The sequence below is a fragment of the Papio anubis genome, chromosome 6, assembly GCF_008728515.1.
Source record: "Papio anubis isolate 15944 chromosome 6, Panubis1.0, whole genome shotgun sequence".
In the NCBI taxonomy this organism is placed as follows: domain Eukaryota; kingdom Metazoa; phylum Chordata; class Mammalia; order Primates; family Cercopithecidae; genus Papio; species Papio anubis.
The window spans coordinates 81,050,556-81,122,644 of record NC_044981.1 but is presented as its reverse complement, the minus strand read 5'-3'; the positions used below and the strand labels follow the sequence as shown (position 1 = coordinate 81,122,644).

Below are 72,089 nucleotides of genomic sequence, written 5' to 3'. Positions count from 1 at the left end.
CAAAATACTAGCAAACTGAACTCAACAACACATTAAGAAAAGCTTCCATCATGATCAAGTGGGATTTATCCCAGGGATGCAAGGATGGTTCAACATATGCAAATCAACCAACGTGATACATCATATCAACAGAATGAAGGACAAAAGATACATGATCATTACAATTGATGCTGAAAAGGCATTTGATAAAATTCAACATCCCTTTATGATAAACCCTCAAAAATCTGATATAGAAAGAACAGTCCAAGCACAGTGGCTCACATCTGTAATCCCAGCACTTTGGGAGGTCAACGTGGGCAGATCACAGGGTCAGAAGACCGAGACCATCCTGGCCAACATGGTGAAACCCCATCTCTACTAAAGATACAAAACTTAGCCAGGCGTGGTGGCATGCACCTGTAGTCCCAGCTACTCTGGAGGCTGAGGCAAGAGAATCATTTGAACCCAGGAGGTGGAAATTGCAGTGAGCCAAGATCACACCACTGCACTCCAGCCTGGGTGACACAGCAACACTCTTTCTCAAAAAAAAAAAAAGAGAGAGAGAAAGAAAGAACATACCTAAACATAATAAAAGCCATATACAACAGACCCACAGCAAGTATCATACTGAATGGGGGAAAACTGAAAGCCTTTCCTCTAAGATCTGGAGTCCAACAAGAATGCCCATTTTCACTACTGTTATTCAACATAGTACTGGAAGTCCTAGCTAAAGCAATCAGACAAGAAAAAGAAAGCGCACCCACATTGGAAAGGAGAAAGTCAAATTATCCTTGTTTGCAGATGATATGATCTTATATTTGAAAAAACCTACAGATTCCACCAAGAAGTTATTAGAACTAACAGAGCACAGAACAATATGGCTGACTAGATGCAGCCAGGCGGAACAACTGCCACTGAGGATTGAGATTACTGGTGCACTTCTAACAGATCTTCAGAGGGAAGGTACCAAGCATGAATGAAGGGAAGACATAAAAGCTTGCATGGAAGGGGAGGAACTGGGAACCCTGCACAGGGCTACTGAGCATGAGGACTTTCTCCAGGCCCCCAGTGACTCCAGGGAAATGGCAGCATTGAACTGGCAAAGAGCAACGTGCTCTCGCGACAGGCATCTGGAAGCCCAGCAGGAGGCAACCCCTTGACCACCATGAACACTCAAGCTGGCAAGGAGAGCTGCTTAGAGAGGTGGTAGCACAGCAAGCCAGCTAATGTGGAGCCCAAAGAGTTTGGTACAGGAGTGTCTGTAGCAGAGCATGGCCAGAAACAGCCATCTCCCTAGGTTCAACTTGCTCCCATAGGAGGTTTTAGCCCTAGAAAAACTGTAGGACCTGAACTTTGCATGGCAGTCTTGCCTGTCAGACTGGGCCAGTCCAACCTGAGCACCCCTTGGTCTGCTGTCCTCCCCCAGGACCTCAGCCTGGCCACACCTGCTTGCAGTGCAGCCTTGGATGCCCCAGAGATCTGCATCACAGCTTCGGCACTGGCAGACCATGCTTGCCAGCAGAGAGCTCCAGCAGAGCAGCCCCCACAGCCACACACAGCCTGCCCACCCCCTCCCCACACTGCAGGTTCCCCGATCCCAGAACAATCTTGCACATCACTTTGCCAGCACGTGTGTGTATAGGCAGATTTTGCTTTCCCTGCCCCACTAGGACACACATCTGCATATAACCTTCCCTGCCACTGCTGCAGCAGAAGTACAAACTCATTCCCCCTTGCCCATCAACCACCATTACAATCAGAGCCTTAGTGGGCCTTGAATCTGCCAGCACCCAGTCCTTGTATCAACACTACTGTAGGAGTGAAAGTGAGCATGAAGAACAGTGAACCCTCCCCAACCCTGCACAATCATCCCTTACTGCAGTGCACAGAGAATGCACACAGACTTGCACCCACCACCATCCTGCCTCCATGCAAACACCACCACCAGTGTGACCATACACATGGTTGTCATTAGGCACTCCCCAATCCCTCTGAGACTTATTGCCTCAACCACTGTGGTGAATGCCCACATACAGGCAGGCATCTCAGCATGTACTAGCACCCTGCTACAGAAGATGAATGTGCACACTGCTGTGCTGCCACTGCTGCTGCTGCTAGCATGCATGAATGAGGACAGATCCTGCTGTCACTACACTGTAAAATGCTTTGGCGGACACCACACCATCACCTCAGCCCAAAATCTCCTTAAGCTGATAAGCAACTTCAGCAAAGTCTCAGGATACAAAATTAATGTGCAAAAATCACAAGCATTCCTATACACCAATAACAGAGAGCCAAATCATGAGTGAACTCCCATTCACAATTTCTACAAAGAGACTAAAATAGCTAGAAATACAGCTTTAAAGCTTTTTAATAAACTTTTAATTTCCTGCTTGAAAACTTGCATCCATCTCTCCTTTCACGTTATGCTCCTTAGTCAAATTATTTCTTCTGAGAAGCCAAGAATTGAGGTTGCTGCACACTGTATGGATAACTACCACCACTAACAAGGGTACTCTTGTTGAGGAAGCGAAGAGGACTGAAATCTAACTCAAGTTCCAGATACTAAACCCTGCAGGGAGTGTCCAGAGGGAGGGGCTAGCAGTGCAAGGAATAGTGGTAGCGTATTAAAAGAGGTTTTCTCACTAGGAAAAAATAAAATAAAATGTATATGGAACCAAAAAAAACCACACATAGCCAAAGTAAGACTAAGCAAAAAGAACAAATCTGGAGGCATCGCATTACCTGACTTCAAACTATACTATAAATCTGTAGTCATCAAAACAGCATGGTAGTGATATAAAAAAAAAAGTCACATAGAACAATGGAAGAGAATAGAGAATCCAGAAAATAAGCCAAATACTTATAGCCAACTGATCTTCAACAAAGCAAACAAAACATAAAGTGAGGAAAGAACACCCTATTCAACAAATGGTGCTAGGATATTGGCAAGCCATGTGTAGAAGAATGAACCTGGATTGTCATCTCTCACCTTATACAAAAATCAACTCAAGTTGAATCAAGGACTTAAATCTAAGATCGGAAACCATAAAAACTCTAGAAGATAACATTGTAAAAACCCTTCTAGACATTGGCTTAGGCAAAGACTTCATGACCAAGAACCCAAAAGCAAATGCAGCAAAAGCAAAGATAAATAGATGGGATTTAATTAAACTTAAAAGCTTCTGCACAGCAAAAGAAACAATCAGCAGAGTAAATAGACAACACACAGAGTGGGAAAAAATCTTCACAATCTATGCATCTAAGAAAGGACTCAGTTCCAGAATCTGTAATACAAGAAACTCAAACAAATTAGCAGAAAAACAAACCCTAAAAATCCCATCAAAAAGTGGGCTAAGGACATAAATAAACAATTCTCAAAAGAAGATATACAAATGGCAACAAACACATGAAAAATACTAAACATCAGTAATAATCAGGGAAATGCAAATCAAAACCACAGTATGATACCAGCTTACTCCCATAAAAATGTCCATAATCAAAAAATAATAGATGTTGGCGGGGATGTGGTGAAAAGGGAACACTTTTACACTGCTGATGGGAATGTAAACCAGTACAACCACTATGGAAAACACTGTGGAGATTCCTTAAAGTACTAAAAGTAGAATTACCATTTGATCCAGCAATCCCACTACTGGGTATACACCCAGAGGAAAATAAGTCATTATTTAAAAAGGCACTTGCACACACGTTTACAACAGCAGAATTTCACAATTGCAAAAATATGAAACCAGTCCAAATGCCCATCAAGCAAGTGGATAAAGAAACTGTGGTATATACATACCATGGAATACTGCTCACCCACAGAAATGAATGAAATAATGGCATTTGCAGCAACCCGGATGGAACTGGAAGTAACTCAGGAATGGAAAACCAAACATCATATGTTCTCACTCATAAATGGGAGCTAAGCTATGAGGATCCAAACGCATAAGAATGATGCAATGGACTTTGGGGACTCAGGGGAAAAGATAGGAAGGAGGTAAGGGATAAAAGACTACCAATTGGGTACTGTGTATACTGCCTAGCTGATGGGTGCACCAAAATCTCAGAAGTCACCACTAAATACTTATTCATGAAACAAAACACCATCCATTCCCCTCAAAACCTATGAAAATAAAAAATTAAAAAAGAAAGTTTAAAAAAGAGGTTCTTTCAACATAGACATCCAGAGGATTAACTTTCTATAGACTTTCTATCCAACCCAACGAGAAAAATTTGAAAGCAGATGTGACTAGAGAAGAGAATACACCTGGAGTTTATCTACCAGCTTTCCATACCATAGACCCAGCACAACCCACTTCCTGCAGGCTGATAAGCTGGTGAAGTTCAACCTTATAATATTAGGAGACTCAGAGAAGTAGCACTTTTGAATGTCAAGGTTGATTTCCCTCCAGTTACTTCTCAATCCAGATAGGGACAACCATGTGCTTATCAGCTACGTAAATGTTTATTTTACCAAAACCTATTCCTAGAGCAATTGTAATGGAATACAGTTAATAATCCTTACAATATCCACTACAAAATGAAAAAGAAGGAATAAGGGAAATAAAAAGTTATTATTGCCAAAGGAATATTGACAATATATTAATTTTATGGGAGAAAATATTTGCAAACTACGTATCTGACAAGGGATTAATTACCAGAATATATAAGGAACTCAAACAACTCTATAGGAAAAAAATCAAATAGTCTGATCAAAAATGGGGAAAAGATTTGAACAGACATTTCTCAAAAGAAGATACACAAATGGCAAACAGGCCTATGAAAAGGTGTTCAACATAATTGATAGTTAAAGGAGTTTAAATGTGCTCACACAGTACTGTCCACCCTGACAGTCATGAATTATGTGTACTTACAAATGCATCTGATTTCTACTTATTTTCTCCTCACTTTTTCTTTTTTTTTTTTTTTTATTATACTTTAAGTTCTGGGGTACATGTGCAGAAGGTACAGTTTTATTACATAGGTATACATGTGCCATGGTGGTTTGCTGCGCCCATCAACCCGTCACCTACATTAGGTATTTCTCCTAATGTTATCCTCTCCTCACTTTTTCTAATGGAATCTTAGATCTGCCAGAAAAAAAAAAAAAAATAGCTACTTCATAAGGCAGAAGGGAATTTGTCTAGAATGTTCTGAAACAATGCATGCCTTTAAATTTAGGGTCTAGAACAGTAGGACTCGGTAACTCAGAAATTCCCTAATTCCTCTATGATCAACACCACAGAAAGGTGAGAAGGAAAGGGAGTTGCTACTCTGCCATATCATTCTTTCATAAGATTGTACAGAGCTCCAAGGGTCAGACTGGGCCTTTTGCTGATAGCAGTGTGAGCCAGGCCACAACAAAACCAACGTGTGCATGTATATTCAAATTGGGGTTCTTTTGTTTTGGGGTTTCAGGGGTTTTTTTGTAGAGACAGGGCCTCCCTATGTTACCCAGGCTGATCTTGAACTCCTGGCCTCAAGCAATCCTCCCACCTCAGCCATCCAAAATGCTGAGATTATAGGCATGAGTCCATGAGCACATACTGAAATTATCAATCAATCCAAAAAAAAACATCACTTTCTCTCTGTTTTATACAAAAAGGAAATGATGCTTCCACTGTGCTCTCCCTGCAAAATTCTACCCACGTTCTTGCCTTTTAGCAGCATGCTGAGAGGCTGGAGAAAAATTACACTTCGCTGAGGACTGCTCCAACTCCATAATCTCGTCACCAATCTCCCACCATCTTTCAGTACCTTTCCACACTTCTCTCAGGAGCTAATCCAAAACTTCTCTATTTTTACAAAACCTTCTTTCCCTTCATTCTTAGGCAATCAGTTTACTTTCTACCCAGAAAAAAAAAGAAGAAGGAAATTCCGTAAGTATTCCTTCCATTTCCCATTGTCTTTTATTCCCACACCCATTTTCCTTCTTAATTCACTAGAAGGTTCCCTCCTACAGCCCAGAGATAATCTCATCACCTTTGTTCTAGATGAGATTGAGTCCTTCCTACCTCCTTAGATATAAGGAGGAAGTATGGAATAATTTCTGTAACTCTCTCCTCTACTACATTCCTACCTCTCCCTTCTACAGGCTCTGTCCCTTCAGCATATAAATATATTCAAGTCTCTAACCTCCTTCCCACCCACTCAGGTACCCATCACATCTCCAATGGGGAAAGAAAAATTTCCTCTACCCCAGAGTTTGCAGATTAGAGTCCATAGTCTTCAGAGGCTTCCTGAAACTATATTTAAAGTTATGTTATTATATGTATGCATCTATAGAAAAAGAACTTATGGCTTTTCTCAGCATCTCAAAGTCTCAAATGAGCTAGTAATCTAAAAATGGTAATGAGCTGTACTAGATCTCTCTAAAATGCAAACCTGCTTGTATCACTCCCCCAATTAAAATAATTCAATATCAGCTTTAAGTTACAATCCAAACACTTGATCTGACACCTGCCTGACTTTCTCAAACATTTATGATGTGCCCAAATTTCACTACTAGTAAATGGCAGAACCAGAATTCAGACCTCTCTGCAAATTCAAAACCTATGTCTTAAGTAAGGTGACTTACAGAAAACCTGACTTATATTTGTTTGAAATCATTCCCTTAATAGAATTGATTCTTCAGAAATAAACAGAAGACATTTCATTAGCCTCATCAGGGATGGGAAGTCAAAGCTTTGACTATGAAGTCAGGCACCTTCTGTGCCCAGGAGGATAGGCAGGCTGATTTGTGTTTCCAAATATAAGTCTTTTCTAATGAATTTTCAAGTGCTTTTGATGGGCCCTCAAAATCGCTTGTAGGAGAATGTGGGGAATGAACACTTGGCACTTTCAGGGATTAAAAAGAAAATCTATTGCATAAAACTAAATACACATACACATGCGCATGCACACACACACACACTAATATGAGAAAAACTGGTGAAATCTGAATATGATGGGTTAATTGTATCAATGTCAATATCATGGTTGTGATATTATACTACAGTTTTACAGGAAGTTACCACAGGGAGAAACCAGGGAATGGGTACACAAGATCTCCCTCTCATATATATCAACTACCTGTGAATCTAAAATTATCTCAAAATACTAAGTTTAATTAAAAAGAAAAGGAAAGGCCAATACCCAGGGTAGATCCCAGAGAACATAAATGGGAATTATGTTATCAGATTCTCCACCAAGCAAGGGCTGGAACCTGCTCTAGCATCATACCTCTGATGCAATGGGACCTTAGAAAAAATAGCTCTGTGAGGTGCCTGAAATCGCTAGGCACCAAGAGGTGTGATCTTGAGCACCTGGGTGTAGACCCCTGCAGCATGGAGTTTTATTTGGTCTGCCTGGTTTGAGGAGCTCTCCATGTCAGATTATAAGCTGATGTGAAAGGTATATAGGAACTCCCTGAGCTCTTTGTGATGACAGTGGTTCGAATATAGTCGCCCAAGAGTTCATGTCCATCCAGAACCTCAAAACATGGCTTTATTTGGGAATAACTAAATTAAGAATGTTAACACAAGATCATCCTGAATTTAGGAACGATATAAATCTAATACTGATATTCTTATAAGAAGACGAGATGACACCAAGAAACACAAAGAGAAGGCCGCTGCTGTGGTATGAATGTTCATGTCCGCCCAACATTTATATGTTGAAACACAATCCCCAGTACAATATTATTAAGTGGAACCTTTTGGAAGTGATTAGGGAATGAGGGTAGAGCCATCATTAATGGAATTAATGCTCTTAAAAAGAGGCTGGAGGGAACATGTTCGCCCCTTCTACCATGTGAGGACCCAGCAAGAAGTGGCCATCCGTGAGGATGGGCCCTCACCAGCCACTATCTGCTGGCACTTTGATCTTGAACTCTGCAGCCTCCAGAACTATAAGCAATAAATTCCTGTTGTTTATAAGTTACCCAGTCTAAAGCATTTTGTTATAGCAGTCCAAACATACTAACATAGTGGCTATGTAAAGTTGGAGACAGAGATTGGAGTTATATTGTCACAAGCTGAGGAACACCAGGAGGCAGTAGAAGCTGGAAGAGGCAAGCAACGATTCTCCCCGAGAACCTTCAGAGGAAGCATAGTGCTGGCAACACTTTGATTTAGGACATCTGGCCTCCAAAACGATGTAAAGAATAAATTCCTGGTTTTTTTGTTTTTTTGTTTTTTGTTTTTGTCTGAGATAGTCTTGCTCTGTCACCCAGGCTGGAATGCAGTGGTACTATCTCAGTTCCTTGCTACCTCTGCCTCCCAGGTTCAGCAATTCTCCTGCCTCAGCCTCTGGTTCACTGCTACCTCTGCCTCCCAGGTTCAGCAATTCTCCTGCTTCAGCCTCCCAAGTAGCTGGGATTACAAACTCACGCCACCACACCGGGCTAATTTTTGTATTTTTAGTAGAGATGGGGTTTCACCATCTTAGCCAGGCTGGTCTTGAACTCCTGACCTTGTGATCCACCCGCATTGGCTTCCCAAAGTGCTGGGATTACAGGTGTGAGCACCATGCCCAACCTAAATTCTTGTTTTTTTAAGCCACCAAGTTTGTAGTAATTTGTTGAGATTGCCCCAGAAAACTAATACAACCTTTTTATGAATCTAAAATTATTTCAAAATAAACAGTTTTTAAAAACCTAGTGTAAGGTCTGATAAGGCATCAGCACAAAGAGCAAGTCCTGCAGAGATAAATGTCAGAGCAGAAGGAGGCCTTGCACTATGGGTGTGGTGACAAAATAAGATAGAGGCAGGACCTGACCCGGCTACACAGGTGGCCCTGCAAAAAAAGGTCTGGAGTGTCACAAGGCCAACTGTGCTCCCAGAAGCAGTGGAACTAGATGGTTTGAGCTAGTGAGACTAGAACCCAGGGACTAAAAATCCAGGAGGTGGACAAGACTTTGGTAGCAGGAGATGCCAACATTCATTACATGTTGCCCATCCAATGTCAGACTCTAAACAGTTTACCTGTGATATATAAACACTCTGGAGTGTCTATAAGAATAAGGCCCAGCCTGATGAGGGGCTGATTGGACCTAGAGTCTTCTGAAGGCCCAGAAACAGTCCAGTTGAGCAGGGATTCAGGACAGAGCTCCAGACAGACCAAAGGAAAGGAAACAATTGACAAGGCAAAATCAGCAGAAAGGCAGGCTTGGAATCTGGACCGAAGGGCTGGGGAAGGGGCACAGGAGTAGAGAGGGGAGTTTGGAAATACTGTACCTCTTGGACTACACATTTCTTTACAAATACTTGTTGAGTACCTTTTTCTGTGTGTTTTATATGCCAAACTAAATAAGATACAGATCTTGCCCCCAAGGATTTCAGACATTCGGGTTCAATCTTAAGTTTCAGGGTTGTGGGAAAATACATCAGACTTTCAGTCTTTCTGTAGTTTGTTTACTCCAAATGCAAACCCCCTGATCTTTGTAACATAATTTTTCTTAATTGAGGAACAATTCCCTCATCTGTTCATATTCTCTCTGTGAAGTGATAGAGACTTTGTAAACGAGAAGGAAAAAACAATCCTGTACCATTCAAATGTGTGACTTGCACATTTTGCAATTTTTTTTTCTCTCTCTCTCTTTCTCTCTGTCTTTCCCTCTCCCTCTCTTTCTCTCTCTCTTTTTTTCTCTCTCTCACACACACACACGTACACACACACACACACACACACACAGAGTCAGGCAGAAATAATATGCTACTGCCAAAAATGTACAATAGATTTACCTAATCTTTAAAACACTACAGAAAGAAGAATATACACTGCCAGAATTATCCTTTTATTAGTCAAATCCAGGTTTTCTCTTTAGAGGCATTTTTCACTTGCAAGTCATCTCTATTTAAGGAACGTTCCCAATAAAGAAATGTGTCCCTTAATCTCCTGTGCTGATTCTGAGTTCCTTGAGAGTAGAGATTACAGCTTATTTTTAATGACTAGACCTAGACTCTTAACCAAAGAAATCTTTGAATCCTTTGAACTTCTGAAAGTGTCTGCAAATGTTTGAATGAATATTCATTTTTCTGGCAGAAGGGTCTGTAACTTTCATCATATTCTCAAAGACTTTAATTCAAAACTTTCAAGTAGCTTGGATCCTCACACTACAATTTAATGAATGTTTGCTGAGCCAACTAATTACTAATTTATTTATGTATTCTGTCAATACCCTCTACCTAGGAACCACCAGAAACACACTTTTAGCTGAACAAATTGGGTTTATTATTTGTGGCAGAGAGGGGGCATATATACCCTGGGTAACGGAAAGATGTCTCAGTAAGAGAGGGTTAGAAAGAACAAATTACATATTTGGACTTTGATGGGGAGACAAGAGAGAGTCAATGATTGAGTATATCAATCTTAGATGATGGGAAAGAAGACCAACACAAAGAAAAAACTGTAACTGGCAAAGAAATAGCATTTAATTTTTGAGAAAGGGGTGTTTTGTGGATATTTGTGGGTGGCACAATGACCTTGTTTTTGTCTCTACTTAGACAATATTATGACAATATTATGAAGTGGCCTTGTTTTGTCTCATTTTACCATGGTCTCAGAATACCTTGTCTGAGATTAGTGTTCTGTGAGACTTATTATGTCTAAAAGGAGGATAACATGGCCTCCCTGTGAGTGCAAGTCCAGCTTCTGGATGTCAGGGGCTGCTCTTTTTTTTTTTTTTTTTTTTTTTTTTTCCTCAATTCCCAATAGTGGGAAGATTTTCTGCAAGGTACAGCACTCAGTATGGTGTTAGTAAAGCTTATAAATTTACTGATTTAAACATTGCTGTTGAAATCTAGGGTAGACCTGACTCCTGCAAGAATGGCCATAATTTACAAGTCAAAAACAAATGTTGGCATAGGTGTGGTGAAAAGGGAACACTTTTACACTACTGGTGGGAATGCAAACTAGTACAATCACTATGAAAAACAGTATGGAGATTCCTTAAAGAACTAAAAGTAGAACTACCATTTGATCCTGCCATCCCAGTACTGAGTATCTACCCAAAAGAAAAGAAGTTATTATATGAAAAGGACACATGTACACACGTGTTTATAGCAGCACAATTCATGATGGCAAAAATATGGAACCAACCTAAGTGCCCATCAACCAACAAGTGGATAAAGAAAATGTTGTGTATATACACACCATGGAATACTATCAGCCACAGAAAGGAATGAAATAACGTCTTTGGAAGCAACTTGGCTAGAGCTGGAGGCCATTATTCTAAGTGAAGTAACTCAGGAATGGAAAACCAAACATTATATGTTCTGACTTATAAGTAGGAACTAAGCTATGAGCACACAAAGTCATAAAAATAATATAATGGACTTTGAGGACTACAGGGGAAAGGGTGGGAGGTTGAGTAAGGGATAAAAGACTATATATTGGATACAGTTTGCACTGCTTGCATGATGGATGCACCAAATTCTCAGAAATGACCACTAAAGAACTTATCCATGTAACCAAAAATCACCTGTATCCCAAAAACTATTGAAATAAAATAAAAATGTTTTGAGAAAAATATATATATATATAAAATCTAAGGTAGATAACTATATCTAGGATAAAATAGATATCATATTTTATATACACATAATAAATGTATATTCACACCATAAGGCATCTTATTCAGTATTTCTTCTTGTAGACTTCAAAAATATTAATACTTTTCTGTGGAAGTTACATCAAGAAGTGGTTTCATTTAAAACTAGGCATTTTATGGGTGCATATTTTTTTTTAATTAGGGCCAAAACGGGCATTTGATTACAAATACCTTAAAAGGAGTTTCATTTTCCACTCAAACTAATGGCCAATTACTAAGGGTATTCTGTGGAGTCACTCTACTAATATGTCTACATGTTTATATTTTATAAATTTATGCCTCTGTTTTAATTTTGTGTTTTCATCTTGTGATAATCTGAAGAATAACAATAGTATAAACATATTTAAGATTACTATCTCATCACCAAGTAGCACCAGGTAATGTCTCTCCCCTGTGTGTCTCTAGAAGTAGAATCTTCTTTATTCTAAATGAAACCAGATGACATCACAGGAAACTGCAATATTGGGCCATTAGAAATTGGATCAAAGGAAAATGGTTGGGAGAATTGAGTCATCACATAGCACACAGGCACGCAGTAATGTAACTATAGAAACTCAAAAAAACTTGCATCTAGCACAGAGAATAGAAGACCGTAGGCACATCACAAAATGGAAAAGAAGGGAAAGAAACAGAATGAAGGGAGGAGAGAGGGAAGAGGAAGATGTTTACTTAAATGTGAACAGTGATGATGTTGGGTAATGGAACTAATTACAGACTGTTTTTTCATTACTTTATCCTTCTTTTAACAGAGCTTAAATTTTGTTTAATAATCATGTTCTTTCCAAAATAAAGTGTATATTTTTTAAATTATTAGATTGTTTAATATAATGCTTTTGATCAGTTTTTTAAATACTATTTCAGGTACCTGATACTTTATAAAATACTATAAGATTTTCAGCTTCTGTTCTGACATGTACAGAGTTTGGAAGTTATAATTTTAATCTTCACTCTAGAAAAGAGCTAACCAACTGAAAATCAACTGAATTTCAAGACTCTGAAATTCAAACTGAAAATCAACAACTCTGCTTAGATCCTTCACAGAATTGAGATCATAGGGCAAATCATTACCCTGAAAACTAGAGAGATGGTGAATACAAGAGAATCCTAGTTTACTGGAACAGAATTTGCTGCTGGAGATTGGAAGGAGCACTTAAACAGTCATTCACTAATTTCTAGGGACTGTGTTTGGGCTTAGTCTGAGTAATAAAACTCCCAGGCGTCCTGCCTTATGGAAGCCCCACACTTTCATTAGTTTTATCTCCAGAAGCCATACTCTTGAGATGAGAATCAATGGAAAAACTCCCCACATACTTCCAAAAGGGGGGGAAAAGTAACCATTTTGAAATAAATCCAGAGCACTTCATTTTCCCTAACAATTGCCTGCCTTCACAAAAAAAAAAACTAACGAATGTTGTTTGCTTTCCTATATACCAGCAATGAAAAATTAGAATTTGAAATTAAAAACACAACACCATTTACATTTGCACCAAAAAAGAAATAAGTATAAATCTAACAAAATATGTACAAAATCAACATGAGGAAAACTACGAAATCTGATGAATAAAATCAAAAAACATCTAAATAAATGGAGAGATATTCCACATTAATGGACAGAAAGACTTAATGTTGTTGGGATCTCAGTTCCTCCCATTTTGATCTACAAAGTTAGCACAATTCCAGTCAAAATCCCAGCTAGTTATTTTGTGACTACTGACAGACTGGTTCCCAAGTTTATGTGGAAATGCAAAAAATTCAAAATAGCCAACATAATATTGAAGAAGAACAAAGTTGGAGGACTGACACTATCCAACTTTGGGAGGCTGAGGCAGATAGACTGCTTGAGCTCAGGAGTTTGAGGCCAGCCTAGGCAATGGGGAAAAACACCATCTCTATCAAAAACACAAAAAGTTAACTGGGTGTGGTGGCATGTACCTGTGTCCCAACTACTAGGGTGGCTGAGGTGGGAAGATGACTTGAGCCCAGAAGGCAGAGATTGCAGTGAAAAAAAAGAAAGAGTGTAGATTTTCAAAATTGGGGATGAATAGAAAATCTTTTAAGGTTTGATGTTCTGGTTGCTTCTAGTAAATTCCTATCAAAATCATTCAGAAATTCTCACTTGTAGGATTTAACATTTTATTCTCATGTGTAAATCATAGAAGATGTATCATATCTGTACAGAAGTTTTAAGTGCCCTTCCTATGTTTTTACAGATATTTTTAAAGCTTCTTTGTGGAGAGAGAATAAAAATAATTCTTTAATGAAAAAATGAAAATGAAGTTACTGCTACAACACACAGATTATACTGTGCTATTTGTATGTTAACATTAAGTTCTTTATTTTTGTACTGTTTATACACTGCCACAATTTAAACAAGAGAAGTGAGGAATGTCGTTTTGCCTCTAATGGAGTAGAGTATGAGCAGGTAAAAACCTTGCCCTTCTATTGTAACTGAAAGCAATTTAAAAGACTTCCAGAGAAATCGGAAGTGCCACCCAAAGATTTGAAATCTGTATGTGCTGAAAATGATTAGTGAGGGCAGACTACTAATAATGAGATGTCACTCAACTGAGTTCAGAGACAGACTAAAGGGAAGCACCAAGTTATATTGTTTAATAAATGTTAAGCCTTTGCAAAACCTCTTCTTGTTTAACATCAGCTTATTTTTATGCAGGCATTCTAATAAAACTTATCTATCCACCAAATAAATAAATACATAAGATTTCACTATGCACTTAACAAATAATTAAAATAAAGGCTAGGTATTGTGGCTCACACGTGTAACCCCAGAGCTTTGGAAGGCCAAGTCAGGAGGATTACTTGAGGCCAGGATTTTGAGACTAGCCTAGCTACATAGCAAGGCCCTGAAGCTAGAAAAATATTTTTTGAAGCTAGAAAAATATTTTTTTTTAATGACCCAGTTGTGTTGGCACACACTTGTAGTCCTTGCCATTTGGGAGGATGAGGCAGGAAGATCTCTTGAGCCCAGGAGTTCAAAGTTGCAGTGAGCTATGATCACACTACTGCACTTCAGCCTGGATGACGGGCAAGAGTCTGTTTCTAAAAACAAACAAACAAAAAAAAATACAAAATAAATTTTAAAATAAACAATTAAAAAAGAATACTTAAAATCCAAAACACACACACATTGCCAAATGCTAGCACAAACATGGAGCGACAGGAAATTCATTGCTGGTAGGAATGTAAAATGGTACAGCTACACTGAAAGACAGGTTGACATTTTGTTGCAAAGCTAAACACAGGTTTACCATAATATCCAGCAATCATGATCCTAGATACTTATGCAAATAAATTGAAGACGTGCCTTCACAAAAACTGCAAACAAACGTTTACAGCAGCTTTATTTATAATTTCCAAAAATCAGAAGCAACCATAATGTCCCTCAGTAGGTGACTGGATAAGTAAACTATGGTACCTCCAAATCCATACAATGAATATTATTGAGCAGCAAAAATAAATGAGCTATAAAGCCACAAAAAGACATGAAGGATCACCAAGGCTGCTGTGGCCAGACTGCCTCTCCAGATTCTCACCTCTTTGGGCAGGGCATCTCTGAAAATAAGGCAGCAGCCCCAGTCAGGGACTTACAGACAAAACCCTCACCTCCCTGGGACACAGCACCTGGGGGAAGGGGCAGTTGTGCGCGCAGCTTCAGGAGACATAAATGTCCCTGATCCGCAGCTCTGAAGAGAGCAGCGGTTCTCCCAACACAGCATTCGAGCTCTGATAAGGGACAGGTTTCTCGACAAGTGGGTCCCTGACCCTCCTGTATCCTGACTGGGAGACACCTCCCAGTAGGGGCCAACAGACACCTCATACAGGAGAGCTCTGGCTGGCATCTGGCAGGTGCCGCTCTGGGACAAAGCTTCCAGAGGAAGGAACAGGCAGCCATCTTTGCTGTTCTGCAGCCTCGGCCAGTGATACCCAGGAAAACAGGATCTGGAGTGAACCTCCAGCAAACTCCAGCAGACCTGCAGTAGAGGGGCCTGACTATTAGATGGAAAACTAACAAACAGAAAGGAATACTATCAACATCAACAAAAAGGACATCCACTCAGAGACCTCATCCAAAGGTCACTGACTTCAAAGACCAAAGGTAGATAAATCCACGAAGATGGGGAGAAACCCCATCAAAAAGGCTGAAAATTCCAAAAACCAGAATGCCTCCTTTCCTCCAAAGGATCACAACTCCACCAGCAAGGGAAAAAAAATGGACGGAGAATGAGTTTCAAGAATTGACAGAAGTAGGCTTCAGAAGGTGGGTAACAACAAATTTCTCCAACCTAAAGGAGCATGTTCTAACTGAATGCAAGGGAACTAAGAATCTTGAAAAAAGGTGAGACAAATGGCTAAGTAGAATAACCAGTTTAGAGAAGAAGATAAATGACCTGATGGAGCTGAAAAACACGGTACAAGAACTTCGTGAAGCATATGCAAGTATCAATAGTCAAATCGATCAAGCGGAAGAAAGGATATCAGTGATTGAAAACCAATTCAATGAAATAAAGTGAGAAGACAAGATTAGAGGAAAAAAAGTGAAAACAAATGAACAAAGCCTCCAAGAAATATGGGACTATGTGAAAAGACCAAATCTACGTTTGCTTGGTGTACCTGAAAGTGACGGGGAGAATTGAACCAAGTTGGAAAACACTCTTCAGGATATTATCCAGGAGAACTTCCCCAACTAAGCAAAGCAGGCCAACATTCAAATTCAGGAAATATAGAGAACACCACAAAGATACTCCTCAATAAGACCAACCCCAAGACACATAATCGTCAGATTCACCAAAGGTGAAATGAAGAAAAAAGCGTTAAGGACAGACAGAGAGAAAGGTCACGTTACCCACAAAGGGAGTCTCATCAGACTAACAGTGGATCTCTCGGCAGAAACACTACAGGCCAGAAGAGAGTGGAGGCCAATATTCAACATTTTTTTAAAAAAGAATTTTCAACTCCGAATTTCATATCCAGCCAAACTAAGCTTCAAAAGCAAAAAAGAAATAAAATCCTTTACAGACAAGCAAATGCTGAGAGATTCTGTCACCACCAGGCCTGCCTTACAAGAGCTCCTGAAGGAAGCACTAAACATAGAAAGAAACAAGCAGTACCAGCCACTGCAAAAACATACCAAATTGTAAAGACCATTGACGCTATGAAGAAACTGCATCAACTAACGGGTGAAATAACCAGCTACCATCATAATGGCAGGATCAAATTCACACATAACAATATTAACCTTAAATGTAAGTGGGCTAAATGCCCCAATTAAAGGACACAGACTGGCAAATTGGATAAAGAGTTAAGACCCATAGGTGTGCTATATTCAGGAGACCCATCGCCTGTGCAAAGATACAGATAGGCTCAAAATAAAGGAATGGAGGAATATTCACCAAGTATATGGAAAGCAAAGAAAAGATTGCAAGGGTTGCAATCCTAGTTTCTGATAAAACAGACTTTAAACCAACAAAGAACAAAAGAGACAAAGAAGGGCATTACATAATGGTAAAGTGATCAATGCAATATGAAGAGCTAACTATCCTAAACATATATATGCACCCAGTACAGGAGAACCCAGATTCATAAAGTAAGTTCTTAGAGACCTACAAAGAGACTTAAACTCCCACACAATAATAGTGGGAGACTTTAACACCCCACTGTAAATATTAGATCAACGAGACAGAAAATTAGCAAGGATATGCAGGACTTGAACTCAGCTGTGGACCAAGCGAACCTAATAGACATCTACAGAACTCTCCACCCAAATCAACAGAATATACATTCTTCTCAGCACCACATCACACTTATTCTAAAATTGACAACATAATTGGAAGTAAAACAATCATCAGCAAATACAAAAGAACGGAAATTACAACAAACAGTCTCTCAGACCACGGTGAAATCAAATTAGAACTCAGGATTAAGAAACTCACTCAAAATCACAAAACTACATGGAAACTGAACAAGCTGCTCCTGAATTACTACTGCATAAATAACGAAATTAAGGCAGAAATAAAGATGTTTTTTGAAACCAATGAGAACAAAGACACAACGTACCAGAATCTCTGGAACATTTAAAGCAGTGTCTAGAGGGAAATTTATAGCACTAAATGCCCACAAGAGAAAGCAGGAAAGATCTAAAATTGACACCCTAACATCACAATTAAAACAACTAGAGAAGCAAGCGCAAACAAATTCAAAAGCTAGAAGCACACAAGAAATAACTAAGATCACAGCAGAACTGGAGAAGATAGAAACACAAAAAACTCTTCAAAAAAATCAGTAAATCCAGGAGTTGGTTTTTTTTAAATGATCAACAAAATAGACCGCTAGCCAGACTAATAAAGAAGAAAAGACAGAAGACTCCAATAGATTCAACAGAAAATGGTAAAGGGGATGTTGCCACCAATCCCACAGAAATACAAACTACCATCAGAGAATACTATATAAACCTCTACACAAACATACTAGAAAATCTAGAAGAAATGGATAGATTCCTGGACACATACACCCTCCCAAGACTAAATCAGGAAGAAGTACAGTCCCTGAATAGACCAATAACAAGTTCTGAAATTGAGGCAGTAATTAATAGCCTACCAACCAAAACAAGCCCAGGACCAGATAGATTCCCAGTTAAATTCTACCAGAGGTACCAAAAGGAGCTGGTACCATTCCTTCTGAAACTATTCTAAGCAATAGAAAAAGAGGGACTCATCCCTAACTCATTTTATGAGGCCAGCATCATCCTGATACCAAAGCCTGGCAGAGACACAACAAAAAAAGAAAATTTCAGACCAAAATCCCTGATGAACATCGATGCAAAAGACCTCAATATAATACTGGCAAACCCAATCCAGCAACACATCAAAAAGCTTATCCCCCACGATCAAGTTAGCTTCATCCCTGGGATGCAAGGCTGGTTCAACATATGCAAATCAATAAACACAATCCACCAAATAAACAGAGTCAATGACAAAAACCACATGATTATCTCAATAGATGCAGAAAAGGCATTTGATAAAATTCAACAGCCCTTCATGCTAAAGACTCTCAATAAATTAGGTATCGATGAAATGTATCTCAAAATAGTAAGAGCTATTTATGACAAACCCACAGCCATTATCATACTGAATGGGCAAAAACTGGAAGCATTCCCTTTGAAAACCGATACAACAAAAGGATGCCCTCTCTCACCACTCCTATTCAACATAGTATTGGAAGTTCTGGCCAGGGCAATCAGGCAAGAGAAAGAAATAAAGTGTTTTCAACTAGGAAAAGAGGAAGTCAAACTGTCTCTGTTTGTAGATGACATGATTGTATATTTAGAAAACTCCATCATCTCAGCCCAAAATCTCCTTAAGCTTATAAGCAACTTCAGCAAAGTCTCAGGATACAAAATCTTGTGCAAAAATCACAAGCATGCCTATACACTCTCATTCACTGGGTGAACTCCCATTCACTATTGCTACAAAAAGAATAAAATACCTAGGAATCCAACTTACAAGGGATATGAAGAACTTCTTCAAGGAGAAATACAAACCTCTGCTCCAAGAAATAAGAGAGGACACAAACAAATGGAAGAACATTCCATGCTCATGGATAGGAAGAATCAGCACCATGAAAATGGCCTTACTGCCCAAAGTAATTTATAGATTCAATGCTATCCCCATCAAGCTACTATTGACTTTCTTCACAGAATTAGAAAAAACTACTTTAAAGTTCACATGGAACCAAAAAAGAGCCCGCATAGCCAAGACAATTCTAAGCAAAGAGAACAAAACTGGAGGCAACACGCTACCTGACATATCATTAAAAAGTCAGAAACAACAGATGCTGGAGAGAATATGGAGAAATAGAAAAGCTTTTACACTGTTGGTGGGAGTGTAAACTAGTTCAACCATTGTGGAAGACAGTGTGGCGATTCCTCAAGGATCTAGAACTAGAAATACCATTTGACCCAGCAATCCCATTACTGAGTATATACCCAAAGGATTGCAAATCATTCTACTATAAAGGCACGTGCACCCGTATATTTATTGTGGCACTATTCACAATAGCAAAAACTTGGAACCAACTCAAATGTTCATCAAATGTCCATAGACTGGATAACGAAAATGTGGCACATATACACCACAGATGCTATTCACAATAGCAAAGACTTGGAACCAACCCAAATATCCATTGCTGATAGACTGGATAATGAAAATGTGGCACATATACACCATGGAATACTATGCAGCCATAAAAACGGATGAGTTCATGTCCTTTGTAGGGGCATGGATGAAGCTGGAAACTATCATTCTCAGCAAACTAACACAAGAGCAGAAAACCAAACACCACATGTTCTCACCCACAAATGGGAGTTGAACAATGAGAACACATGGACACAGTGAGGGGAACATCATACACCAGGGCCTATTGGGGAGTCAGGGGCTACGGGAGGGATAGCATTAGGAGAAATACCTAATGTAGATGACAGGTTGATGGGTGCAGCAAACCACCATAGCACATGTGTACCTATGTATCAAACCTCCACATTCTGCGCATGTACCCCAGAACTTAAAGAACTTGAGAAGGAAGAGAAAGAAAAGAGGAAGGAAGGAAGGAAGGAAGGAAGGAAGGAAGGAAGGAAGGAAGGAAGGAAGGAAGGAAGGAAGGAAGGAAGGAGAGAGAGAGAAAGAAGAAAGAGAGAGAGAGAGAAAGAAAGAGAGAGAGAGAAAGAAAGAAAGAAAGAAAGAAAGAAAGAAAGAAAGAAAGAAAGAAAGAAAGAAAGAAAGAAAGAAAGAAAATGAAATTTAGAAAAAATAAAAGACATGAAGGAACCTGAAATGCATATTGCTAAGTGAAACAAGTCAATCTGAAAAGGCTATATACTGTGTGATTTCAACTAGATGGTGTTCTGGAAAAGGCAAAACTGTAGATACAGTAAAAAGATCAGTCATTGTTAGGGGTTTGAGAGGAGAGATGAATAAGTGAAGCATAGGGAATTTTAAGGGAACTGAAACTGTTCTCTGTGACACTGTAATGATAAATACATATCATTTCTCAAAACTGGTAGAACTGTACAATACTGCTATGGACTGAATTGTGTCCCTGCCAAAATTCTTAAGTTGAAGCCCTAACTCGCCCATTGTGACTGTATTTGGAGATAGGGTCTTTAAGGAGGTAATAGATCATAAGAGTAGAACTTGATATGATAGGACTAGTGATTGGTGTCATTACAAGGTACATCAGAGCTCTCTCTCTCTCTCTCTCTCTGTCTCCCTCTCTCTCTCTCTCTGTCTCTCTCACTCACTCTCCGCTGAGGCACAGAGGAAAGGCAGTGTGAGCACACACAGAGAAGGTAGTTATCTACAAACTAGAAAGACAGACATTTTCTCCACCAGAAAATGACCCTGCTGGACCTTAATCTGGCACTTCTTGCCTCCAGAACTGTGAGCAAATAAAGTTCTGTTACCTAAACCATCCAATCTGTAGTATTTTGTTATGGAAACCTGAGCAAACTAATACAAGCACAAGGAATGAACCCTAATGTAAACTATGGGCTTTAATTCATAACAATGCATCAATATATCAATATTGATTTTTCAATTGTAACAAATGTACCACACTAATGAAAGATGTTAATAATAGCAGAAAGTGTGTGAAGGGGCAGAGTTGGGAAGGAGTGATACACAGAACTCTGTACTTTCCCCTCAGTTTTTCTATAAACCTGAAATTGCTATTTTTTAAAAAGTCTATTAATTTTAAAAAATACTTTGGCAGAGAACTTTTGTGACTCTTATAATATAGTGTGTGTTTCAATAAGATTATAATCTGACCATACTCTATAGCTGCAAATATGTCATTATAAATTGATAGTTGTATATGTTCATTAAAAGTTTTCATCTTTTTGGTCTTTGACAAAAATGTAATTTTGCTGACAAGGAGAAAAATGGTAAAATATTTTGAAGTTTATATTTTAAAATATTAGTATCAGTTAGGGTTTAATCAGGAAAGCAGAACCAGAGCTCCATAAAAAAAATTATACAGTCCAAAACCCTGTGGGTTTCTCAACCTCCAAAATTACTATTTTGGACCAGATTATTTCATGTTGCAGGAAGAGCTCCTATCCTGTGCACTGTAGGATATTTAGCCATATACCTAGACTTTGCCCACCAGATGCCAGTAGCAACCCTTACATCTGCTCCCCTTAATCTCCCCACTCCATCATGATTATGAAAAATGTCTCCAGAATTGCCAAATGCCCCCTGGGTATCAAAATCACCCTCATTTGAGAACCACTTATGTGAAGGGATTTAATGAGGGTATTGTGCAAGCTGGTGAAGCAGTCTTCATAAGGTTGGTGTCTCCAAATCTGTTGCTGAAGCTTGAGGTCTACAGGTAAGCAGTCAGGAAGGGAGGATGAATGCAGAGTGGAGTGTGCAAGAACAAACTGGAACTCAAGAATGAGTGGGTCCCCTGCAAGGACGGGCTGAAACCCATGTCTCTTCTTGTTGCCTCCAGCACTGGTAGCATAGGTGTCCTACAGAAGCTAGGGCTCTTGATCAAAAAGCTAAACATACTTGGCCCAAAAGTCAGAGAAATTGAAAAATCTGGGAAAGGCAGAGCAGTGGCAACTCAGTTGCTGCCTCACATCATCAATGTAAACCAGCAAATAAGCTGCAATGTGTATGAGCTATAAAATGGCTACTGCTTCACTTCCATCCTACTAATCTTGCACAAAAACCTCTCTTGTGACTTACCCTAACCAGAAATACACAGAAAAAGAAATTCCGGAAAATGTCATGAGACTAATCAACACATTACAAAGCCATCACGAAGTCTTACATTAATGCCATGAAATTAACATGTTCAAAACGGATTGAGTAAGCTCATCATAAATCTTACTTTTTATTTTCAAATGATCTTCAAAAAAAATATAGAAATGCTCTCATGAATCTGCAAGGATCTTCAACAAAACATTTCCTACAGAATATTAAATCTATTCAGTTTATAATCAAATTCTGCCTCACGTTGCATGCACTGTGGTCATATATAAATCAGTCTTTTAAAATCAAAAATCAATTTAACACTCAGATGTAACATATATGGCATATTAGCAATTTCTAGTTGCAAAGGCCTGATGTTAATGATAAGGAGGAATAATATCAAAATATAATCCAAGTGAACCTCTTATCTGCTCCCACCCCTCTCCCTTTCTCTGTCAAGTATCTAACTTTATCTCTTCCAGGCAGGGTAACCTTGAATAGCCTGTATTCGCATAATGCATTCCCTATTGATTTTTTCATTCCCAACTAATCAGTTTAGAATCCATCTGCCAGAGTGTGAAGGTGTCCTTGCTGGGGCTGGTTACAGACCTTTCCTTGTGAGTGATCACATAGATTAGGAAAGACGTAGTATGTCCTCTCTCTAATATATAAAATCTAGGTAATTTAGGATGTTTTAAGTATGGCATGGAGCATGACAGTTTCACAGTGCCCTATTTAGAATATTAAAAGATAAGACAAAACCCCTGCAAATAACAGAACACTACTTCTGATCCTCTGTTACATGTCTAAGATAATGGGAGAGGTTTTATTTGGGAAACAACTCAAAAGACATTATCATATTGTGTTCAGTAGAATCTTTGTGAAGATGTCACTATCTGAATCAGGCTTGGACTGGGGCACTGACTACCATTGTATGCACACCCATGAGGTAAATGATACCTCCTCTAAATTCTAAGAGCCAAACATTCCTGCTTCCCTATTACTCCAGAGCCTTAAAGGGTCTTGGCCACCAGAAGGATGTGTTCTGAGATAAGCAATATATTTCATAATGTTACAGATACCCTCTTAATCAAATAGATTATATCATTTATCTATCTCCCAGTGAGAATGTAAACTTCTACATGAAAGTGTAGAAAGAATTACAAATCTGCATGTCCTCATATCCTTAAATGCAGGAAGTCCATTCTCTTCAAGAATTTCTAAGAGGAATCAGGAGTGCTTTTGTTCCCGGACCAAACTGAGGGTCGGGTTGCTATTTTTCGCAGCCCAGTAACAAGATGCAGATGAACTGAGGAGGAAGAGAGTTCTTATTTCTGTAACTGATTACGAGGAGAAGGCTTGGAAGTTATCATCAGACCAACTCAAAATTACAAAGTTTTCCAGAGCTGATATACCTTCTAAGCTATATGTCTACATGTAAGCATGCATTCATCTAAAGACATAAGTGATTAACTTATTTTAATCTATAACTAGGGTCTGAGTCCCAAAGACCTTCCTCTGGATCCTCAGTAAATTTACTTAATCTAAATGGGTCCAGGTGCTGCGGTGATTACCCTTATCTTGTCTCCTGCCAAATCACGGAGGTTTGGGGAGTTCCTTCAGACTTCCAATAAACTTGTTTGTGGAGGCCTGGGGAGTTTCTTCAGACCCCCAGTGAAACTTGTTTAATCCTAAATGGGTCCTGTTAAGAAATCCTTTGTAATTTTATCACACTTTAAGGCCCAGGAAAGGCCTAGGCAAAACTCCTGGTGGCTTTTTGTTACATTTCAGCCTTTGTATGAGGGCACTGGCTCCATCAGCTTTCAATGTTTAACCTAGTTACTCAGTGCTGGGACATCTGTAATGGAGGCCTGTGTTAGTGAGACCTGGCCTGTCATGCTTTCACTGGCCCATGGGTCAGTCCTAATTTATTACTAGCCACTACAAATATCCAGACCTAGAGCTCACAGCCTCAAGCCTCAACACTCCATCAGAGGCTCACTCTAACACAGAACTCTCCTCCCATACTGGGTAATCATTTTATTTTGAGTGTAACCAGAAAAACACTGCTCACAAGAGATGGCATTGATGTTTTTGCAACATGTAGAGACCACTCATTCTATATTATACTCAAAGTATACCACAATAAGCTTGCTTGAATCCCAATGTGTCAGCAATTAGTAACATGGCCACCTTCTCCTGGGATATACAAATCAAGGTTTGACCTCTGTCTACAATGCTACTGGAACCTCTTCAAGATGTGGGCACTATCACTAAGCATTGCCCAACCTGGCAGACATCATCCTCTCTTCTAATGAATTCTGTCTTGGCTTCTTGGTCATGGTCTCTACAATCTGATTTCCACTGTGATCCTCTCCCTTGATTTGCCCAAATTTATGTATGAACCATTATTAAATGGTGGAGTTCCCCAAAAAATCATTATTAAATGGTAACTCAGCCCCTATGTGAATCAGTTTATGTAAATGGTTTAGGGCTACAGAGGAGGATCCCCTAACTCCATCCACCAGAATCTGTTTGCACCTCAGATAACACATCTTGTTATATTTCTTTTGATTTCTAACCCACTTCAACAAGTGTCAGTAACAAGGGTGCCCATTCTGAATCTAGATTATTGTTAAGGATTTAGGAGTAGATAAAGAAGTGGATTCCCTTGCCAAGACACTAGTTTCCTATCATTTTGTCTCCTGTATGTGAGCTTCCACTTCTTCATCTGTAAAAGGGGGATAAATAATAATATCTCTTAGATTTGTTGTAAGGATTAAATGAGTTAATGTGTACCTGTTAATTAGAAAAATATCTCGTATGGGCTAAGTGCATAATAAATGTTACATGAAATTAATATGAAAGAAAGAAAAGAAAAGTTGAAAAAATACAAACTCTTTGGGACATCTAGGAGTTGCTTTGTCCCTAAGGCCATTACATTAAATTTCTGGAGCCCTTATCATTTAAACATTGTATAGTGCCAAATACTAGTTAGCTGAGAACATTATAAGGCTTGGATACTTTAGTAAATCTTTTTGCTGAGAATAAGTATAATAAAGCTCTTTTTTTTTTTCAGAACAAATAGAAACTTCAAATAGCCAAAATTTTATCTCCCTATGTATTTTACTCTCTATTTTTTGTGGAAAAGTGTGATAAAATACATGTAAACAAACTGATATGTGGAGATTTTCTGTGGATTAGAAATTAAAGGAAAATATGGCAAATTATTAATAAATTTTGAATCTAGTGATAGGTATATGGGTATGTATTACACTATTATTTCAACTTTTTTATATGACTGAAAATGTTTCTAATAAACAGCAAGGAAAGGGGTAAAATTTAAGGTGTATATTAAGGTCACTGAAAATTCAGCCTTAATCATTATGGCTTCTATATATCGATATTATACACTGATAATTGATACTATAATGACCCTTAGACACTATAAAATCCTTAAAAGTGCCTCTTGAATTATCAAAGATTAATAACAATTAAAATTTTAAAAATAAAAATACAATTCATGAACAAGTTTATTGTAATAATGAAAAGCAAATCATTGGAAACCTAAAGTCTATTGACAAAGAGCAGAACAAAAGTATGGTACATCTTTACAATGAAATAGTATGTATCCATTAAATAAGAATGAAGAAGCACTTTATGTGCTGATAAGGCAAGAATGCCACGATACATTAACTAACAAGAGCAGAAGATTGTATATAAAATACCATTGTTTGCCACGAGGTCAGGAGATCGAGACCATCCTGGCTAAACCCCGTCTCTACTAAAAAATACAAAAATCTAGCCGGGCGAGGTGGCCGGCACCTGTAGTCCCAGCTACTCAGGAGGCTGAGGCAGGAGAATGGCGTAAACCCGGGAGGCGGAGCTTGCAGTGAGCTGAGATCCGGCCACTGCACTCCAGCCTGGGCGACACAGCGAGACTCCGTCTCAAAAAAAAAAAAAAAAAACCATTATTTGCATGAGAAAAAGAAAGTAACTAATAATTAAGAAAGGATATCCTAAACATGGGTAAATAGGGAGGAAGCTGAGGGGATGAGAGGTAGGAGAGGGAAACTTTTAAAATCCACCTTTTGAAAACTCTTGAATTTTGTCTTATGGCAATGTATAATCTATTTTAGAAATAAATAAAATGAACATTTTTAAATAAACAGTTAAATAGTAAAATAGAATAGCTAAGCAACATATTTTAGTCTATACTTGGGAAAGTTGCAAAGTTAACATGAAATTAATACTCAAATGACCAGGTATCAGGGCACTACAAAACTAGCAAAATCCATCCATTCTTTTTACAGTAAAGGTGAACAAGTGACAACTGGATTCCCTGGAAGGAGAACCTGAGAAGAAGAATAAAGGTCCTAGTAAAGTAATAAAACAACCAACTGCCTTACCCATTCTTTAAGAAACCAAGGAAGTTCTTGGTATATGGGTTTCCTTTCAGGAACACAAGGAAACCTGTGCACTGGTCACCAATTTTTGCACATTATATATCATACCATAACCTAGGGCTGGCCCTGGCTACAGAACATGGACTCAAAAAGCAGTTCTAGCATCACCTAGTCCTCTCCATATTGTCAATCCCAAATTTAACATTTTGAATTCCATATTCTTTTGCATCTTAACAATTTTTGCTACTAATTCTACCTATTTGTTTCTTTGCTTATTTATTTTTGCCAGGCAAATATGATTTAAGAAGAAAATAAAGAATAACTTGAGTTCAAATTCAAATATTTGTGTTAATCCTATTCTGGTTAAAATCTTGAATACTATAACTCTGTCATGTTCAAATTTATTTACTGACAAAATATTAATACTCAATCCTATCTACCTGGGGATTTTTCTGTCTTTACATGATGCTTTCTTTATCCAGTTATGTAATAACAGCTACTCTGTTGGTTCCCAGTAATTCCCATCTCCTAATATTCACGCCTCTGTGTAACCCTCAGCCTTTTAAGTATGGGTAGACTTAATGACTCATTCTAACAAAATATGGCAGAATAATGGGATGTCACTTTGAATATTAGCCTATAAAGAGACAGTAGCCTTCCTCTTGGATACTCTCTCTTGCTCCTCCTTAGATTATTTGGCCTGAAGGAATCCAATTTCTGTTTTGCCAGGCTGCCCTGTGTAGGGGGCCATGTGAGTAAATTTGGAAGAAAATCCTTCAGCCCCAGTTAAACCTTAAGATGACTGCAGCCCGAGCCAAGAGCTTGACTGCTACCTGTGAGGGACTTTGAGCCAGAGGCACCCTACTAAACTGCTCCCAGATTCCTGACCCTCGGAAATTATAAGATAATGAATGATTATTCCTTTAAACCACTATATTTTGGAGTAATTTGTTAGCCAACAACAGATAACTAATACAAACTACAATTATAAACCACAATTTTAAATGCATGGCAAAATACAGCAAAATCTCTTGTCTAAAGAACAGAAACACCAAAGAGTAAATGTTCAATGATGTTGATTGACTGTGTGATAAATTATTAGAAATCTCATTTCAATAATTCCACAATCAATGAAGTAATTTCATTTTAAAGTAATGAAGACCTTGGGATGACTCATCAAAAAATGAAATGTTGTTTAGCATGGCAAATTTTGCATATTTTTGTATTCTGTCTGTGAAAATTATTTTTAAATATTACATGCATTAAAAATTTCTGTATTTGCATAAACTGAATCACCAATTCCCAGTTACATCAGACAAAAAACAGTTTACTGAAGTTGAAATTCAATGTATATATAGATCTAAATTTTATTTCAGTTTTAATTCCTCCAGAATTGATGCCTGAAATAGAACTTGCTTTAAAAATGGGGCATGAGTGCCCTCTTGTGATGGAATAGGCATTTAAATTAATTCATAAATATTTTTAAGTTGCATATGAAATAATTTGAACCAAATCATTTAGCAAACACAAATTGCCCTCTATTGCTAGGCAAATTTATATCTGTACATTTTAGTAAGGGAAAGACAAGTACCTGAAAACTTGGTTGGTATTAATAGACAATATGAATAATTCACAATAAAATGCTGTTCCTTTTATGGTGCTGGTAACTCAAACAAAAACTTTGTAAAATAGAGTCTCTTTCAACTGACCATCAATTAATTATCTAGCAAATGCTCTTCATTCCTGTTTTGAAACATAGACTCACAAAACAAGAGGAAGTCTTGGGACCAAGCAGGTAGGCTCTGATGTGCTTCCACTCCCTAGCTGCCACTGAATGAAGTGCCCGTTTTCTAAGCATCAGTCGTTTGATCCTGAACTATTTATGTCAATTGTACTTGTTTTAAATTTATCTAATTAAATAACATGCAAAGGAATTATTCATTGGAAAAGAAAGAAAATGTAGTTAAAGAAAACCAAGTTGGATTCTTTAGGATGACTTCAGGAAAGGTAATTGGGGAAAAAGACTTTCTTTTGAAACTACACAGACAAGAAAACTATAAAATATAGAAAATAGAAGTAATAAAAACTTCAAAAAATTCTAAACCTAAAAGTCTCACATCAGCAAACTACTTAAAAATACTTTTTAATAAAAGCCTTAACCGGCCGGGCAAGGTGGCTCACTCCTGTAATCTCAGCACTTTGGGAGGCCGAGGCAGGTGCATCACATGGGGTCAGGAGTTTGAGACCAGCCTGACCAACATAGTGAAACCCCATCTCTATTAAAAATACAAAATTAGCCGGGCATGGTGTCACATGCCTGTAATCACAGCTACTTGGAAGGCTGAGGCAGGAGAATCGCTTGAACCCTGGAGGTGAAAGTAGCAGTAAGCCAAGATCACGTCATTTCACTCCAGCCTGGGCAACAAGAGCAAAACTCCATCTCAAAAAAAAAAAAAGCCTTCACTCTCTATCAAAAGATTGGTCAAATATTCATTTGTATATTTTATTCTAAAGTAAAATATTTTAAGTACTTATTACCTTTTGAATGATTCTCCACTTAATGAATTTTTTGATTCACTAACACTAAAGGGTTTTTTTTCTTTAGATGCTCATTTTTTATATACATGTGTATTTAGATAAAAACTTCTGTGGAATGTATATATGGCCTGATTCTAAAATGAACTTCGGTCCACATGACCTGAAATACAAAAAGTCTGTCTGTGGTCTCTGGCATTGACACGTGGGAATATTTGTGTAAACTTTTGACCCTTAAAAGTACACTGTTTTTACATTACTGACCTCAATATATGGTATAAAAGTTTTATGCTGACAACTGCCTGGAATTCTCACCAAAGGAGGGCAGAAAATTTGGGTTTATTAATCTTTAAATAAACCCAAATTACTTATCTGCAAGTCTAAGCATAGTTTTTCATGGTGACAAGACCAAATATAGAATCAGATAAGAAGGCTTCTACTTTGCTTTCTACATTATTTTTAATTATCCAGAAAACTATGAATATAATAAGCCCAAATTGCTGTAAATGGCCAATATTTCTCTGAATTACATTTATTTTAAAATTTTTGAGCACCTACAATGTGCTCCTTCTGTTCTTCCCTTGAATTTACACAGGAGCCTCAGTAAGAGTCATATCTACTATCAGATTTTAGTACACAATTGTCCTATATGGACTTCATAAGAATTGTTAAAAGATAAAATTACAACAAATCTGGTTTTATAGATCTTAGGGTTTTTATTTGTGATTCTAGAATCAGGCAGCAGTCTGGACCAAAATGGTTCAAAATGTTCTGCCCCATCACATGTGCAGTTTATATTTTCAGCCATAGAAAAGTAAGTGATATACAGAAAATGAAAATGAGGTACAGTGACATCTAGATTGGTTAGAATTCAGTGTTCACCTTAATTCAACTTGATTTTTACAGTTGGCTGCCTATAATTGACTGAAACTCAACTGCTGTGATTGGCTGAGACTCAGCTACTTTTTACAAGAGTGGATTACAGTCCGTTGACACAAGTTAGATTGCAGTTTACTCTATATGGAGAAACCTTTAGGACAAACTTAAAATATACACAGGGGCAGTTTTAGGCTGAACTTAATTTAATAATTCTGCCCTTTGGGTCAACTTCTCAATTTTGAGATGTTGACCAAAAGTTCAGGCACTGATGTCACTCACGCTCTGTCACCATTATAATGGATTTATTTGGTCTCAAATCCCATTGGGAAATAGCAAAACAATGAATTTTGTAAAGTGGGGACAAATAAACAGAACAATAAGGGGGAAAACCTGATTCATCAACATCAGGCCTCCTCAGTCTCTTCTGGAAGGGTTAAAGCAGGTAGTACTTCCTTGCTCTGTTGACTCAGGCAGATTAAAATCTCTTGTTTTCAGGGAGATGAAAACACTGATCTGTTTTGGGATTTATCTGCTCCTTTAAAGTTTCCATTTTGTTATGTGGCATTTAGCATGAGTGACTTCATTTTGATTTGGTCTGATCTGTTGGAGCAAAGTGCAAGACCTCAGCACAAGCAGTCACCTCTCATACTTTTGCTTAATAATTTCCCCCTTTTGGTTAGGTTCTCACCTAGGTAAGAGTGTGAGCAAAAAGCAAAACTTAGGGAACTTATGTTCAACTTATATTTTTCCAGTGGAAGTGAACCTGAATTCCATCAATATTCAATACCTTTAACCAAGGCAATCTAATTAACTTAGTTGGCTTTGTCTAATGCCATTGTATTTCTAGTATCTTATTTAACTGTTTTACAACTTGTCCAGTAAAGTAAGTACCTTTATCACTGGAGATTTTTCCAGGAATGCCCCATGAGAGAAATACACATTCTAATAACCTTTCAGTTACTATAATGGCATCAGCTTTCCTTCATGGGAAAGCTTCTACACAACCAGAAAACATGCACTGAAAATGGCAATTGAATGAAATCCCTCTATGAAATGTTCAAATGGCTCATCAGGTAGCAGAAATGTACCTGATGTATTGGCTGTTGTATTAGTTCATTCTCACACTGCTATAAAGAACTACGTGAGACTGGGTAATTTATGAAGAAAATAGGTTTAATGGAGTCACAATTCCACAGGCTGTACAGGAGCATGGCTGGGGAGGCCTCAGGAAACTTACAATCATGGTGTAAGGCTGAAGGAGAAGCAAACACATCTTCACATGGTGGCAGGACAGAGAGAGTGAAGGAGGAAGTGCTACATACCTTTAAACCACCAGATCTTGTGAGAACTCACTCACTAACACAAAAACAGTAAAGTAGAAATCCACCCCCATGATCCAATCACCTCCCACCAGTCCCTCCCCCAATATTGGAAATTACAATTCAACATGAGCTTTGGGTGGGGACACAGAGCCAATCTGTATCAAGTGTCTTCTCGGAATTATAGGTTTAACAAGCCAAATACTGGTCATAAACCATGTTAACAGTTTTAGAACAGTCACAACACCAGTATTTTTTCACAATTTGGATCATTTTACCTCTTTCATTATAAGTCATGGAGTGCAAAGCTTTTAACAATGGGAGTTTTAATGACTCAGGAAGGAAAACTATCTGTCCACATTTACCATTGGATTTATATCCTCTTAAATGTCAATTTTGGATGGTTTGTGTGCAGCCAGGCACAGGAGGCTCCGCTGTCGGGAGCAATCAGACCTTCCAGCTCCTTGGACTTGACTTTCCAGCCGCCTCTCATGTACTTGTCTGGTGGGGGTTTGTGTTGATCAGGAGTGAATTCACAGTTGGTCTACCATGAACTGGAAGGTTCTCGAACACGTGCACCTGCTGCTGTACATCTTGGCAGCGAAAACATTAATTATGTGCCTAGCACTTGCTGGAGTGAAAATATAACAAAGAAAAAGGTTGGAAGCAAAACAACAAAAACTGGAAGCTGAAAGGAAGAAGTAATCAGAGAAAAAAGATAACTGAATATTCCGCAATGTAAATGTCAGCTTGAGAAGACTCCGGCTGAGAAGAAAGAGAAGACAAACTTAATTATTGAATAATGTGTCAGAGGATAAACTCCCAATCTAGACGTTTCACTTAAAATACTGTGAATTTATATGTGCTTTTAAAAGAACCAGTATTGGCCGGGCATGGTGGCTCACACCTGTAATCCCAACACTTTGGGAGGCTGAGGAGGGCAGATCGCTTGAGGTCGGGAGTTTGAGACCAGCCTGGCCAACATGGTGAAACCCCGTCTCTACTAAAAATAGAAAAATTAGCCGGGTGGAGTGGTGCGCATCTGTAATCCCAGCTACTCGAGAGACTGAGGCAGAAGAATCGCTTGAACCCAGGAGTCAGAGGTTGCAGTGAGCTGAGATTGTGCTATAATACTCCAGCCTGGGTGACAAGAGCAAAACTCCATCTCAAAAAAAAAAAAAAAAAAAAATAGAATTACAGGTCACTGTGAGATAATAGGCACTCATTTAACCAGAGTGATAATGAAAAGACTTTAAAAGGCAAACACTCTGTAACACTCTATAATCCCAGCGCCTTGGCAGGCTGAGGTGGGAGAATCCTTTGAGGCCAGTTCAAGACCAGCCTAAGCAATATGGCAACATGCTGTCTCTAAAAAAAAAAAGAAAAAAAAAAAAGAAAAATTAGCCATGCATAGTGGCATACCCCTATAGTCCTAAATACTTGGGAGGCAGAAGAATTGCTTGTGCCTAGGAGTTCAAGGCTACACTTAACTATGATCATACCACTGTGTTCTAGCCTGGGCAATAGAGCAAGACCTTACCACTAAAAACAAACCACCACCACCGCAACAAAAAACCCCAGGGCAACATGGCAAAATCTCATCTCTACAAAAAAATTAAAAATTTGCCAGGCATGGTGGCACACACCTGTAGTCTTAGCTAGTTGGGAGGCTGAGGTGAGAAGATCACCTGAGACCAGGAGGTTGAGGCTGCTAGTGAGCCATGATCATGCTACTGCAATCCAGCCTGGGTGACAGAGCAAGACTCTGTCTCAAAAAGAAAAGAAAAAGGCAAACACAGAGTTACACATTTCTTTTTAAAAATGCCTACTTGTAGAAAAACGTGAGCTCTTTAATAGAGAGGACTCAATTGTCTTAGTAATCAAAGGCTTAATAAAGGCAACATAAAACACAGGGAACTACAATGATAAAACACATTCTTTTTCCCTAGACCAATTATCTGAAAGGTAAAGAAAAACCTTTCATTATTTGCCATTAACAGCAGCTCAACACTCCAAGAAAAATCTTGTTTTAACAGAGAGAACCAAATTCTAGTTTTCTATCAATGTATACCTTTGAAATTAATGTTCAATTTTAGAAAAACTTAGAAAACTTCTCTTCTAACTTTAGCCAATGTGATCACACGGAAAATTTGTTTTATAAGATTAATCTTCCACAAGCCTTCTACAGTCTTCTTTCTTTCTGGTTTTGGAACAGCCAGTCATTCCACTTTGGGACAAAAATTACCTTTTTTTCCCTTTACCAAAAACACATCTTACTTTCATCACCTAAGGAATTATTTTAATTGTCATATGTTAATTAGAAATTTTTCAACCTAGCTAACTTTTTGCAGCTTTTTTTTTTTTTTTTTTTTTTAAATCTCACTCTGTTGCCCAGGTGGGAGTACAGTGGCATGATCTTGGCTCACTACAACCTCCACCTCCCAGGTTCAAGTGATTCTCCTGCCTCAGCCACCCGAGTAGCTAGGATGACAGGTGTTGGCCACCATGTCCAGCTAATTTTCATATTTTTAGTAGAGATGGGGTTTCACCATGTTGGTCAGGCTGGTCCTGAACTCCTGACCTCAAGTGATCCACCTACCTTGACCTCCCAAAGTGCTGGGGTTACAGACATGAGCCACTGCATCCAGCCTTGGTTTTCTTTTTCTTATCCATACCACTATCATCCTCTTCGTCTGAAGCCACATCTTCAATCTTGGGATTTTCTTCATCATCTTTTTCTTTTTCTTTCTCACCTTTCTCTTCCTCAGCCTCATCATCAGTGATTTACTTCTCTTACTCCTTTTCCAAATAAAAGGTAATAGAACAGCCTATGAACTTCAAGTGCTTCTTTACTATTTATTTGACCCACCTCTCTTATAAGTACTCTGTCTGGTCTTCTTTAAGGCAGAGGATTACTTTGGTACCACTACCAATGAGCTCAACATGGTCAGCATATACATTAAAGGAATCCCCGGCAGAAGACTCCCAGGCATACTGTTCATCATCATTATGCTTTATGATCACAACTACTTTATCAGTCACCAGATAGGCAGAATAAAAGTAAACACCAAACTATTTGCCTAATCATGAAGATGTCTGCACTAGCCTGAAGAACCTCCATAAATGCTTCAGACAGAACTTGTCAATAGTTCCCAAATTATTTGTGAGATAAGCCTTGGTCATGCCAATGCCTCATCATTGGTGATTTCCTTCTCTTGTTCAAAGTCAGGCTGTTTTCATGAGGGTTGGGGGGATGTCCCTGTTCAGCTGTTTACCACTGTCCAACTTTCAAAGGAAAATCTTCTTACAGGAATAGATGGTATTCTGCTCTGGGAAGTTTTCTGTTTTTCTGCATAGGAGTACCATAACTTTACCAATGTACAGCTATTAAGGCCACAGTTCTAAATAAATGAAACACATTATAAATTTCACAAAACTACAGTGAGGTCTTGTCAAGATAGCAGAGACCAGTAGGTTCTTTGAGAAACAATTCCGTAGGTATGGGAAGACTCAGCACCACCACAGATTTTTTGGATAAACTTAAGTAAGTCATTTGCTTTTTCCATGCCTCTTTTCCCATTTTTAATGGGAAAAAAAAAACTATGCATTTTTCACTGTACAATATGAATTGTCCCCGTCAGTCTGCTTTTCCCCTTTAAACGCTTAAGCCTTCACAATCATCTTTGGAGAAAGGCATGGAACACAGACCGTCCTGTCATTCCATGTTCTTTTTCCTGGGCATTGTTCTTAATTAATCTTGGCAAAATAAACTTCTAAAATTCACTGAGACTTGGCTTAGATACTTCTTAGTTTACAAACTCGTGACCACAAAGGGACTATGAGTAGAGTTACCCTGACTTTGGACAAATCTCATATCAGTACTTGGTACCAGCCTGAGCTATCTTTACTGTTCAAATCAATAGGACAATTTGCTGAAGTCCAGGAGCATCTCCTCCAGAGAATCCCTGATCTCCCAAAATTTGGTTGAGGTCTAAGATTCATTTTGCCATACAATTCCTTTTCTGGAGTTTTACTCACTTCCAACAAGGCAAGTGAGTTCTCTTGCTTCCATGAAGAGTGAAAGCAGGCAACTCTTCTTTGGAGTTTCAGCTCACTTCTAACAGGGAAGACAAGTTTTAGTTTTTTCTTGCTTCCAGGATGGTACCCATTCCTAGGTAAGTAGCTTAATTGGAGTTTGTCTTGGGAATGCAACTTAATGACTAAAATTTACGATTAACAAACAGCTTGTCTTAATTTCTTCTTACCATTAGAAAGCTCAACAATTGTATAAATTGTGCAATTGTTTTGCTTAACTATTTTATTTTTTTGTTCCTGTTTTTGTTCTTGTTTTTGTTGTTTTGATCTTTTTCCCATTGGGTTGGATTAACTATACCTGACTTGGTCAAATCTGAAGGAAAGTTCCAAATTATGGGGAACAAGGCCTCAATTGTAGAGATATGGTTTCACTATGCTGCCTAGTCTGACTCAAACTCCTAGGCTCAAGCAATCCACACACTTCAGCCTCTCAAAGTGCTGGGATTCTAGACAATTCCCAAAGAAGATATACAAATAGCCAACAAGCATGTGGAAAAATGCTCAACATCACTATCAGGGATATGCAAATCAAAACCACAATGCAATACCATCTTACTCCTGCAAGAATGCCCATAATCAAAAAAATAATAGATGTTGTCATGGATGTGGTGAAAAGGGAACATTTTCACACTGCTGGTCAGAATGGAAACTAGTACAACCACTATGGAAAACAGTATGGAGATTCCTTAAAGAACTAAAAGTAGATCTATTATTTATTTCAGCAATTCCACTATTGAGTATCTACCCAGAGGAAAAGAAGTCACTATATAAAAAAGACACTTGCACACGCGTGTTTATAGCAGCACAATTCACAATGGCAAAAATATGAAACCAATTCAAATGCCGATCAAGCAATGAGTCTGTAAAGAATGTGGAGATATATATATACACACACACACACACACACGCACACCCCCATACACCATGGAATACTACTCAGCCATAAAAAAGAATGAAATAATGGCATTCACAGCAACCTGGATGGAGTTGGAGGCCATTATTCTAAATGAAGTCATTCAGGAAAGGAAAATCAAACATCATATGTTCTCACAAGTGGAAGCTAAACTATGAGGATTCAAAGGCATAAGAATGACACAGTGGACTTTGGAGACTCAGGAGAAAGGGTGCGAGGGGGGTGAGGAATAAAAGACTATACATTAAGTACAGTGTACACTGCTCAGGTGATGGGTGCACCAAAATCTCAAAAATCGCCACTAAAGAACTTATCCATGTAACCAAAAACCACCCATATCCCCAAAACTATTGAAATTTTAAAAAAAGAAAAAGAGAAAAAGCTTAATGGTTAAAAGCTTAATTAAAAGTTGATATCCAAGATGTATACACATATATACACACATATGTGACACATATATACATGTATACATGTATTTACAAATATATGTATATATACACATATGCATTTATAAATATATATTTATAATTATAATTATATAATTTATATATTTATATTTTATATATTATATAATTTTATATATAATTTATATAATTATATAATTTATATATATAAATTGTATATGTATATATAAATTGTATATGTATATATACATGTATATATAAAATTATATAATATATAAATTAAATGTATATAATTTATATAATTATATATTTATAATTATAAATTTATAAATGCATATGTATGTTACACATATGCATTTGTAAATTTATAATTATAAATATATTTATATAAATTATATATTTATAATTATAAATTTATAAATGCATATTTGTATATATACATATACATATATTTATATCTATATTTGTATACACATATACATTTACATATGTATACATATATTTATAAATGTATACATATATACTTATATGCATATACATATATAAATGTATAAATATATAGTTATATATTTATAAATGCATATATTTATAAATAGAATCTTTTTTTTCCTGATAAAGTTTTTTTTTCTTCTTAAGTCAATTGAATTGTTTTCTCCATTTACTTATGCCTGTCTCTTTCCTTTTGCCATTCTCTGCTACATGAGGGACCTAAAGTTTCTAACAGCCTAGGATTCCTTAAAAAAAACAAGAGATGGTAACAGATTCCTTTTTGAAAAGAAACCTCTGTTTTTCCTTATAGAACTCCAAGAGTATAAACAGACAAGTTGCTCTCAGATCTTAAACTTCTTGCTTTTGTATTGTTACCTGATTTCTTTTTTATTTTTATTTTATTATTTTATTTTTTTATTATTATTATTTTTTTGCAACGGAGCTTCGCTTTATCACCCAGGCTGGAGTGCAATGGAGTGATCTCAGCTCACTGCAACTTCTGCCTCCCAGGTTCAAGTGATTCTCCTGCTTCAGACTCCCAAGTAGCTGGAATTACAGGCGTGCACCACCACACCTGGCTAATTTTTGTATTTTTAGTAGAGATGGGGTTTCACCATGTTAGTCAGGTTGATCTCGAGACTCCTGAACTCAGGTGATCCACCTGCCTTGGCCTCCCAAAGTACTGGGATCACAGATGTGAGCCACCACACCAGGCCCTGATTTCTTTTTTGAATGAAATAATTATTACAACAGGAGCTACTGTTGAGTGTTTAAGGGTGGGGTTTAGACAGTTAAAAAAGTCTTTGTAACAAAGTTCACTATAAAATCATTATGTGACCTAATTCCATGTTATCGCTATCCTTTTGGATAATCAGGACTCAGTGTTAGCTCTGCTGAGAGCTCAGAGATGCATCTAAAGGATAGAGGCTAAAGGCAAAATTTAAAACTACCCATCTAAATACACTTGGTCTCCTTATGCAATCCTATAGTAGAGTTCTATAATTCTATGATTGACTTGGCATCCATTTTTAATCTCCACTGGCACACCAGAATCTTTCTCTCTATCTCTTTCTCTCTGTCTCTGTATCTTGAGATGTAAATTTTGCTGTGATGTTCACAAAGGACTTATTCATTTAGTATACAAACTTAGGGCTATCTAGATGACAATTGCCTAGGGTAATGAAAGAGGTTATCAAGAAATTGGAAATCTAAAATAGGAAAAAAGGAAGTCTTATAAGTCTGTAAGATTACTTCTATCTGCATGTCTAAGGTGTATATGAATTTATGTGTCACATATATATATAATGTTTCACTACCAAAAATATATAAAAGAGTTCTGATTAATTGGCATAGAAAAAACTTAAATAAACTCTGTATCAGAAAAATAGAAACTTTGAGCCCAAATCCTTTTTCAAGTTCATGTGACTTAAGTAAATTCTTAATAAATAAGCTGGTTTGGGCCAGGAGTGGTGGCTAATGCCTGCAATACCAGCACTTTGGGAGGCTGAAGTGGGCAGGTCACCTCAGATCAGGAGTTTGAGACCAGCCTGGCCAACATGGTGAAACCCTGTCTCTACTAAAAATACAAAAACTAGCCAGGCCTGGTGGCATGTGCCTGTAGTTCCAGCTACTCAGGAGGCTGAGGCAGGAGAATCACTTGAACCCAGGAGGTGGAAGTTGCAGTGAACCAAGATCGTGCCACTGCACTCCAGACTGGGTGGGAGAGGGAGACTCTGTCTCAATAAACAAATAAATAAGCTGGTTTGAAATTATTGGTAAAATAAAATTAGAAATGGCTTCAGAATAGTCCACATATGTTATTGTTCAGATTTATTGGTCAAGAAGTCTAATATTTATCTCTGCTAGACATTATAGGTGTCAGAATTTAGCATGAGGGTTATAAAGCTTGCAGCTCAAGAGAAAATTATCTTTGTGTATTTTTTATAAATAAGAAATTTAATATTGTTGATTTAATAGAAACAGCTAAATCCTGAGTTACTGACAAAAAAAAATTCACTTAATCTTAAAGTTCTTATTTAAGAAAAAACCTGATATTCACCAGCTATTAAAATGGTTAATAGGGAAATAACTTCAAATGATGACTATCACAATTTTCATAAGTAATCTAGGTAAACTATTTTTTAATTAATTAGATAAATGTAATGGAATAAATTCTTGTAAATAAACTTGCCATAAAAATTGGAATCTAAAGTCATATTGAATTAAATAACTGACAGTCATTAAATATCTGCATTATTTTAAATTTTTTAAATTACATTATAGGAAAATATGTTTTTTCAAAAAAAGTGTCCTTATTTAAAGGAAAATTCTTTTTGTCTAATTCAAAAGTTATTTAAAGCTTATTTATGAAAATGGGCAAAAGAAACTAGTAAATAAGAGTGATGTAAAGAAAGTTATAAATATAAAGAGACTTTTTCATAAGAAAAGTTAAAACGAAAATAATTTTATATGAAAAAGAATATTGTAAATTTTTGCCCTAAAATAAAATGACTGGTTATTTAGAAAAGAGGGATGTTTAGGATAAAACAGGCAAGTCCAAGCACGTTGTAAATGGTTTGTGTAAGTTGTAATAAAGTTTTAAAAAGAGAACTTGTGATTTTAAAAACTGGATCAAGTTGCCTATAATTAAAAGGAAATTATTTATAATGTTTATATAAATTTATGTAAATAAATTTATATGAATTATTTGCAATAGTACTAGAGATTGAACTTGGATATTTAAAATACACTAAGAATTGGTTAGAACAATAAAATTTTCTTAAGGTATTAATTTACTCTTAATAAAATTAGAAGAGATTTTAATTTTGTACTTGTTTTTCTTTTTTGAGGCAGGGTTTCACTCAGTCACCCAGGCTGTAGTTCAGTGGCACGATCTCAGCTCACAACAGCCTTGACCCCCCGGGCTTATGTGATTCTCTCACCTCAGCCTCCTGAGTAGCTGGGACTACAGGTATGTGCCACCACACTCAGCTAATTTTTTGTATTTTTAGTAGAGAGGGCATTTGCCATGTTGCCCAGGCTAGTCTTGAACTCCCGGACTCAAGTGATCCAGCCAACTTAGCCTCCCAAAGTGCTGGGATTGCAGGCATGAGCAACTGTGCCTGGCCTTAATTTTGTTTTTAACCCAAAAGTTCAACTTTTATTGTGTCTCACTGTTTTCAGCTTTCTGTCCCCTTTGAGAAGGCCTGAAGTAATACCTCTTTCTTTCAACTTCATCAGCTGTTGTAACTTTTTTCCTCAGGTTCTAACTGCTGTTGTTGCCTGATGCTAAAAATGTTTTATATTAAAAGTCTAAAGAAAATGTTTTCTTCCAATATAACATTCTGTGCTTTAGTTTTCAACTTTTCTATAAAGCTAAAAAATTTCACTTATGACCCAGAATACATTCTTCCTATGTCTAACTGATTCAAATATTATTTTCATTAGTTTTGACTTCCAAGTTATCTAAATGGACTCCTCATAGGGAAAATCAATCGTATTTCAGAAGGACTTTTTTGCCTTTTGGTAACTGACCTAACAAACAGATTTTATGTTTTATCAAAATAATTCCTGTGTAACTGTGATTATGTTTTGCTTTGTTTATGAAAATTGAAATTAAAAATTTTTAAAGTAAGGTTAATTACATATATGTAACTTTTAAAGTCCTTGTGGTGATAAGTTACAGGGCTTTGATTCTTGGATCTAAGAAAGACAAGTTCTGCTGAATCTTAAACATTGACAGTAGTTAAAGCCTCATCTTCTGACCCAGGAGAAGTTGACAGTCAAAATAAACTGTGTTCATGAGACACGGGGACAGAAATTAAAACTATTCAGCCCCTCTAGGCCCAGGGACTATCAGGGAAGAGATGGACACAGGAGATTGTAAGGGCCAAATTTGAGAGATAAATTAGTTCAGAGTCTATCTATAAATTAAGTATTAATTTCAAAGGCACACTGATGCAAGACCAGTATCTGGGCTCCTGTGTCAGGTTAAAAAGGGTTTCTTGGAATATCAACCCATTTTTAAAATTATAAAAGGTTATAAAATGGTTTATAGCTGGGCACAGTGGCTCACATCTGTAATCCCAGCACTTTGGGAAGGTAGCCAAGGTGGGAGGATCACTTGAGCCCAGGAGTTCAAGACCAGCCTGGGCAATATGACAAAACCCCATCTCTACAAAAAGAATACCAAAAAATTTATCTGGGTGTGGTGGCACATGCCTGTAGTCCCAGCTACTCAGGAGGCTGAGGCAGGAGGATCACTTTAGCCTGGGAGGACAAGGCTGCAGTGAGCCATGATCATGCCACTGTACTCCAACCTGGGCAACAGAGACTCTATCTCAAAATAAAATTTAAAAAAAAAAACAAACCTAAAATTAAAAATTAAAAAATTAAAGGTTTATTAAAATTAAATCCTGGGGCCGGGCACAGTGGCTCACCCCTGTAATCCCAGCACTTTGGGAGGCCAAGGCAGATGGATCACCTGAGGTCAGGAGTTTGAGACCAGCCTGGCCAACATGGTGAAACCCCGTCTCTACTAAAAATAAAAAAATTAGCTGGGCGTGGTGGCAGGCACCTGTAATCCCAACTACTCGGGAGGCTGAGGGAGAAGAATTGCTTGAACCCGGGAGGCGGAGGTTGCAGTGAGCCGAGATTACACCACTGCACTACAGCCTGGGGGACAAGAGCAAGACTTCATTTAAAAAAAAAAAAATTAAATCCTATGATCAAGATGCTCACAATTTTATAGATTTGTTTATCAGATTTGAGAGGCAGATTTAATTGGCCTCATGCTGTCTTAATTAGGGCTTATTATTGGGGAAATTAAGTCTCCTCTCTGAAGAATAAAGGTTTTTGCCATTGTTAAATCTTTGAGGTTTCATTTTGGCTAACTAAATGATAACTTGAAATATCATTATAGTGATGTGGATTCTATTTTTTAATATTGAGTGTTTTAAACCTTTGACATTTGACAAACTTTGCAAAATCAAATTCAAAATAAGGTTTTTTTTACCTGATTAACCCTTTTAGATATTAGGTCCTCCAACATCCAAAAGAGACATATTTGACTGTGCAATATATTAAAATCATGTAAGAAGCATTGCCAAATATAAAATAACATTTAGCTTTCTTTGAGTTATATTCATTTAAATACTTTATTAGTATGTGTTACAAAATTATATAAAATTTGTATAATTCTGATATGTCTCAGTATATATTATCAGTAATAATTATAATTGTTATGTTAAATTGTTGTATGCCACAGAGATGACCAGATTTCCTTGTCAATTGTGTCTTTAACTGTGGCTGTCCTAAAACTTTTGTCATTCACAGACAATTGTTGTCTTATTTCAATCCATTTCAAAAAGCAGTTTATAATCAGCCATGGGATTCTGATAGGTACTCTTAAATGCAGATCTCTGGTACTTTGAAAATTGTGCCACTAAAATAGAAAAGGAAAAAACAAAAACAATTTCCAGGACTCTCATAGAAAGTTAATATATTCATAACAAGTGCTGGCCCAATATTGGGGAAAAAAGAACAGCATGGACTAAATTAACAAAAGACCAAGAGACTATTTTTATAATTTTTTTCTTTTTTTTTTTTTTTTTTTTTTTTGAGACGGAGTCTCGCTCTGCCGCCCAGGCTCAAGTGCAGTGGCCGGATCTCAGCTCACTGCAAGCTCCGCCTCCCGGGTTCACGCCATTCTCCTGCCTCAGCCTCCCAAGTAGCTGGGACTACAGGCGCCCGCCATCTCGCCCGGCTAGTTTTTTGTATTTTTTAGTAGAGACGGGGTTTCACCGTGTTCGCCAGGATGGTCTTGATCTCCTGACCTCGTGATCCACCCGTCTCGGCCTCCCAAAGTGCTGGGATTACAGGCTTGAGCCACCGCGCCCGGCCAATTTTTTTCTTAAAATGTTGCTGATCCTTTCTTTTTTGTTTTCTAAAGTCAAGAAAACTTTTTACTTTTGAGATATTTATAGCTTTTAGCAATTGGGTAAAGTATACTCTTGTGAGAAGAATCTGGATCATATTTCTTTCTCTCTATCTGATTTCTTTAGAATTCAGAAGCCATTTGTGATTATTCTTAACTTATGGCAATATAGTTATTTGCATAAGTGCAATAAGAATCTGTGTTTTCCGCAACAGATCACAATTGGAGACTAATTATTTTGCCAAGGCTTTGACTGCAATGGCATGTTTTCAAATATAAACAGATGGCTTTAAGGAATCAAAGTTGATTTATAGAGGCAATAAAAGACCCTTGGGAAAACTGGCCTCATACTTTGTCTACACAGTCCCTATATAGGGTTCCTGGCCTGTAGTAAGTAAAGAATGTCACTTTCTGACAGGCCCAAGCACCCCAAGATATCTTGGGACCTTGAGAGAAGAGGAATTTACCCAACTCATACAGGTATTTTCGGGCACAAGTAAATCTGTGGCTCAGCTCAAAGCTTTAAAAAATCTAATTTGAGATTTCTGTAAAGTTCCATCAAAGCCAATTTAAAAAGAGCCTATGTGACAAATAAGTGTTCTTGCTACGCTTTATGCAAATAATCATGCCAAGTATAATAAGACTAAAACTTACACTGCAACAAATCGGTTCTACTGTAATTTTGTCTCAAAATAGGGATTGGAGAGAGAAAAATCATGATTCAAACTATAGTATGACTTATTAGATTCTAGCCTTGAGTAATTTTTTTGATTTTTATTATTATCTAGAATTCAGACCAAATTCTAAAGTTTTTCCTGGCTCTGAGGCTCCAAAATAATGTGTTTGGTTTTTTTTTTTCTATTTTCTTTTATTTTTTTCCTATGTTTTCCCTGATCTCAAATTACTAAAAATTAAGCTACACTTTTCTTAAAGCCTTGTGAACTGAAGCTGGACAATTTAAACTTCAGAAGAAAATAACAGCAACCTATTTTTATACATAAACCACTTTTATGCCTGCCTATTGATGTATGAACTTCTGAATAATATGGTCTGTATCAGTTTTCCAAGATTGTTCTTCCTTTTTTTTTGTTTGTTTATAGTTGTCTTTCTCTATTCCTGTCCCTATTTTTTCTTCATAAGACATGAGGCTTCCCAACCTGCTAAAAATGAGCTTTCCTAACAATGTGGGACCTATTTGTCTGGGAATAAACTGTCCTAGCCACAAGAGATCAGATAAAACCCAAGACCAGAGACTCATTTTCTTCTAAAATACTGCCTCTGAAAGATTTCTAAAAAGAAGAGGAAGAAAAAATGTAAAAGGAAAATAAAAATTTGGAATTCCAATTTTCTATGCCAAAAGGAAAAAAATGATCTGAAAGCTGAGTTATTGAAGAAGTTGCCTTTCCTTTCATTCTTAAGCAGATATCTACAGACAAAAGGTTTAAAAATTTTCCACAGATAGCTATTCTATGTTCACTTTATCTTAGGTAAAGTGCCTGAACATGAGATGAAAACTTGACTATTCCCCTACCTGCTCCTTTTCTCTTGCAACAGGTAGATTCAGTAATGTGATCACACCTTCCATTTTTACCCAAAAATCTGCTTTACCCCTTTAAATACCGAAGCCCTCAAAATCATCTTTGGAGAAAGGCACAGGCCACAGACTGTTTCTCTCATTTCATGTTTTTTCTCCCAGTCATTGTCCTTATCCTTGGCAAAATAAATGTCTGAATTGATTGAGACCTTTCTCAGATACTTTTTGGGTTACATTGTAAAAGTGTTAATCTTTTTAAAAATTTTCCTGAAATACCTGGGTAAAATGAAGTGATATTAAAATCAATTGTTTAGTTGTAACTTCCCAATGTATATTGTGTCAACAGGTAGATTATTACAGTCTTCTCTTTCCTTCCACACATTTATAAACATCAAGCCACAGCCCTTTTCATGGAGCTGGAAAATTTTAGTGAGACACAGTTTACCATTGTACCTCCAGCTCTGTTCACTCTTCTTTCTGGACTTTACCCCATCTGGCTATGCTCTTCCTTTTCTTCCAGATGTTCATTTTAGCTTTCATCTCATCACTTATTTTATACTGCACATGTTATTCCTTGCTTTTCAAAATCAGCTGCCACTGAAAAGAATTGCTCCAAACCTGGCCTGAGACAGAACTTTTTACTTGATGTAATTGACAACTTGTTTCTGGGAAGACATGACAATTCCTGATAAACTAATTAAGCAATATTCAGATAAAGTTTAATGAAATTAAGACTTATTCTAGGAAAGTCAGGTTAGGTAAGAGTGGATATGAATACAAACAGGAAGTTATTGGTGAAGAGCAGTTCTATGATGACATAAAGCAGAAGCCAAAATACAGTGGGTTGAGAAATTCAAAATAGTAAGGAATTGCAGACCATGAAGGCAGGTGTCTGTTTCAAGAATCTTGGTTGGGAAAGGCAGGAGAAAGGGAAGGTGATAGCCATTTTATAAGGATGATGAACATTTGATCATGTTTATATGTAGAAGGAATGGAGAGTTGTAACTATCTGTTAGATAAAAGCTTTTGCCTCTCATTACATGTAAGATGGCATGTTCTGATTTGGTTTCACTTCTTTAGGTAAGAAATATAAATTTAAGAATGGAGAAAAGCTTATTTTCATTACCTAATATTAGAGAGTATAGTATAGAGCAAGATCTCCTATATTCATTTATCCAGTAAACTATGGATCTTGATAAAAATTAAGATTTCAGGACTTTGTGCCAGAACCACTAACCCAGAATGTCTAAGAGGCCTAGAAATCTGCATAACATGTACTTTATGAGCAAACAAAGTTGGAAAAAAATGTTGCACTGATGAAAAGCACAGGCTCTGTAATCAGAAAAATCTTGGTTGCAAGTCTTCTTCATCACTATATGACCTTGTATAAATTATTCTATCTCCTCAGTGGCTGTTGAATGAACAAGATGATATAATACAAGTAAAGTGTTGTTAAATAAAATTTATCTCATTGGTTTGGACTAAGTTCCTACACAACACCCAACAAACCAAACCAAAATGGAGTTACTTATGCTGAAGTTTCATGCCACCAAGCTACTAAGAGTTTTACATGACATTCCAAGACGTCGAGAGAGAGATAATAGCCAAATACCCAGCAGAGCTGTTTTAGCCAGCATGATAAGGAACTCCCCTTTGCTTTAACCTTTACAAGAAAAGTAACTTTGAAATGATCAATCACTTTTTGTTTTCTGTTTCTGCTTTCTTCAGTTTATTTCTACCTATAAAACCAGCCTCTTCTCCTCAGCTCGTCGGAACTCTCATCCTATTTTACAGAATAAAATATTGCCCAATTGTAGAATTACAGATAAAAACCAATAAAGATATTTGAGTTTGTTGCAGTTTTGTCTTTTGATAGTCCTGGTAGCCATAAAAAGGGACCTTAAGAAGATAGTTGGCAACTCACAAGACCCCTTGAGAGATGCAGGAAAGACACTGTTGACCCCTTTTGAGGTCCCCTGTCTTCCTCACGGAGTCCTTAAGGCTGTAAGTTCCTGTCAGGTTGGACTCTGCTCGTTTTGGATTCAGCTCCCTGATATTATTGGCTTTTGAATCCAGGGTTAGTTTGTCCTGTAAGAGAGCATTTGACCTTGGGGTAACAAGTATTAGTTTGTGCTCTAAGAGGGAACTTGACTTTTGGGCTTGTAGTGGCCAATGAGATACTGGCAATAGCTACAGTGTTTTTTGGTTTGTTGTTGCTGTTGTTGTTGCTGCTGCTGCTATTGTTGTTGTTGTTGTTGTTGTTGTTTGAGAAAGGGTCTTACTCTGTCACTCAGGTTGGAGTGCAGAGGTGCAATCTGGGCTCATTGCAACCTCTGCTTCCCAGACTCAAGGGATTCTCCAGCCTCAGCCTCCCGAGTAGCTGGTACTACAAGGGTGAGAAACCACACTCAGCCAATTTTTGTAATTTTTGTAGAAACAGGGTTTCATTATGTTGCCTAAATTGGTCTCAAACTCCTGGGCTCAAGTCATCTGCCTGCCTCAGCCTCTGAAAGTGCTGTGATTACAGGCTTGCACCACCTCACCCAGTCAAGAGCTACAGTTTTTAAAATGATAGCAGTGGCAGTATGTGGTTATTACTGCAGGGGATGAACTGTGAGCTTTCAGAATCACAGGTATTTGGGTTCTATCCTCTTCATTTCTACTTCTTGGGCATTTAGGTAAGAAAGGCCTCAGATGTCTGACCAAGTCAGACAGAAACTGTAAAGCCATTGGCTAAGTTGGTCAAGGGGATGTTAGAGCCAAAGCCAAGGCTTCTCCAGTGGGCACTGGTAAGGCAGTAAAGAGCTTCCAGAGTGTTGCCACTGAAAAAAATAATAATAATGTTTCTGTGAAAGGATAAGCTGTTCACAGAATGGGCTAGTTGATATTAACCCCTTAATCTCAAGAAAATGTTGTGTAACAAGGTACACTGTGAAAGCATTATACAACCCAACCCTATGGCATGTCCCTCTTAGGCTTTTATTTCAGCTCTGAAAGATCCAAGATTCAATGCAAAAAAATGAATCATTAATTTCTAAACTAAGTACTCTGTCTATGCCTGCCTTTTACATGCACAAATATTAGCTCCCATAAGCCACATATACTTACAAAAATGGCGAAATCTTACTAGATATAATTTAGAATTATTATGGCCATTAAACAACACTACACAGTAAGACGTACATTTAAAAATGGAGGCTCCTGACTGGGCATGGTAGTTCACACCTCTAATTTCAATGATTTTGGAGGCCAAAGCAAGAGGATCACTTGAGGCCAGGAGTTTAAGACCAGACTGGGCAACATAGCAAGACCCCTTCTCTACAAAAAATTATCTCTACTTGGGAGGCTGAGGCAGAAGTTCAGTTGAGCCCAGGAGTTCAAGGTTACAGTGAGCTGTGATGCCACTGCCCTCCAGCTTGGGTGACAGAGTAAGACCCTATCTCAAAAAAATACAAGAAAATAAAATAAAATGAGGGCTCCTGGATTAGGCCCACCTAGAGATGCCCATTAATGTGCAGAAGCTTCTAAAATATTTCAAAAATGTTCTTATTGTCTCTTTCAAAAGACTACAAAACACAAATGAAAAGCTTAAGTGACTAATTGATAAGAAAAACTGAGGCCAGTCATAGTGGCTCATGCCTGTAATCCCAGAATATTGAGAGGTTGAGATGGGTGGATTACTTGAGTCCAGGAGTTTTAGACCAGCCTCGGCAACATGGCAAAACCCCATCTCTAACAAAAACAACCACACCAAGGTCCAAGAGATCACCTGAGTCACCTTCAACCAAATGCTCCTGCATCCCTACACCCAACTGCCAACCTCAGACCCTAACTACGCCCCTTAACAGCAGGAAGCAGCCAGACAGACCACGGCGCCCTAAATTCTTATAATCAATAAGAGGTTGGACTGTTTGGGTGAAGGAAAAGGGACAAGATGGAGGAAGGTGAACAAGATGGAGCAGTCCTTGTTGCTTCCGGGTTCTTCCTCACCAACTTTCCCGCGCGCGGGAAGATGCAGATCAACCGAGCATGCTCCAGGTGATGTCAATCCGAAGAGATCAAAACTTACCCGGCCACGCCTATGGAGACGCCCCTATCACGCCCTTATCCTGCCCACTGCCCTCCCCCTTCCAGTACCAATGCATAAAAGTCTGCCACTGGCAGGAGCCAGCGTGACTTCTTCGGCCCCCGCATTTGTGGACCGGAGAACATCACCCGAGAGCGCCAGCGCGACTTCCCTGGCCCCCCACACCTGAGGACCAGAGAACCTCGTCCGAGAGTGTATGCATATTTGCAATAAAAGACTGCCACTTTCTTATGTAAAAAAAAAAAAAAAAAAAAAAAAAACAACCACAAAAATACAAAATATAGCCAGGCATGGTGGTGTGCGCCTGTAGTCCCAACTACTCAGGAGACTGGTGGGAGGATTGCTTGAGCCCAGGAGGAGGCTGCAGTGAGCCAAGATCAAGTCACCACACTCCACTCCAGCCTGGGAGATAGAGTGAGACCCTGTCTCAGAAGAAAAAAAAAAAAAAAAAATAGGCTGAGAGCATTGGCTCAACCGCCTGTAATCCCAGCGTTTTGGGAGGCCAAGGCGGGTGGATACTTGAGGTCAGATGTTCGAGACCAGCCTGGCAAACATGGTGGAAGCCCATCTCTACCAAAAATACAAAAATAATTAGCCAGGTATGGTGGCACATGCCTGCAATCCCAACTACTCAGGAGGCTGAGGAAGGAGAATCACTTAAACCTGGGAGGCGGAGGTCACAGTGAGCCGAGAGTGTGCCACTGCACTTTTATCCCATTTACATCCACCTTATTCATTTTTTTCTTCTTTAAACTCTCTGTAGAGACTGTCAAAACTTACCAATGCCACTTATATTGCAAGTCTTCATGGAGGGGTATTGGGGAAAGTTTTTATTTTTTATTTTTTATTTTTTTATTACACTTTAAGTTCTAGAGTACATGGGCACAAGGTGGTTTGTTACATAGGTATACATGTGTCATGCTGGTTTACTGCACCCCTCAACTCATCACTTACATTAGGTATTTCTCCAATGCCATCCCTCCCCCAGCCCACCACTCTCTGACAGGCCCCAGTGTGTGATGTTCCCTATCCTGTGTCCAAGTTATCTCATTGTTCAATTCCAACCTATGAGTGAGAACATGCAGTGTTTGGTTTTCTGTCCTTGTGATAGTCTGCTCAGAATGATGGTTTCCAGCTTCATCCATGTCCCTGCAAAGGACATGAACTCATCCTTTTATATGGCTGCATAGTATTTCATGGTGTATAGGTGCCACATTTTCTGATCCAGTCTATCATTGATGGACATTTGGGTTGGATCCAAGTCTTTGCAATTGTGAATAGTGCTGCAATAAACATATGTGTGCATGTGTCTTTATAGTAGCATGATTTACAATCCTTTGGGTATATACCCAGCAATGGGAACACTGGGTCAAATGGTATTTCTAGTTCTAGATCCTTGAGGAATTGCCACACTGTCTTCCACAATGGTTGAACTAATTTACACTCCCACCAACAGTGTAAAAGTGTTTCTATTTCTTCACATCCTCTCCAGCACCTGTTGTTTCCTGACTTTTTAATGATCATCATTCTAACTGGCGTGAGACGGTATTTCATTGTGGTTTTGATTTGCATTTTTCTAATGATGAGTGATGATGAGCATTTTTTTATGTGTCTGCTGGCTGCATAAATGTCTTCTTTTTAGAAGTGTCTGTTCATATTCTTTGCCCACTTTTTGAGGGGGTTGTTTGTTTTTTCTTGTAAATTTATTTGAGTTCTTTGTAGATTCTGGATATTAGCCCTTTGTCAGATGGATAGATCGGAAAAGTTTTCTCCTATTCTGTAGGTTGCCTGCTCACTCTCATGATAATTTCTTTTGCTGTGCAGAAGCTCTTTAGTTTAATTATATCCCATTTGTCAATTTTGGCTTTTGTTGCCATTGCTTTTCGTGTTTTAGTCATGAAGTGCTTGCCCATGCCTATGTCCTCAATGGTATTGCCTAGGTTTTCTTCTAGGGTTTTTATGGTTTTAGGTCTAACATTTAAGTCTTTAATCCATCTTGAATTAATTTTTGTATAAGGTGTAAGGAAGGGATCCAGTTTCAGCTTTCTACATCTTGTTAGCCAGTTTTCCCAGCACTACTTATTAAATAGGGAATCCTTTCCCCATTTCTTGTTTTTGTCAGGTTTGTCAAAGACCAGATGGTTGTAGATGTGTGGTGTTATTTCTGAGGCTTCTGTTCTGTTCCATTGGTCTATGTATCTGTTTTGGTACCAGTACCATGCTGTTTTGGTTACTGTAGTCTTGTGGTATAGTTTGAAGTCAGGTAGCATGATGACTCCAGCTTTGTTCTTTTGGCTTAGGATTGTCTTGGCAATGTGGGCTCTTTTTTGCTTCCATATGAACTTTAAAGTAGTTTTTTCCAATTCTGTGAAGAAAGTCATGTGTAGCTTCATGGGGATAGCATTGAATCTATAAATTACCTTGGGCAGTACGGCCATTTTCACGATATTGATTCTTCCTGTCCATGAGCATGGAATGTTCTTCCATTTGTTTGTGTCCTCTTTTATTTCGTTGAGCAGTGGTTTGTAGGTTTCCTTGAAGAGGTCCTTCACATCCCTTGTAAGTTAGATTCCTAGATATTTTCTTCTATTTGTAGCAATTGTGAATGGGAGTTCACTCATGATTTGGCTCTCTGTTTGTCTGTTATTGGTGTATAGGAATGCTTGTGATTTTTGCACACTGATTTTGTATCCTGAGACTTTGCTGACATTGCTTATCAGCTTAAGGAGATTTTGGGATGAGATGATGGGGTTTTCTAAACATACAATCATGTCATCTGCAAACAGGGACAATTTGACTTCCTCTTTTCCTGATTGAATATCCTTTATTTCTTTCTTGCCTGATTGCCCTGGCCAGAAGTTCCAACACTATGTCGAATAGTAGTGGTGAGAGAGGCCATCCCTATCTTGTGCCAGTTTTCAAAGGCAATGCTTCCAGTTTTTGCCCATTCAATATGATATTGGCTGTGGGTTTGTCATAAATAGCCCTTATTATTTTGAGTTACATTCCATCAATACCTAGTTTATTGACAGTTTTTAGCATGAAGGGCTGTTGAATTTTGTCAAAGGCCTTTTCTGCATCTATTGAGATAATCATGTGGTTTTTCTCGTTGGTTCTGTTTACCTGATGGATTACATTTATTGATTTGTATATGTTGAACCAGCCTTGCATCCCAGGGATGAAGCCGAATTGATTGCAGTGGATAAGCTTTCTGATGTGCTGCTGGATAGGGCTTGCTGGTATTTTATTGAGGATTTTCACATCAATGTTCATCAGGGATATTTGTCGAAAATTCCCTTTTTTTGCTGTGTCTCTGCCGGGCCTTGGTATGATGGTGGTCTCACAAAATGAGTTACGGAGGATTCCCCCTTTTTCTATTGATGGGTTAGTTTCACAAGGAATGGTATCATCTCCTCTTTGTACCTCTGGTAGAATTCGGCTGTGAATCCGTCTGGTCCTGGACTTTTTTTGGTTGGTAGGCTATTAATTGCTGCCTCAATTTCAGAGCCTGTTATTTGTCTATTCAGAGATTCAACTTCGTCCTCGTTTAGTCTTGAAAGGGTGTTTATGTGTCCAGGAATGTATCCATTTCTTCTAGATTTTCTAGTTTATTTGAATAGAGGTGTTTATAGTATTCTCTGATGGTAGTTTGTATTTCTGTGGGATCAATAGTGATAACCCCTTTATCATTTTTTATTGCAACTATTTGATTCTTCTCTTCTCTTCTTTATTAGTCTTGCTAGTGGTCTATCAATTTTGTTGATCTTTTCAAAAAACCAGCTCCTGGATTCATTTATTTTTTGAAGGGTTTTTTGTGTCTGTATCTCCTTCAGTTCTACTCTGACCTTAGTTATTTCCTTCCTTCTGCTATCTTTTGAATTTGTTTGCTCTTGCTTCTCTAGTTCTTTTAATTGTGATATTAGGGTGTCAATTTTAGATCTTTCCTGCTTTCTCTTGTGGACATTTAGTGCTATAAATTTCCCTCTACACATTGCTTTAAATGTGTCCCAGAAGGCCGGGCGCGGTGGCTCAAGCCTGTAATCCCAGCACTTTGGGAGGCCGAGACGGGCGGATCACGAGGTCAGGAGATCAAGACCATCCTGGCTAACACGGTGAAACCCCGTCTCTACTAAAAAACACAAAAATCTAGCCGGGCGAGGTGGCGGGCGCCTGTAGTCCCAGCTACTCGGGAGGCTGAGGCAGGAGAATGGCGTGAACCCGGGAGGCGGAGCTTGCAGTGAGCTGAGATCCGGCCACTGCACTCCAGCCTGGGCCACAGAGCGAGACTCCGCCTCAAAAAAAAAAAAAAAAAAAAAATGTGTTCCAGAGAGTCCGGTAGGTTGTGCCTTTGTTCTCATTGGTTTCAAAGAATATCTTTATTTCTGCCTTAATTTTCTTATTTACCCAGCAGTCATTCAGAAGCAGGTTGTTCAGTTTGCATGTAGCCGTGCGATTTTGAGTGAGTTTCTTAATTCTGAGCTCAATTTGATTGCATTGTGGTATGAGAGACAGTTCTGAATTCTGTTCTTTTACATTTGCTGAGGAGTCCTTTACTTCCACTTATGTGGTCAATTTTAGAATAAGTGCAGTGTGGTGCTGAGAAGAATGTGTATTCTATTGATTTGGGGTGGAGAGTTCTGTAGATGTCTATTAGGTCTGCTTGGCACAGAGCTAAGTTCAAGTCCTGGATATCCTTGCTAACCTTCTGTCTCATTGATCTGTCTAATCTTGACATCGGGGTGTTAAAATCTCCCATTATTATTGTGTGGGAGTCTAAGTCTCTTTGTATGTCTCTAATGACTTGCTTTATGAATCTGGGTTCTCCTGTATTGGGTGCACATATTTTTTTTGGATAGTTAGCTCTTCTTGTTGAATTGTTCCCTTTATCATTATGTAATGCCCTCTTTATCTCTTTTGATCTTTGTTGGTGTAAAGTCTGTTTCATCAGAGACTAGGATGGCAACCCTTGCTTTTTTGTGCTTTCCATTTGCTTGGTAGATTTTCCTCATCCCTTTATTTTGAACCCATGTTTGTCTCTGCACATAAGATGGGTCTCCTGAATACAGCACACTGATGGGTCTTGACTCTTTATCCAATTTGACAGTCTGTGCCTTTTAATTGGGGCATTTACCCCATTTACATTTAAGGTTAATATTGTTATATGTGAATTTGAGCATGTCATTATGATGTTAGCTGTTTATTTTGCCTATTAATTGATGCGGTTTCTTCATAGCATCTATGGTCTTTACCATTTGGCATGTTTTTGCAGTGGCTGGTACCAGTTGTTCCTTTGTATGTTTAGTGCTTCCTTCGGGAGCTCATGTAAGGCAGGCCTGTTGGTGACAAAAATCTCTCAGCATTTGCTTGTCTGTAAATAATTTTATTTCTCCTTCCCTTATGAAGCTTAGTTTGACTGCATATGAAATTCTGGGTTGAAAATTCTTTTCTTTAAAAATGTTGAATACTGGCCCCCACTCTCTTCTGGCTTGTAGGGTTTCTGCCGAGAGATTCGTTGTTAGTCTGATGGGCTTCTGTTTCTGGGTAACTCGACCTTTCTCTCTGGCTGCCCTTAACATTTTTTCCTTTGTTTCAACCTTGGTGAATCTGACAATTATGTGTCTTGTAGTTGCTCTTTTCGAGGGGTATCTTTGTGGTCTTCTGCGTATTTCCTGATTTTGAATGTTGGCCTGCCTTGCTAGGTTGGGGAAGTTCTGGATAATATCCTGAAGAGTGTTTTCCAACTTGGTTCCATTCTCCCCATCACTTTTAGATACACCAATGAAACATAGATTTGGTTTTTTCACATAGTCCCATATTTCTTGGAGGCTTTGTTCATTTCTTTTTACTCTTTTTTCTCTAAACTTGTCTTCTCACTTTTTTCATTAATTTGAGCTTCAATCACAGATAATCTTTTTTCCACTTGATTGAACTGGCTATTGAAGCTTGTACATACGTCACAAAGTTCTCGTGCCATGGTTTTCAGCACCATCAGGTAATTTAAGGTCGTCACTACACTGTTTATTCTAGTTAGCCATTCGTCTAACCTTCTTTCAAGGTTTCTAGTTTCCTTGCGATGGTTAGAACATGCTCCTTTAGCTTGGAGAAGTTTGTTATTACCGACCTTCTGAAGCCTCGGTCAACTCATCAAAGTCATTCTCCATCCAGCTTTGTTCCATTGTTGGCGAGAGCTGTGATCCTTTGGAGGAGAAGAGGCACTCTGGTTTTTAGAATGTTCAGCTTTTCTGCTCTGGTTTCTCCCCATCTTTGTGGTTTTATCTACCTTTGGTCTTTGATGTTGGTGACTTGTTTCTTAACTAGATAACTGACTCCAGGGCCAAGGATGCATTCCCTATGCCTGGAGTTAGCATGGATAACTCTGAAAAAGAAGCAAATTCACTTGATTTATCCTTTATAAATACTTTATCCAGTTTTCTTTTTGACTTCATGGTGGGAGAGTAACCAGGAGAAAAAGTTGGCAGATTTAATTTTTTAAAGTTTGATGCTATTCCTTTCTGTTTGTTAGTTTTTCTTCTAACAGTCAGGTGCCTCAGCTGCAAGTCTGTTGGAGTTTGCTGGAAGTCCACTCCAGACCCTGTTGTCTGGGTATCACCAGCAGAGGCTGCTGAACAGCAAATATTGAAGAACAGCAAATATTGCTGCCTGATCCTTCCTCTGGAAGCTTCGTCTCAGAGGGTCACCACCTGTATGAGGTGTCTGTCGGCCCTTACTGGGAAGTGTTTACCAGTTAGGCTACACCGGGGTCAGGGACTCACTTGAGGAGGCAGTCTGTCTGTTCTCAAAGCTCAAACACCATGCTGGGAGAACCACTGCTCTCTTCAGAGCTGTCAGACAGGGTCGTTTAAGTCTGCAGAAGTGTCTGCTACCTTTTGTTCAGTTATGCTCTGCCCACAGAGGTGGAGTCTATAGAGGCAGTAGGCCTTGCTGAACTGCGGTGGGCTCCATCTAGTTCAAGCTTCCCGGCCGCTTTGTTTACCTACTCAAGCCTCAGCAATGGCAGACACACCTCCCTCTGTCAGGCTGCAGCCTCGCAGGTTGATCTAAGACTGTTGCACTAGCAGTGAGCAAGGCTCCATGGGCATGGGACCCACTGAACCAGGCACAGGAAAGAATCTCCTGGTCTACTAGTTGCTAAGACCATGGGAAAAGTGCAGTATTTGTGCAGGAGTGTCCCATTTTTCCAGGTACAGTCTGTCATGGCTTCCCTTGGCTAGGAAATGGAAATCCCCCAACCCCTTGCACTTCCCAGGTAGGCGATGCCCCACCCTGCTTTGGCTCACCCTCCGTGGGTTATATCCATTATCCAACCAGTCCCAATGAGATGAACCAGGTACCTCAGTTGGAAATGCTGAAATCACCCATCTTCTTCGTCGATCTTGCTGGGAGCTGTAGACCACAGCTATTCCTATGTGGCCATCTTGGAATGGTGACCAAAAGTTTTTAATTAGCAATTAACTGCACCTCAGATAAACCTCACTAGTTACAGTGCAAAGCTAATGACTCATTCATAATAACGATGCTTGATTTGCTCCTTAAAACTAGCCAAGGGCAGGATTTGTAGCTTTATGATCTCATACATCTAGGAGATAACAAGCTCATTTGATATTAAATCTAGGTTTTCAAATGCATGCTTATAATATAAATGTTGACAATTTTGAAGACATTTATGTTATTATTTTATCAACATTTTTAAAAACTAGCTTTACTTACTGAAGGTTATCTCAGATCACAAGAACTAAAAGCCATTTGAATTAATTTTTATTTTTGTGAGGGAATATTTTATATTAGCACTTTTTTCACTTTAAGCCAAACAGAACTCTGTAAATTTTGGCAATATCATCTGAGGTAGAAAAATATCACACAAATACAACATACATACACATACAGACATACACAAAAATACAGGCAGAAGCAGATCATATAGCCTTCATTAAAACTTTTCATTTTCCCAGTTTCCAAATGGTTTATCTTCCCCTTTCAGACTATAAGTCTTTTAATTATCTGTTCCATTGCCCTAAGCAATTGCTAGCCCAACAACCCAAACTTTTTACTTCCAAAGGGATGACTCTTAGGTGAAACAAGGTAGGAAATTTACATCTTAAAGGCATGGAACTTGGCCGGGCGCGGTGGCTCAAGCCTGTAATCCCAGCACTTTGGGAGGCCGAGACGGGCGGATCACGAGGTCAGGAGATCGAGACCATCCTGGCTAATACGGTGAAACCCCGTCTCTATTAAAAAATACAAAAAACTAGCCGGGCGAGGTGGCAGCGCCTGTAGTCCCAGCTACTCGGGAGGCTGAGGCAGGAGAATGGCGGGAACCCGGGAGGCGGAGCTTGCAGTGAGCCGAGATCTGGCCACTGCACTCCAGCCCGGGCGGCAGAGCGAGACTCCGTCTCAAAAAAAAAAAAAAAAAAAAAAAAAAAAAAAAAAAAAAAGGCATGGAACTTAAACACCATTATATGCTGGCACAAAGATCTAAGTAGGAAACCTTGTTAAGACAAAATTGTCAAAGGTGAGGCTTGTTATATAAATTTAAGCCAACGCCTTTTCCATTGTAAGAGTGTCTAGAGACATTCTTTCTCTTCCTGGTGCACAGAGGGACACACTCCTACAAAGGCAGATTTCTTTTATAGTTGAAAGTTTCTTACAAAGAATTTCAAAGTAGCTAGCTAAATTCCCATAAAGGTGTATTTTGGAGACTGGTTTAGTTTGATAGGTGGTCTTTAAACTTAGCTTTGTTTCTTAACTAGATAACTGACTCCAGGGCCAAGGATGCATTCCCTATGCCTGGAGTTAGCAGGGATAACTCTGAAAAAGAAGCAAATTCACTTGATTTATCCTTTATAAATACTTTATCCAGTTTTCTTTTTGACTTCATGGTGGGAGAGTAACCAGGAGAAAAAGTTGGCAGATTTAATTTTTTTCTTTTCTTTTTTTTTGTTTTTTGAGATGGAGTTTCACTCTATCACCCAGCTGGAGTGCAGTGGCATGATCTTGGCTCACTGAAGCCTCCACCTCCTGGGTTCAAGTGATTCTCCTGCCTCAGCCTCCTGAGTAGCTGAGACTATGGGAGTGTGCCACCATGCCTGCCTGATTTTTGTTTTTTTGTTGTTTTTTTTTTAAGTAGAGATGGAGTTTCACCATGTTGGCCAGGCTGGTCTCAAACTTTTGACCTCAAGTGATCCACCCCCCTCAGCCTTCCAAAGTGCTGGGATTACAGGAGTGAGCCACCACACCCAGCAAAAGAGAGTAATTTTTGTCATAAAGTAGAGTAGTTGTTTCAAGATGAAAAATAAGAAAATATGGGGAAAATGTGAATGGATGAGAAAGTTGTAAAACATTTGTGAAAAATGAATCTTGTGAAAGAAGTTTTATGTGCGATCAACCTGGCTAGGATTAGAAAAAAAGTTCTAAGTTTTTTCTAAAATATGAGAATTAATATCAAAAGTACACTGATGCAAAACTAGAATTTGGTTCTGTATGTTAAAAGAAGTTTTCTTGGCATATTGATCTTGTCTTAATAGAAAATAGTGAAAGGTTTTTCTTTACCTTTTAGGTAACCAGCTAGGAAAAAAAGATACCGTGTTTTATCAAGATAATTTGTTGTGCTTTGTGCTTTTATCGGTTCTTTGATATTTGTGTAAAAATTGAGTCTTCTCAATATTAAAAGAATGAAGGTTTTGCTCACAACTCTGTAACTATTACTGGTAGAAGGTACCTGAGTTACTGGTGGTAAATCCATATGAGTCTGCAGCAACCTCAATTCTTGCCTCCTTAGAAGAAAGAATTCGACTGAAGGACATAAGGCAAAAAGAGAGAGCAAGGTGTGGACGTTTCATTTTAAAAAGCTTTAGAACAGGAAAGAAAGGAAAGTACACTTGGAAGAGACCCAAGAGGGCAACCTGAAGGACAAGTGCCCTGTTTAACTGTGATCCTAGGACTTTACAGGCTGTCTCCTTTCCCATGATTCTTCCCTTAGGGTGGGCTGCCCTCATACACAGTGCCCCCTTTAGCCTTGGAAAGTGAGCACATGCAGTGTGCTTATTAAGTTTTACGCATGCCCATCTTAGGCTTTCTTCCCTTTTCTGGTGGCTTACCCCTGAAAGGTCATAATCCACCATTTGTCTTTTAATGTGCATGCCCAGGAAGTTGCTTCTCTGTGGCACCTGCATGCAATTAACACTTCAGTGCCACAGGTGTAAACCATCAGAAAATGGCCTCTCCCTGGCGCCAGCTGCCAATTTATCACTTTTAGACAGACAATGTGATAATTGTCAAAACATTACCCAAAATTCCTAGTGAGTGGGAAAGCCCTCTTCTGCCCCACACATGTCTGCCTAACTACCTGTAACATAAACTTCTATATTTGCCATAAAAATCTGATAGTGTCACTCTGATTAAATACACAACTATAATAAGTGTTTTTAAACTTTTAACATTTTGGACAAACTTCCCAAAATTATATCCTAAATTAAGTCTTTTTTCACCTGAAATTAACTTTAGGACTTTCCAGTTCAGCCCCTGGAAAACACTGAACATTTACAATTTTAAAAGAGAATGTTAATCAGTCTTGTTTGATATGTTATATGAGAAGTATTGTCAAAAAAAAAAAAAGTGATGCACCTGTAGTTCTAGATACTCAGAAGTCTGAGGCAGAAGGATCACTTGAGCCCAGAAGTTCAAAGCTGCCGTGAGCTATTCACAATAGCAAAGACTTGGAACCAACCCAAATGTCCATCAATGATAGACTGGATTAAGAAAATGTGGCACATACACACCTTGGAATACTGTGCAGCCATAAAGAAGGATGAGTTCATGTCCTTTGCAGGGACATGAATGAAGCTGGAAACCATCATTCTCAGCAAACTATCACAAGGACAGAAAACCAAACACCGCTTGTTCTCACTCATAGGTGGAAACTGAACAATGAGATAACTTGGACACAGGAAGGGGAACATCACACACCAGGGCCTGTTGTGTGCTGGGGGAACTTGGGGAGGGATAGCACTAGGAGAAATGCCTAATGTAATGTAAATGATAAGTTGATGGGTGCAGCATCAACATGGCACATGTATACCTATATATCAAACCTGTACGTTGTATGCATGTACCCTAAAACTTAAAGTATAATAAAAAATAAAATAAAATAAAAAGAATAATTATGAATTTTTCTGAGTTTTTATTTGAAATTTTGCTGGTTCTTTAGTTTTCCAGGAAACATTTTTCCTTTTAAGCTATCTATAGATCACAGCTATATGGTAAAGTATAAGTATACTCTTGTGAATAAAATTGAAATATTTACTTTTTCTCTCGACATGATCCCTCCAGAATTCGGAAACTACTCATGAATGTTCTTATTTTTATGGCAATATAGTTATTTGCATAAGTTCAAAAAGAACTCGTTATCTTCACAACAGGATACAACTGGAAATATGGGTTTGGCTTCCTATCCTTGAGAGACTTTTGCAAGTTCTATCTGAAATTTCTTATCCAAAGTTCCAGCAAAGCAAACTTTAAAAAAGCCTATGTGGTCAATCACTATTCCTGCTGTACTTAAGTAAATTATCAGGCCAAGTTTGATGAAGCTCAAACAAATTTGTTTTACTTTGATTATCTTTGGTAGAAATGGAGGTAACTGCTGAGACAAAATTTATGTTTCAGAAAAAAAACTAGCCTGACCAAATTGGAGAAACCTCGTCTCTACTAAAAACAAAAAATTAGCCAGGTGTGGTGGTGCATGCCTGTAGTCCCAGCTACTCAGGAGGCTGAGGCAGGAGAATTGCTTGAACCCAGAAGGCAGAGGATGCAGTGAGCCAAGATGTGCTATCTCACTCCAGCCTGGGAAACAAAAGTGAAACTGTGTCTCAAAAAAAAAAAAAAAGGAAAAAGAAAAACAATACTGTACCTTTTATTAGACTGTACACCTGTTCATTGTTTCTGAGTTTTTATCATCTACCTGTACACTAAACTGGATCCTAAACTTTTCTAGTTTCCTTTAATATTTGGCTACAACTATTAAGTTTTCCTTGCTGGGCCTAGCTTTTTCTCTTGGCAGAATAATGCTATAGTTGAAATTTTACAATCAGTAGCCTCTGTGGGTAACTCGACAAAAATGTTGGATTTGTCATGCCAAATGAACTTAGGGAATATTAGGTAACAGAATTGCAACCTACTAGCTGAACAGAGAGGAATCTGTGCAATTGCTAACATTTCTTGCTGCATATGAATAAATAGAACAAACAGGCTACTTGGCTAAAATAGGTAGATTTTCTATTTGGTTCATTCTTTGATCTATTTGATTTCAGTTAGCTTGATTCATGTGGACCCTGACTAAGGGGCACACTCTAAACTCTTTGTATTATCCTCCTTATAGTCATATAGTACTATCCCTGATGCATTATATCCTCTCTAAAAGTCTTACACATCTACGTGCAACCATCTGTTTATTAATACTAAATGGTCTCTTTCCAGCTGGAATAATGAAAACTCCAAAAAAATGCACAATAATAAGGGCACCATAATCTATGAATGATGTGCTAGGACTGAAAACCCAAAATGATTGTGACTAAGAGTATCACTTGTACCTTAAGTTTTTGTCACACTCTCACCTCAGTGACTAAAAGGGGCAACTATTAAATAAAAGTTATAGGAGGCCATTGGATTGGACTGAGCTCCTACACTATGCCCAGTAGACCAAACCAAAATGGGGTTACTTATGCTTAAGTTCCATGCCACAAAGCCACTTAGATCTTTATCTGACCTTTGAAGAAATCAGAAGAGTGAGAGATAATAGTCAAATCTCCAAACAGGCCCATTTTAGCCAGCATATTAAGGAAGTCTCCTTTGCTTTAACCTTTACAGGAAAAGTAACTTTGAAATGACCAGTCCACTTTTTGTTTTCTGTTCCTGCTTTTCTCCATTCTTTTCTGTCTATAAGACCAATCTCTTCTGCTAGGCTATCAGAATACTCATGCTAATTTATAAAATAAGGTGTTTTCCAATTCTAGAATCACAAATAAAACAAATTAAGATCTTTAAATTTGTTATAATTTTGTCTTTTGGCAGTGTCTATACATACAAATGCTCAAATTTAGTGTGTTTTTTTAAAAAAAGAAGACTTGTTCTAGAAAACTCTACTACCCACATCCAATTGACTCCCAGTGAAAAGTCTAGTGCCCTCAAATCAGACTTTTTTAATATAGCTAGCCTAATAATTTCATAATCATTCTCTGTTCCTATCAAATGGTCCTAATGGGAGTGAATATTTGAATGGGTCTGTATTAGTCAATTGTCACATTGTCATAAAGTGAGCCTCTAGATTTTTAGAGCATCCATTTGTTTTCTGAACATCAACACTTCTCAGAAGAAAAATCTGAGAAAACATAGTAAAACACAGACAAAAACTCAATACAGAATCACCATACTGAGAGAGAAACACTGCTCACTCTTGGATGATGTATTAGTTAGGGTTCTCCAGAGGTCCAGAACTAATAGGATACATGTATTTATGAAAGGGAGTTTATTCAGGATAAAAGGCTCACAGTTCTACAAGCTTAAGAAGCACGACTGGGAGTCCTCAGGAAACTTGCAATCATGGCAGAAGGGGAAGGGGAGGCAAGTACATCTTATCATCGTAGAGCAGGAAAGAGAGCAAAAGGAGAAGCACCACACACTTTTAAACCAGCAGACCTCATGAGAATTCACTCACTGTTATGAGAACAACAAGGGAGAAATCCACCCCCATGATTCTATCACCCTTCACCAGGCCACTCCTACAATTTGACATGAGATTTGGGCAGGGACCCAAATTCAAACCATATCATTTTACCCCAGACCTTCCTGAATCTCATGTCTTTCTCACATTGCAAAATACAATTATCCTTTCTCAATAGGCCCCTAGTCTTAACTCATGTCAGCATTAACTCACAAGTTCACAGTCCAAAGTCTCATCTGAGACAAAGTAAGTCCCTTCTGCCTATAAAGCTGTAAAATCAAAACAAGTTAATTACTTGGGGGTACAGGAACTGGGTAAATGTTCCTGTTCCAAATGGGAGAAATTGGCCAAAACAAAGGGGTTACAGGCCCCATGAAAGTCCAAAATCCTGCAGGCCAATCATTTAATCTTAAAGTTCCAAAATGATCTCTTCTGACTCCATGTCTCACCTCCAGGGCATGCTGAGGCAAGGGGTGGGCTCCCACAGCCTTGGGTAGCTCTGATCCTGTGGCTCTACAGGGTACAGTACCCCCAGCTGCTTTCACAGGCTGGGGTTGAGTGCTTGCAGCTTTTCCAGGCACATGGTGCAAGCTGTCAATGGATCTAACATCCTGGGGTCTGAAGGACAGTGCCCTCTTCTCACAGCTCCACTAGGCAGTGCCCCAGTGGTGACTCTGTGTGGAGGCTCTAACCCCATATTTCCCCTCCACACTGCCCTAGTAGAGGTCCTCCCTGAGGGCCCCACCCCTGCAGCAGACTTCTGCCTCGACATCCAGGTGTTTCCATAAAACCTCTAAAATCTAGGTGGTGGCTTCCAAACCTCAACTCTTGCCTTCTGCACAACCACAGGCCCAACACCATGTAGAAGCCACCAAAGCTTGAGGCTAGCACCTTCTGAAGCAATGGCCTGAGATGTACATTGACCCCTTTTCACCACAGCTGGAGCAGAAGCAGCTGACATGCAGGATGCCATTTCCTGAGGCTGCATAGAGCTACTGGACCATGGGCCTGGCCCACAAAACCATTTTTTCCTACTAGCCTCAGGGTTTATGATAGGAGAGGCTGCCACTAAAGTTCTCCAGCATGCCCTGGAGACATTTTCCTCATTGTCTTCGTTATTAACATTGGCTTCTTTTAACTTATGCAAATTTCTGCAGCCAGCTTAAATTTCTCCCCAGAAAATGGATTTTTCTTTTCTACCACATGGTCAGGCTGCAAATTTTCCAAATTTTTATGCTCTGCTTCCCTTTAAATATAAGTTCCAGTTTCAGAAATTCTCTTTGATTATGCATATGGGCATACACTTTTAGAAACAGCCAGGTCTCATCTTCAAAGCTGTGATGTTCAGAAACTTCTTCTGCCAGATACCCTGAATCATCTATCTTAAGTATAAAGTTCCAGTCTCTAGGGCAGGGGCAAAATGCCACCAGCTTCTTTGCTAAAGCATAGCAAGAGTAAACTCCAGTTCTGAGTAAGTTCCTCATCTCCATCTGAGACTACCTCAGTCTGAACTTTGTTGTATGGACACTGTCAGGATTGTACATACAGGAATGTATGAATCACTGTCAGGATTTTGGTCAAAACCATGCAACAAGTCCCTAAGAAGTTCCAAACTTTTCCTCATCTTCCTGCTTTCTTCTGAGTTGTCCATACTGCTCCAACCTCTGCTCGTTACTCAATCCCAAAGTTGCTTTCACATTTTCAGGTATCTCTATAGCAATGTCCCACTTTCCTGGTACCAATTTTCCATATTAGTTAGTTTTCACACTGTTATAAAGAACTGCCTGAAACTGGGTGATTTATGAAGAAAATAGGTTTAACTGACTCACACTTCCAGAGGCTTAACAGGAAGCATGACTGCGAGGCCTTGGGAAATGTACAATCATGGCAGGTGAAGGGGAAGCAAGCATGTCTTACCATGGCAGAGCAGAAGAGTGAAGGGGAAGTGCCAAACACCTTTAAACCATCAAATCTCATAAGAATTTACTCACTATTAAGAGAACAGCAAGAGGGAAATCCTCCCCCATGATCCAATCACCTCCTATCAGGCTGCTCCTCCAATTCAACATGAGATTTGGGCAGGGACACAAATCCAAACCTTATCTGGGCCTCTGAGGAGCCTTTTGCCCTGGCAACAAGATTGATATAAAACTTTAATGTTGCAGCTGGGTGCAATAGCTCATGCCTGTAATCCCAGCACTTCGGGAGGCTGAGGTGAGTAGATCACTTGACGTCAGGAGTTTAAGACCAGCCTGGCCAACATGGTGAAACGCCATCTCTACTAAAAATACAAAAAGTAGTTGGGCATGGTGGTCCACAACTGTAGTCCAAGCTACCTGAGAGTCTGAGGCATGAGAATCACTTGAACCCAAGAAGTGACTTGGGTCTACAAATTCAACAATCTATAAATTCAACACAATCCCCATCAAAATACCACCATCATTTTTCACAGTTAGAAAAAACAATTCTAAAATTCATATGGAACCAAAAAGGAGCTTGCATAGCCAAAGCAAGACTAAGCAAAAAGAACAAATCTAGAGACATCACACTACCTGATTTCAAACTATACTATAAGGCCATCATCACCAAAACGGCATGGTACTGGGATAAAAATAGGCACATAGGCCAATGGAACAGAATAGAGAACCCAGAAATAAACCCAAATACTTAAAGCCAATTGATCTTTGACAAAGCAAACAAAAACAAAGTGGTAAAAGACACCTATTTCAACAAACAGTGCTGGCATAATTGGCTAGCCACATGTGGGAGAATTAAACTGCATTCTCATCTCTTACTTTATGCAAAAATCACTTCAAGATGGATTAAGGACTTAAACCTAAGATCTGAAACTATAAAAATTATAGAAGCTAACACTGGAAAAACCCTTCTAGACATTGGCTTAGGCAAGGATTTCCTGACCAAAAACCCAAAACCAATCGCAATAAAAACAAAGATAAATAGCTGGGACCTAATTAAACTAAAGAGCTTTTGCATGGCAGAAAAAAACAGCAGAGTAAACAGACAACCCACAGAGTGGGAGAAAAACTTCACAATCTATACATCTGGCAACGGACTAATATCCAGAATCTAAAATGAACTCAAACAAATCAGTAAAAAAAAAAAAAAAAAAAAAACAATCAATCAATCCCATCAAAAAGTGAGCTAAGGACATGAAAAGACAATTCTCAAAAGAAGATAAACAAATGGCCAACAAACACATGAAAAAATGCTCAACATCACTAATGATCAAGCAAATGCAAATCAAGACCACAATGCAGTACCACCTTACTCCTTACTCCTGTAAGAATGGCCATAATCAAAGAATTAAAAAACAGTAGTTGTCGGCATGGATGCGATCAGGGAACATTTCTACACTGGTAGTGGAAATGTAAACTAGTACAGCTGGTATGGAAAACAGTGTGGAGATTCCTTAAATAACTAAAAGTAGAACTACCATTTGATCCACTAATCCCACTATTGGGTATCTACCCAGAGGAAAAGAAATCATTATTCGAAAAACATACTTGCACACGCATGTTTATAGCAGCACCATTCACAATAGCAAAATCGTGGAACCAACCTAAATGCCCATCAATCAACAAGTGGATGAAGAAATGTGAAATACACACACACACACACACACACACACACACAATGGAATACTACTCAGCCATAAAAAGGAATGAACTAACAGCATTTGCAATGACCCGGATCAGATTAGAGACTATTATTCTAAGTGAAGTAACTCAGGAATGGAAAACCAAACATCATATGTTCTCTCTGATAATGAGGGAGCTAAGCTATGAGGATGCAAAGGCATAAGAATGATATAGTAGACTTTGGGGACTTGGGGGAAAGAAAGGGAGTGAGGGAAAGGGATAAAAGACAACAGATGTGGTGTAGTGTATACTGCTCAGGTGATGGGTACACCAGGATCTCACAAATCTCCACTAAAGAACTTACTCATGTAATCAAATACCACCTGTACCCCAATAACTTATGGAAAAATAAAATTTAAAAAAACTTTAATGTTGCTCTTAACAATTTTTTGTAAGTTTCTTTATCATAACCCTTTGACTCTCTAAATTTTTCCAACCCCGGGGCTTTGTTAACTTCCTAGCACTGATATTTTTACATTAGCATATTCTATATATTCTGATACTGCCATAAAATAGTCTCCCAACAGTTAACCCAGTTGGAAAGACAGAATTGCATAGGCTGTCATTAGAAGAGAGCAGAGAATTTGAGGAGCACTGCATTACCCTCTAAGACGTGAGAATTCAAGACCAGGGCTATGGCTTAGAGAGACCTTAAAGCAAAACAATAGTCTTGTTTGACTATTCCAGTAATCCAGACACTAGAAACCAATATAAACCAGAGAGAGAGAAAAAAAATGTAGGAGGATCTTTCTAAAAGGATACCAAGCACACATCAGGGAATTGAGCCAAGCCGTTATAAAGAACAAAGTGGAGTTCCCAAAAGTGAGAATAGAAGATTAGAGTTGAACGAGTAGAGTTAATTGGATCAATGGAATATCTGTGGCCTGAAGCCACCTTGTTAAATTTAAAGGTGCTTCACCCTAGGGAGCAATTCTGGGCCTGACAAAATAGTGCAAAGCTTGAGGGTGTTTATAAATACCAGTAATTGGTCTGGATTGGCTTTGATTTTCCTGCTTCTCCTTTCATTTATTTCTGTAGTTGAAATGTCTGCATTCCTTTATTCTCACTTAATTAAGAGGGATTAATTTGGTCATTTTACCAGGCCCAGTTTCATTTTGAACAGGCTTTGATCTAATGGGCTCAGTCTTGGATTAAAGTTGTTACAGAAGTGGAGTAAGGCACAGAACAGCAGAAATTAGAGACCAAGATGGCAGCCCAGCTGAGAAACATAACCAGGGAAACAGATGTGAAGCAGCCTAGAAAAAGAGATTGAACCAAAGGCCTAAAAAGCAGGGAAAACAATATCTAGTCCTCTTCATCATAGTCATCCTAGCATCCAGAGGGGGACGCCAGGGAGCTAGGTGAAAATCGAAAGTCAGTGGGACCACGGTAGAGAAAACAGATTCAAGCAACAGATGCGAAAGAGCTCTCCAATAACCCAAGCATTGGAATCACTGAAAAATGTCTGAAACAGTGGTATCTGCCATCTGCCCAGAATGTTTTTACCCCCACAAATCCATAGGACTTACCCTCCCACTTCCTTCAGACCTTGACTAAATGCGTCCTTCACAGCAAAGACTTCCCTGGTCATCCTATCTAAAATGTAAACACTTTCACACAAACACACAAACACTCCCTATTCTCTTTCCTAACTTCCTTTTCTTCTTAGTTCTCATCAGTATCTAACATACGTTATATTTCCCCTTATCCTTTAGTTTTGCCCATTAAAATGTAAATTCTATGACAGAGATTTTTGTCTGTTCGTTGCTGTGTTTCCAACACCTAGAACAGTGTTAGACACATATTGTTAGTTGATACTTAATAAATATTTGTTAAATAAATGCTGAAGACTTTTGTAAGCTAATCATGGAAATAACTTCTTGAAAATTATTAGAATTACCAGAACACAATTTATGCATTTTGACAAAAACTCTCCCTTTTGACCAAAACTTTAGTCAGTCTCTTTTGAGTCCTCTGACCACGCCTGATCTTGGGCTACCCTCTCTGTCCTTGTTGAATTCAGTTTGAGCAGGAATCCTATTAGTCAGTTTTGGTATCTGACCACCCTCAATATCTTATAACACAGGACTGCCTCCAGCCATAATCCCATCAAGTCAGTTTAGCCAAAAACCTCTTATCCTTGATGTTTCCTCTGAGTAATTTTCCAATCACTGACCCCCCAACCCTGCTTCTTAGTTATAAAACTCCACTTGTTCTTGTTGAAGTCAGAGTTGAGTCAAATCTTTTCCTCTCAGTGCAAGACCCCACTGGCATGTTCCCTATACTTATCTCCATGGCCCCCTTGAATAAAGTCTACCTTGCCATCTTTGTCTTTTGTTGTTGTTGTTGTTTGTTTGTTGTTTTTTAACAGAGTCTCACTCTGTCACCCAGGCTGGAGTACAGCGGCATGATCTCAGCTCATTGCAACCTCCGCCTCTCAGGTTCAAGCAATTCTCATGCCTCACCCTACCAAGTATCTGGGACTACAGGCGTGTGTGCCACCATGCCTGGCTAATTTTTGTATTTTTCAGTAGAGACGGGGTTTCACCATGTTGGCCAGGCCAGTCTTGAACTTCTAACCTCAAGTGATCCACCCGTCTCAGCTTCCCAAAGTGTTGAGATTATAGGTGTGAGCCACTGCACCTAGCCCGCCTTAACAATCTTTAACAAGTATCATAAATAATTTTTTAGCACTCCTTTTGGGGGGAAGCGAAAGGAAGGGATAGTTCTGAAAATATTCATTTGATGGAGGGTATTATGAATCTTTGAATTTAAAAGAGACTTTGGAAATCAACCAGTTGGAAATTATGCCAACTATCCTAATTATATCAATAGGAAACTTTAAATAAATTATAGTATATCCTTATAACCAAATACTATGTAGCTACTGAATTTAAAAATGAGGAAGCTATACGCTATTACCAAAAAAAAAAAAAAAAAAAAAAAAAAAAAAAAAAAACTCAGAGATATGCTATGAAGAGAAAACAACAAAGTGCAGAAAAATATATATTATCTTAGTCAGTTTGGGCTGCTATAACAGAATACCACAGATTCGGTGGCTTCAACTATAAACATTTATTTCTCACAGTTCTGCAGGTGGAGAAATACAAGAGGCAGGCTCCAGCAGATGCAGTGTCTAGTGAGAGCACTCATCTGTTTGCAGATGGCTCTCTCTCTCTCTCTCTCTCTCTCTCTCTCTCCACCCGCCTCCCTCTCTCTCATCTTTCTCCCCACCATGTGAAGATACAATGAGAAGATACCAAGGATGAGAGATTTTCCCTAAACTGACTTTGTCCAAACTGGATCCAACAAGGACCAAGAGGGAAGATCAAGGTTGGACCTAGTCAAGCAGAGGACCTGTAAGAAATAAATGTTTGTTGTTTAAAACACCCAGTCTACGGTATTGTTATAACAACCCAAACTGACCAAGATACCTCCCAATGGCCTCACCTACTAATACTATCATATGGAGGTTAGGATTTCAACAAATGGATTTGGGAGAAGTCAAACATTTAGCTTATAATATATATATAAATATTACTTTTGTGTAAAATGGAGCGAAAACAAGCATGTGTATTTGTATATGCTTGTACAGGCATAAACAAACTTAAAAATCTTTTCACAGGTAGTGAAAACATAGATCTAAATAAAGAAACTTTATTAAATATAAATCTAAATAAAGAAACTTTTGAGGATACATAAGAAACTAAGAAGGAAGGGAGTAAAGTAGGAACTAGACAGATGAGAGACAAACATGGAAAAACACTTTGCACTTCATATTTTACTTTTTGATGTTTGAAACATGTGAACAAATTACCTTTTTCTAAAAAATGTAAAGCCCTAACCTCTCTGGAATTCAAGACTACCTGCCCAACATCTCCACTGAGATTTCTAATAGGCTTCCCAAACACGACATGTTCAAAACAGAACATTTGAGATTCCCCCTCAAATCTGCTTCTCTCCTGGTCTTCTCTAACCCAGCAAACACCACTACCATCTACTTTGTTGCTTGAGTTCAAAATCTGAGAATTATTCTTAATTCCTCTTTCTCCTACCTCCAAGAATTTTTAAGCAAATCCTGTTTCTACCATCATGATAGAGCCCTAACATGTCCACTTCTTACCATCTCTATTATCACTTCAGTCCCAATCACTGTCATCTCTAACTAATGCAATGATCTAAGAAGTGTTACTTAAAGTGAGACCCACAGACAAGAACTGTTTGTTTCTAGTCCATGATAACATAAGAAACTTGAAAAACAACTACTTTGCTAAGCACAATATTTAGGTCAACTAAAATTTATTTTCCTTTTCTTTTCTTTTTTTTTTTTTTTCTTTTTAAGACAGAGTCTCACTCTGTAGACCAGGCTGGAGTGCGGCGGCATGATCTTGGCTCATTACAGCCTCTGCATCCTGGGTTCCAGCAATTCTCCTGCCTCAGCCTCCTGGGTAGTTGGGATTACAGGCACGCACCACCACACAGGGCTAATTTTTGTATTTTTAGTAGAGACGTGGTTTCACCAGGTTGGCCAGGCTGGTCTTGAGCTTCTGACTTCAGGTGATCCTCCCGCATCGGCCTCCCAAAGTGCCAGGATTACAAGAGTGAGCCACCGTGCCCAGCCTTTTCTTTTTTTTTAACAGGATGTCATTCTGTCACCCAGGCTGGAATGCAGTGGCATGATCATAGCTCACTGCAACCTTGAACTCCTAGATTCAAGCAATTATCCTCCTCAGCCTCCCAAGTAACTAGAACTATAGGCAAGTGTCATGACACCAGGCTCTTTTTCTAATTTTTTGTAGAGATGGGATCTTGCTATGTTGCCCAGGTTAGTTATGAACTCCTGGCCTCAAGCAATCTTCCCATTTTGGTCTCCAAAAGTGCTTGGATTACAAGAATGAGCCACTGCACCTAGCCCAGTTAACATATTTTTTTCATAGCAAGCTTTCTTGATGAAAGAAGGAATGAATCGTTTTGTATTCTGAGAAAGCTCTTTATTTCTTTGCAGAATAGCACTTTGAGTAGCACCATTACCGGTCTCACTGTTTCCATTCTCACTGATTTATACATATACCCATTCTTTATAAGATAGCCAAAAAGTATGTTTAAAATTAGTCACATCATGTTGGCCCCAGATGAAAAACCTCTAAAGTCTTCCATCACAACTAAGGTAAAATCTTAGCCCCTTATCAAGAGCTACATGAATTTACCTAACCAGATGCATCTCTCCTTCATTACACTCCAACCGCACTGATCATTTCTATTTTTTAATTTCAACTTTTATTTTAGACACAAGGGTACATGTGCAGGTTTGTTACATGGGTATAATGCACCTAGGTAGTCAGCATAGTACCAAATAGGCAAGTTTTTTTTTTTTTTTTTAATTATACTTTAAGTTCTTGGGTACATGTGCACAACGTGCAAATTTGTTACATATGTATACATGTGCCATGTTGGTGTGCTGCACCCATTAACTCATCATTTATATTAGGAATATCTCCTAATGTTATCCCCCTCCCCCCCACACCATGACAGGCCCCAGTGTATGATGTTCCCCACCCTGTGTCCAAGTGTTCTCATTGTTCAATTCCCGCCTATGAGTGAGAACATGTGGTGTTTGGTTTCCTGTCCTTGCGATAGTTTGCTCAGAATTATGGTTTCCAGCTTCATCCATGTCCCTGCAAAGGACACAAACTCATCCCTTTTTATGGTTGCATAGTATTCCATGGTGTATATGTGCCACATTTTCTTTTTTTTTTTTTTT

General features: G+C 38.5%; 2 pseudogenes; one reads left to right on the top strand and one right to left on the bottom strand.

The window, feature by feature from the left end:
- The first annotated feature begins 32,029 nt into the window (after positions 1-32,029).
- Positions 32,030-32,206, top strand: LOC116275219 (annotated as a pseudogene).
- A 1,845-nt stretch (positions 32,207-34,051) lies between these two features.
- LOC110743016 lies at positions 34,052-34,846 on the bottom strand (annotated as a pseudogene).
- Positions 34,847-72,089: the final 37,243 nt, after the last annotated feature.